The sequence below is a fragment of the Schistocerca serialis genome, chromosome 1, assembly GCF_023864345.2.
Source record: "Schistocerca serialis cubense isolate TAMUIC-IGC-003099 chromosome 1, iqSchSeri2.2, whole genome shotgun sequence".
NCBI classification, from domain to species: Eukaryota; Metazoa; Arthropoda; class Insecta; order Orthoptera; family Acrididae; genus Schistocerca; species Schistocerca serialis.
In genome coordinates, this window is record NC_064638.1 from 780,192,578 (window position 1) to 780,264,666 (window position 72,089).

General features: G+C 42.6%; 1 protein-coding gene and 1 pseudogene across 1 annotated transcript; both read left to right on the plus strand.

The window, feature by feature from the left end:
- Positions 1-304: 304 nt before the first annotated feature.
- Positions 305-54,561, plus strand: LOC126458218 (U-scoloptoxin(19)-Sm1a). Its single transcript, XM_050095119.1, has 3 exons — positions 305-431; positions 45,548-45,724; positions 53,698-54,561. Exons 1-3 carry the CDS (start codon positions 338-340, stop codon positions 53,829-53,831), a joined length of 405 nt encoding a protein of 134 aa, XP_049951076.1. The 5' UTR covers positions 305-337; the 3' UTR covers positions 53,832-54,561.
- Positions 46,033-46,150, plus strand: LOC126424797 (5S ribosomal RNA; annotated as a pseudogene).
- Positions 54,562-72,089: the final 17,528 nt, after the last annotated feature.

Sequence of the window (72,089 nt, forward strand, 5' to 3'; positions counted from 1 at the left end):
TGCAGGCACTGCTGTTCCGCATTTCGTTATAATTATCCAGCCTTTACGATTTCTCTGTAGACAATAGCGTCAACACAGGTAGTGAAAAGTCATGAGTGCCACTGTTGGTAACCAAACCGAAGTAGCTCTCGAGATAGCCGTCATGTTTAGAGAGGCGACGCAGGGGTGAGTGGCCGACCCGCCGCTTTCTCCGGGGAGGCGACAGCGGCCGTGGTGAACGACCCGGGTGTTCCCGCCGCCTGCCCCCGTTTGCCGCCGGGATGGGGGCCCCCTCCCACGGCAGCCCGGCCGCCGCTATATGAGGCGCCCCCCGCGCTGCCGCCGCCGAGTCATCACCATGTCTGCTGAGGCTACGGCGCTGCTGCTGCTGCTCGCAGCTGCTGCACTATTCGCCGGCGACTACGCCGCGCCGCTGGAAGCCGACTCTGCAGGTGAGCGCCGGCCTCGTGTTGCTCTCGGCTGTGGTGGGCATAGGGTCACTGACAACCAGGTGCTCAGCAGCCAGATACCTGCTTGTTCTACGGGCTTTGGACTGTCGTTATTGACAGCTTCAGAGAACTTAGGACTTGTACTCGCGTTTTAGCAAGACATCGGCGTCTATATAAACCTGTTCTCTTTACAGTGCGCTGCGAATGTTACTTTTTATTGCGCCCCCAATCTGTAGATATACCTCTATTTGTGGATGGAACGAATGGAAACTAGTACTTACTTATGTACGTATTTGCCGACTATTATTACTACGATGTCGTTGTTGTTGTGGTCTTCAATCCTGAAACTGGTTTGATGCAGCTCTCCATGCTACTCTATCCTGTGCTAGCTTCTTCAGCTCCCCTACGATTTTTACCCTCCACGCTGCTCTCCAGTACTAAATTGGTGATCCCTTGATGCCCCAGAACATGTCCTACCAACCGATCCCTTCTTCTATTCAAGTTGTGCCACAAACCCCTCCCCAATTCTATTCAATACACCCTCATTAGTTATGTGATCTACCCATCTAATCTTCAGCATTCTTCTGTAGCACCACATTTCAAAAGCTTTTATTCTCTTCTTGTCCAAACCATTTATCGTCCACGTTTCACTTCCATGTATGGCTACACTCCATACAAATACTTTCAGAAACGACTTCCTGACACTTAAATCTATACTCAATGTTAACAAATTTCTCTTCTTCAGAAACGCTTTCCTTGCCATTGCCAGTCTACATTTTATATTCTCTCTACTTCGACCATCATCAGTTATTTTGCTCCCCAAATAGCAAAACTCCTTTACTACTTTAAGTGTCTCATTTGCTAATCTAATACCCTCAGCATCACCCGATTTAATTCGACTACATTCCATTACCCTCGTTTTGCTTTTGTTGATGTTCATCTTATATCCTTCTTTCAAGACACTGTCCATTCCGTTCAACTGCTCTTCCATGTCCTTTGCTGTCTCTGACAGAATTACAATGTCATCGGCGAACCTCAAAGTTTTTATTTCTTCCCCACGGATTTTAACACCTACTCCGAATTTTTCTTTTGTTTCCTTTACTGCTTGCTCAATATACAAATTGAATAACACCGAGGGGAGGCTACAACCCTGTCTCAGCCCCTTCCCAAACACTGCTTCCCTTTCATGTTCCTCGACTCTTATAACTGCCATCTGGTTTCTGTACAAATTGTAAATAGCCTTTCGCTCCATGTATTTTACCCCTGCCACCTTCAGAATTTGAAAGAGAGTATTCCAGTCAACATTGTCAAAAGCTTTCTCTAAGTCTACAAATGCTAGAAACGTATGTTTGCCTTTCCTTAATCTATCTTCTAAGTTAAGTCCTAGAGTCAGTATTGCCTCACGTGTTCTAACATTTCTTCGGAATCCAAACTGATCTTCCCCGAGATCGGCTTCTACCAGTATTTCCATTCGTCTGTAAAGAATTCGCGTTAGTATTTTGCAGCCGTGACTTATTAAACTGATAATTCGGTAATTTTCACATCTGTCAACACCTGCTTTCTTTGGGATTGGAATTGTTATATTCTTCTTGAAATCTGAGGGTATTTCGTCTGTCTGATACATCTTGCTCACCAGATGGTAGAGTTTTGTCAGGGCTGGCTCTCCCAAGGCTGTCAGTAGATACGATAAAACTTCAAAAGCCCTACAGTACTGGCGTGGAAGGAGCTGAACGAAAATCAAACAGTCTGGTCTGCGAATTCGATCGTGGAACTCATCATCAGTTTAACGTTACGAAATTACTCTTGACAAATCGTAACAATTTAAAAATTCTGTTTTAGTCCAGTACCATAGAGGAATGGTAAGGCTACGTTACCGCGGAAAGTCTGCTTGTTACAGGTAAAATTCTCCTACTTTTCGACGTGACCTCCTTTTATGTACCCATTCGAGGTGGCACAATAGAGCATTGCATTCTCATTGTGGAGGTAGGGGCTCCACTCTCCACCTGACCACCGTAATTTGCGTTTCCCATCATTACTCTAAATGACATACGGTGAATGCAGGGGTAGCTCTTTTGAAAATTACATTGTGTATTTCATTTCTTACAGTTTCCCTACACGAGCTGCCGCTTCACCTCCAACGGCCATGTCGTCACGCGACGTTAGATCCTTATCTCGCTTCCTTTCCTTCCTTTTGCACCTGCGCACTTTGTCGAACGGTTTTGCAATAACTAGATTCATCGCTGAAGTATAGTTCTACAACGCCTATGAAATAACCAGCCAGTGACGCCTTAATCTCTTCATTGAAATTGGATAGCTGTGCGACCACGAATACCTTGCATGTGGGAATACCTGCATATCGAATATACACAGTGCCAAATCTGGTAAACAGGTCGGATACTCGAATAATTCGTACATCAAATTCGCCAGTTTTCCCAATGACAAAGCACGTTTTTAAGCTTATGAGTCGTTCTGATTTTTTTTTTCTTTTGCAGTGCAGTCCCGGCACGTATCATTTCAAGATCCACAATGTCATGACGATTTGTGTACTAACCTATTTATCCTTTGGAAGTTAATCAAAAATAACAGTCTTTGATATATTCCAGAAAACACTGCTCACAACTTTTCCAAGAGAAAAAGCCAAATTTTCCTATGCAGTTACAAATAAACGCACAAATACAGCTGCATCCACTTTAAAACTGTTCAAACATTGCAGAAATATTTTCATACTTCCATTTCGTCAACATTAAACGAATGCGGCAACAATATTCCGCATAATGTTTTCATAGTTAATTATTCATGCAGAACGAACTGTATTTTTCTGATACGCCTACGGTCTCAGCAGTTTCGTAGTCTGTTAACTGCCCATCTTTCATGCTGTGCTGTTCAATAATATCTTATATCTTTGTCTGAAGTTTCGGAATGTTGTTCTTGTGGATCAGTTTCGAAAGCGGTGCGTCGTGTTTGAACGCAACCATTCATTTCTGAAATGCTGAAAATGAAGTAGAAAACAAGGAAAGAGAGAGTTAATGATGGTACGATATTCCACTTATCCGTGTAACAAACCACACACAACACGAACTTTTTGAAACCTACTATAAACCAAACTATTCCACTGATCAAGTTGACTGTTGATTTGCGCAATATATATCAACGCGAGGAAAAAATACATCAGTTTTGCCAACCTTAGCTCTGTGAGAGTCTGAGAAATTTTTCCCTTGCCTGATAAGTGAAGTTGTCCTGCTGTACAATTCGTAAATGGGACATGGAAAGTTTCATTACTTATATGCGATTATGTGTGATATTTGATTGGACCCCTTGCTCAAGGAAGTGATGTGATGAATATTCGCATGTAACAACTGGGATACAGTTTCACTATTTTGATTTTTTTATGTGTCCATAACTACTTCTAACGACTGGAAAATCCTCCGACTGCGCAATAGTAAGAAGAGACAAACAGTGTCCCTAAATTACATTTCCATCCTCCGTGGCTACACTGCGCTTTCATCAGGTCATTTTGCATTAGTTTGCGTTCAGTTATTTTTAATCCACCGTCAAATAATGTCTCTGTCATAAATGACGTTGGAAACTCATTCACCACTGAATCTAATGGTTTTTTTTCCCACTTCATACAGAGAGGAAGATAAAACTTCATTGCAAGAGTAAACATTAACACAGCAGGTATAGTCGCTGATGAGTTGTTATCAGGATTGATATGTCCCGAAAGCAATGCAATGTGTGGAATGTAACTCCTACTTGAATATTTCCTTTTTTATTATTTGAAAGAGTCTTATGAAATAGGAACCTCGTTCCGTACACTGGTGTAATTTCTTTAATATGAAATCTTAGTTGCAGACCATGGTTCAGCGTCTGATGTTATCAGCAGTACAATAGATGGAATGTGGCTCATACAGAATATTTCTTTTGTTTATTTTATTAATCAAAAGAGTCGCATGAAAAATGATCCTTGATTCACACCCTGTTACAGTTTCCTTAACAAGAAATATTAGTAATCAATCAAGGTTCAGCATTTAATGTCACTCTGAGCTTTGATCACAGCTGGAGCTACAATTCGATATTTGTCGCCTGTTGATACGAGCACAGAGGGGACTACATGGTGTTATAATAGCGTGTTCTCCGGTAGTTGCATAGGCGACACAGAAATGCTGTTCCATAAAAGTCGCTCCTCGACGTCCAGCACCGAGGAGAATGTGCATGTCGTACAGAAAATCTTCCCACGAAGTCTGCAGAAACCAACACGCCGTGCATCTAGAGAAAGTGGTTTAACGAGACACACGACTCAAACCACTCGGAAAGGGAATTAAATTTCAGTCTTCCCCTCACAGCGCCACATGTAGCTTTTTCTCTTACCTTGATGTTGCGAGTGCAACAGAGCCTTTGTATGTTAGCTAGGAATATTCTTCATACCCATGAAAGAGAACTGTTCTCCCACACATCGTCACCGCCTCAGCAGGTGTTCCACAGAGTATAATACTTTGTAATAGGACGTAATGCTCATGCAGACTTGAAAACTGAGCAATGGCCTGTAACTGATTTCTGAAATGGCACTTCCTGAAATACATTCGATCTAGGCAAGGAATTCAGTACTTTAGTTTACAAGCAAAATTCAATAGGGAGAACGTTATCGTTAGTCTGTTACGTCATCGTACAGGACTGTACCAGTTCCGATCACGTACCACGTGAACAAACGTTACCAGATACTCCACCGAAATTCTTCCGTGCCAGACTACCCATCTTGAGATTTATACATACAAGCGCAGATGCAAAGAATCAGCATCTGATGATATAAAGTCTCTGCAGAACGACTCAACGAAAGAATGAACTGAGTTCGAACAGAGTGTGATTCTGTGCATCCATCATGTTGGTTCATATGACACCGTTATTTCGTGAAACAGTTGGAGGAAAGTTGAAAGGAGTGCTTTATCGTGCTTTGATGTGACGACCAGATCGATTGTATTGATCTGGTGGATACCTACAGATGGCGTTGTCTTGAGAATATTGTACAGTTTAACATGCGATGCAAACCACTGTGAAGCTTCGATTTATTTTATTTACTTCACTCTGTTTTGATACGAAACTTACAAAGTTTTCCGATTTATATCTTTGTTTATGGTCAAGGGCCTGCACAGGCCAAATTTGTAACACCGCTGGATGTATTGTAAATTTTTAAATTGCGTATCAGTGCGCGAAACCCATTAGAACAAGCAATCTCAACATACATTGAACAGAAAGAAAGAAACGATTTAATACGTCAGGAGATTTCAATTTACGCGTGTACATGTGGCTAATGGTTATCAGTATTTTAGGAAACTTTTTTATTGAATAACGCACGAAGTTCCTTTTGTGCACGGCACTTCACCTGATTACCTCCTGTTGTGATTGTTTATTCTGTGCGTCAGGATGTCTTCCACAATAAAAATTATTAGTAAATAATTTTTTAACGGGCAAGGAGTATATATGATATCTCAACTGAAAAATAGAACTTGGTGAGTGATTCAAGTAGAACAAATCAGGCATCTCTTCGCGTGTAATGACAGTAGAGGTCTTCTTCGATTTCTGTCTTATTCCGGACTGTAGACGATGCAGTTTTCACATTTTGAATGTGATGATGATGAATTTATACTTCTCTTTCCATTTTGGCCTTTGTCTGAAATATAGGCTAGTTATAATTACACTTTTGCTTCTTCAGAAGGCCCCCATGAAAAACTAATGGTTGTAGGACGATGAAACATTTCGGAAACATCGGTAAGGACGCCCGGCCGGTGTGGCCGAGCGGTTCTAGGCGCTTCAGTCTGCGATCGCTCCGGTCGCAGGTTCGAATCCTGCCTCGGGCATGGATGTTTGTGATGTCCTTAGGTTAGTTAAGTTTAAGTAGTTCCAAGTTCTAGGGGACTGATGACCTCAGAAGTTCAGTCCCATAGTGCTCAGAACCAGCCGGTAAGGACACGCGGAAGAGAATTATCGAATAAACAATTGAAAGAAATACTTTTTAATTTCCACACGAGTGGGAAACATTTGTTAATTACGTACCACGTTTGCTTTACACGTTACAGGCGTTGCTCAATCTGACGACCATCTGCATCGACGACAACGTGGAACCGAACTAGAGATACCATTTCCCAGTTGTTCGCAACACTTGTCGAAAGCTGTCCTGACACAGCTCGGGGATCGCTTGAAGATCGCACATTGCGTCCAGCGTTCTCAACCGTGGCAACAGCAACTTCTTCAGAAGTTTTTGGTGCAGTTGGCCGTTAGATTATTCCAGAGGCAACTCCCAAATCGCCACTTAATTATAACTTCCGAAACGTGTTCTTAAACCCCGTTGCGGAAAGAATACACGCGAATAGCAGCAGCACTATTGCTGTTGTTTTGATAAAACAACTGTGCGAGTAAATCCACGCTCATCTATGTCGACTGCAACTATAATGCGCACTGATGCCTGTGTTTCAACCCTAAGTGCTGTACGGCCACCGACACCTAACGGCAAGTGATGACACTATCGCTGCCAACAACGCAAATCCTACAGCGCACAGTCTGAACATCATTCCTATAAAGTTGGGTTCTGTAGCGTAAATAGTTTTCCGTCAACACTGGCTGAAGTAGTGAGAGTTTAATAGTAACTACCCTGTATACGGTTAGTGTACTCTGCCGAAGTCAGTCACTTCTTCTCCTTATCAAATCACACATTGTTTTTGTTAACAGAAGCAAATTCTAGTCCTGTGTGTTGTTATCGTTATTCTTGTTGTTTTCCTTGTTATTTTCATTTTGGCATGCCGCAGTATCATAATTTATTGTTTTCTTTCAATAAGTTTCGCATATATTTATTTGCTCGATCAATTTCGTTTCCGTGTATTTGATTAATTTCTATAGCACTCTGTTCCTGACAAAAGTGTTGAACTGAGTAAAGATTAAATAAACTAAACATAATACAGGGGGATAGTTTCTCTTCGTAGCCACCCAGATCTCGTTAAGCCACACGTGTCAACGTCACACGTGTGTCCGAGGGCGTCGCATATTGACCGACTCTATGCCGCGTCACTCCGATACGGACGCCATCTCATTAGCTTATCGTGCGTTCGCTGTCGTTCAGCTGTCTCTGGAAAACTGTGTCTGATATTAGCAAGGTCAACATGGCTAACGTTTGCGGCAGTATTGTTCTGTATGTGCTGCACGGTCTCATTTTTTTAATTTCCAGTCATAACTGACTAACAACGTGACACAGGCCGCGGTAGTGGGAACGTTGGAGGGGCATTCCACGAATTCAAAGGTCCACGACTAGAACGCTGTAGATTGTGGTTCTGAGATAACACATTGCGTACAACGGAACCTCTAAAAAACTAAACTCCTCCCGCACAGACCGCCAAAGGTACCGACTGGCCGCCGTGTCATCCTCAGCCCACAGGCGTCACTGAATGCCGATATTGAGGGGCATATGGTGAGCACACCGCTGTCCAGGCCGTATGTCAATTTCCGACACCGGAGCCGCTACTTCTCAATCAAGTAGCTCCTCAGTTTGCCTCACAAGGGCTGAGTGCACCCCGCTTGCCAACAGCGCTCGGTGGACCGGATGGTCACCCATCCAAGTGAACGTCCAGCCCGACAGCGCTTAACTTCGGTGATCTGACGGGAACAGGTGTTACCACTGCGGCAAGGCCGTTGGCCAACGGAACCTCTAGGACGAGAAAATTGCATTTCAGTATCATTTAGACAATGATCAGAGCAAAAGAATTTTAACTACACCAAACGTGAAGATATATTGTACTTCTTCGAAGTGCTGGTCCCAGTAAGTTGTTTAACTTTATTCATTTCGATTACGGGATCGTATTATCACGCGAGCCAGTGGTGAACAATTCGCGGTCACTAAAATGATAGTGAAAGTCCTGTGACAAATTCAGAACTTGTCGGTAGCCTCATAGGGCGAGGACAACGTGGCGGCATCGAGTTTCATTCTCTCCTTTTCTTTCGTCTCCATATTTATCCTAATGAGCACTCGTTGCATGAGCATTCGCTAGTCATTCGCACAAAACAGTTACATGACCTTGGCAAAAAAACAACGTGGAACGCTTCTAATCGTCATCATGGCTATTTATGAGTACAGAGATTATGTTAGTCCGCAACTTCTACGAAAGGAATTTCCAGAATAGAGTCAAAAACCGTGTAGTTCACAAAGGGTTTGCAAGGGAGGTAAGAGGGGGGGGGGGGTATTCATGCTACTGTGCTCTAGTTTCAACCCGTATTATTCGTCATGTTATCACCTATCGCACTACAATGAGAAAATAATTCTCAGAGTACGAAGGTGTACTACACACACACACACACACACACACACACACACACACACACACACACACACACACAGAGAGAGAGAGAGAGAGAGAGAGAGAGAGAGAGATAGAGAGAGAGAGAGAGATTGAAAGAATTTCTGTATGAGATCACGCATTGTGCGAAGGATCTAGTTGCTTTTGGGTTGGCCGGCCGGGGTGACCGAGCGGTTCTACGCGCTACAGTCTGGAACCGTACGACCGCTACGGCCGCAGGTTCGAATCCTGCCTCGGGCATGGATGTGTGTGATGTCCTTAGGTTGGTTAGGTTTAAGTAGTTGTAAGTTCTAGGGGACTGATAACCTCAGAAGTTAAGTCCCATAGTGCTCAGAGGCATTTGAACCATTTTTGCTTTTGGGTCGCTCCATAGAACGATAATGATCATACAGAAATTGTGCTCTTCCGACGTTTGTAAGTTGTAAATAATCCTACTGTAAATTCTGGGAAAGATTATGTTGCAGTTATAAACTCAGACCTGTCTAATTTCGCTTCATTTAAGTATATTGCCATATTGAAAAATTTGAAATTCAAAACTTACGCAGGATACTCTATAAATTTAGGCAATAATCGTCATCAGTAGAAAAGTGAACGTTCAAGTGCAAAGGTCACCGGGATAACAGACAGAACAAATGGGTCAAAACTGCAACACTTCTTTTACAGCAGCGTGTTTATGTGATAAACTACGGTTATTGTGTGTTCTTGAATGTTGTCTAACAAAGTACGTGTCCTCCAACCCGAATGCGCCTGAGCTAGCGCCAACCATCGCTGCTGATGGTGACCCAGATTTACGATGCAGCGTCAAGGCTGTTCTCGCGTCAGCCCTTCTCAGAACGACGACGTGGAACATGCATGCGGCCTCTTTGTAACATGACTTCGGAACTCGTTACCCTTGTGCGCCTCTGGTTGCTGTCATTTCCAGTGTGGTGACTTCAACTATGGTCCTACCGTATCGGAAGCCTAAAAATCCTTCAGCTTCCGTCATTAATCATCCGTTGTTTGTTCGCGAATTCCGCCACATAACACGTATTTCTTCTTATATTAATTCAGTTGCATCATATACGGTGAAATTATACATATGACTGTATGAGGGCAATGAATATCTTAAGATATGTCTGATGAGGGAACTAGTTATGTCTAATAGCCGACCTGTGGCGATTGATCTGTACAATAATTCCCAACAATCACTGTTCCCCTGCAGGGCGATGCCTGCGTTTGATAAAGATGTTATTTCTTGATTAACTTCATTGTATATTCACACAGATTTACTTTTACATTATTAAACATCCCGTAGCGGTCAGTTCTGAACATCTTCAGGTCACATAATAATTTATTGACAATATTATATAAGAAACTAGCTTCGCGCTCGTTGCTTCGCTCGAGTAGACTTATGGCTTGCAGAAATTTTTGCTTTGATTGTATTTAATCGAATTTTTATGTTGTTAATAATTGCAACACACTTTAGGCTTTTCATGTTAATGAAGGCTGCATAAGCATGGTCTTTTCCGAATGTACTTCTGATCAAAAAGCGATTCTGATAGCTGGAGTCCAAAGTTTGTGTTAATCATTCATTTTACGTTCTTGTGGAGATATTTCCGTAGCAACTTCCATCCCATAACAAATATTTCTTTATATCTAACTGAGTAGTGAAATACCACTTCTCACAAATTTAGCTTTAAAATTTTTTTTATGTAACGAAATATTTTCTAAAAAATTTTCAACCCCTATTGCACTTCATTAGGGGTTGAGTTTCCAGAAACGCTGAAACACATTTCTTTTTATTTCTAAGCCAGAAGTCAAATACCAGTCGTCATAGATGTAGCCTTAAAAATCCTTTCAATAAAACTTTCACCCACTATTCCACCCCCTTAGTGGTTGAGTTTCTAAAAATGCTGAAACGTGCATTTTTATTTTCTGACTGAGAAGCCAACTACCAGTTTTCGTAGTTCTAGCTTCAAAATTCCGTTAATAGCGACTTACTTTCTAAAAGCCTTTAATCCCATTCTTCATCCCCGAAGGAGTGGAATTTCGGACAATCCCTTCTTAAACGATGCCTACAGTATAACATGCACACTCTCTCTAAACGTCAAGTTTCTGTCCTGAGCTCTTTGGACTGGGCGATGGTGAGCCAGTGAATCAATCTGACTATTTCACCCTCTTAGGGGTTTAGTTTCCAAAAACCGTAACAGAGAAGCCAAATACAAATTTTCATAGATTTAGCTTCAGAAATGCTTGCACAGTGAAATATTTCCATAAAAATATTTCAATAAAAATAAATAAAAATCTCCGTGTCCCCCCAGGGGGCTCAATTTACAAAAACTGAAACACGTGTTTTTTTATTTGTAAACGAGAAGTCGAATGTTTATAGATGTATCTTTAAAAATGTTTTATTAGTTCTTTAATAATGATATATTTTCAAAAAACTTTCACCCACAATTCCACTACCACTGGGTAAAATTTCCCAAAATTCTGGAACATGTATTTCTTTATTTCTGACCGAATGCCAATTACTGTAGGTCCAGCTTCTGAACTATCTTAATAGTGATATTTCTTTAAAAAAACCTGCTTCCCCTACTTCACCCCCTTAGGGTTGCAACTTCGAAAAATCCTCTTTTAAACGACGACTGCGGTATAAGATCCACACCTACTCCAAATTTTATGTTTCTATCCTTATCGATTTGGCCTGGGCTATGGGAGTCAGCCACGGGACATTGCCTTTTATATATAGAGATAATTAGCTGAGCATTATACGTGAAGCTGTTTTACAAAATCTCAATCACTCCATGGTATTATAAATAAAAAAACCTCGCAAAATTACGGATATGTTGTCTGATATGCAGATCTACTATTAGACACTACCCTATTCTACATGCAGTCCTGAAAGAACTATCGTAGAGAAGTTTCTCAAATGCCTTAGTCCCGTGAGCAACTACACAAAATCTTACATATTATTTCAGTTATTCTGAAATTCCTATAGCTGTGAACGATATACTCTTGATCAGACTGCAGGTATAATCAGGTAAGGCAGCATTAAGAATACGCTGGCTACTGATAATTTAATACACGCAATTTTTTTCTGAATGTTCAACAAATCTGGTGTATTTAGATCAGAGAGCGGTCGCATTATTCGCAGACCTAGCGAAGAAGGCGAATAAATGTGAACTATTCTTATCTCTGGCATTTTCACTCCCGGCCTGTTTCCCCTCTACGGAACCTACCTCACAGAGAACCCGTCAAACCGAGATGTCTAAAAGCAGCGCAAGCACTTGTATGCACACCAAGGCCTGGGTGCCTCTGCGGACGTGATAGTTACTGACTTCTTCCCAGCAATAGCCGCCAGACCTGAACGAATTCTAAATTGCGAAGTCTCCGAATATGTTGCTGAATATCTGTACGGCTAATTTTCACTCTATCACCTAATGCTTACAGCGCTGTGCACCATAAAACTCATAAAGACGTATTTTACGACGACCGTATCGTAACAAGCACACAAAAATCTTTGTACTGCAGTAGGTGGAAAGAGTGAGAAATATGTGGAGAAGCAGGAGGTTCCAGAGGACTGATCTGTGGCAAGAATGTCTAAAAGATTAGCGCTCAGAACTGTATTGAAGTGACACAGAAAGCGGTCTGTCTGAAAAAAACGGTGAGAAGTCTGCAAAGTATCAAAGGATATCTGTCGTCAGTATTCGTACAGTCTTGCTGAGGTCCTAGGTGGAGGAAAATAGACGATTAAAGCGTAGTTTTCGGGTTATGCTGAATTGGTTACTGGAAGATGCTCACCCTATTCTACTTAAAACCACCTTTACCTAACGAATAAGTTGATGCTGTATTGTATCTTACGTGAGTACCGTATAATTTATCTTTTGCTCCTGGTCGTTAGCAGATCTACAATGAAATTGCTAACGGCTGATTATTTCACCAGCACCATGCCGCTTGTATCTGCCGCGCGACACATGCATAACATGTACACACTGGTCTGACAGTTTCGTTGTTGTGCAGCTCAAGACTGACAAGGATGAATACCTTGGTACGTGTTGAAACATCGAGCATTACGAAGTATATTACGCGGGAAGACTCACGCCTTACAAGGCGATAAAAGGCGGGCATGGCCGAGAATTCCCCCGGCTAGCAGTAAGTGGTGATTCCCCGCTCGAGGCTGGGATGGCCAGCTGCCCTTGGAGCGCTGCCCTGTTACGTGTCCTGCGCATCGGCTGCAACGAGAGTGCGCGTGAGCGTCAGGCGTAGCGTGACGTAGCAGCGAAAGTGCGCTTTCGCCTCGCCGCCTACGCAGAACTGGGGAGTCCCGCAACATATATCAGAGCGCCCTAGCCCCGTGTCTCCGGTGGCCACATTCAAAGCTCAGTGCTGTCTTCTTCGACAGAAATAGTGCCAGGATGTCAGTGATGTGCGTGTAGACACGATCGCTTCAAATAGGTTCCCAGAGACTGTTCAACAAAGTTGGGTGAAACCAGGGTCGCTGGTGTCTTTATTACTAACAAGGGAATTATTCTAGCTCGAAAAGCTAAAAACGGAATAAAATGACGTTAGTGTGTGGAAATGTGTTTGATGATGAAACCAGTGACAGTTACAACACTGACATGACACTGGCACACAAAACACACGTAACATAAACACATAGAACATGCATTAACGTGAACATAAGTCAAAGATCGCAATTTATGTCTCCTAATGCATGAGTGGAATTAAAAGAAGAAGTAATTAGAATAGTCCCCGAACAGATATTGTTCTAGAATCCACGTGAAAACCAATGCACATCATTGTTAAGTAGTAATGTAAATTAATACGAATGTAATATAAGATATGTAAGCAGTAATTCAAACAGTGTTAATATACAACAGTAACAGATCATATAAATTTATAAGTTATAGAGCGCACCAATCAGTCGTCCTTGTTTTGTAGGTTTTATTACGCAAATACAGATTTCGGCTATCAATGCAACATTTTCTAATCTCGATTCTTGTTAATTCCCTGTTGTTCGGGCGTCAGTCAACAACAGGGGACTAACATGCATCGAGATTAGAAAATGTTGCATTGATAATGGCTAGGCACTAGCCGAAATCTGGATTTGCGTAATAAAACCTACAAGGAAAGGACGACTGATTGCTGCGCTCTATAATTTACAAATCACATAACAGTCGATGAGTGCACCCACTTTCCCAATGGAAGGTAACCTGAGTAACAGATCATGCATATTATGCTATATATGCAAGATTAACAAGTGCATTACTCTGAGAAAGTAGCTGTGTCACACAAATATTTTGTTTCAAGGTTAATAACTGGGTTAGTTGTGGCTTGTTATTTCTGCTACAGCGGCATAAGATCTGTGTATAACTTAACTGGAGTACATCGAGGCAGCATATTATTCCAAAGCCATGTAAAATTTGTTTACTAACTAAACAAGTATTAATAGTTGGTTCAAATGGCTCTGAGCACTATGGGACTTAACATCTATGGTCATCAGTCCCCTAGAACTTAGAACTACTTAAACCTAACTAACCTAAGGACATCACACAACACCCAGTCATCACGAGGCAGAGAAAATCCCTGACTCCGCCGGGAATAGAACCCGGGAACCCGGGCGCGGGAAGCGAGAACGCTACCGCACGACCACGAGCTGCGGACTATTAGTAGTTGTTATGTCACAAAACAAACATTACCTCGCATGGCACCCCAACAAACGACTCCAAGCGTATATTAGATTACATCTGCATGGACTGAACAAATCTAATTTTCCAGAGGAGAGATGTTCATGCTGATAATACTAAAAAGGGTAACACCACACAGGCACACTGGACATGAAGTTCAGTACCAAGTCCCCCTTCCAAGTGGTGTTGGTGAAGGGACATTTATGTCTACTCTTTCCTGTCCTTTTATTCTCTTCTTAAATTATGCCATAAATTTACAGTTTCCCACTTCCAAATTCATGTACACTCCTGGAAATTGAAATAAGAACACCGTGAATTCATTGTCCCAGGAAGGGGAAACTTTATTGACACATTCCTGGGGTCAGATACATCACATGATCACACTGACAGAACCACAGGCACATAGACACAGGCAACAGAGCATGCACAATGTCGGCACTAGTACAGTGTATATCCACCTTTCGCAGCAATGCAGGCTGCTATTCTCCCATGGAGACGATCGTAGAGATGCTGGATGTAGTCCTGTGGAACGGCTTGCCATGCCATTTCCACCTGGCGCCTCAGTTGGACCAGCGTTCGTGCTGGACGTGCAGACCGCGTGAGACGACGCTTCATCCAGTCCCAAACATGCTCAATGGGGGACAGATCCGGAGATCTTGGTGGCCAGGGTAGTTGACTTACACCTTCTAGAGCACGTTGGGTGGCACGGGATACATGCGGACGTGCATTGTCCTGTTGGAACAGCAAGTTCCCTTACAGGTCTAGGAATGGTAGAACGATGGGTTCGATGACGGTTTGGATGTACCGTGCACTATTCAGTGTCCCATCGACGATCACTAGTGGTGTACGGCCAGTGTAGGAGATCGCTCCCCACACCATGATGCCGGGTTTTGGCCCTGTGTGCCTCGGTCGTATGCAGTCCTGATTGTGGCGCTCACCTGCACGGCGCCAAACACGCATACGACCATCATTGGCACCAAGGCAGAAGCGACTCTCATCGCTGAAGACGACACGTCTCCATTCGTCCCTCGATTCACGCCTGTCGCGACACCACTGGAGGCGGGCTGCACGATGTTGGGGCGTGAGCGGAAGACGGCCTAACTGTGTGCGGGACCGTAGCCCAGCTTCATGGAGACGGTTGCGAATGGTCCTCGCCGATATCCCAGGAGCAACAGTGTCCCTAATTTGCTGGGAAGTGGCGGTGCGGTCCCCTACGGCACTGCGTAGAATCCTACGATCTTGGCGTGCATCCGTGCGTCGCTGCGGTCCGGTCCCAGGTCGACGGGCACGTGCACCTTCCGCCGACCACTGGCGACAACATCGATGTACTGTGGAGACCTCACGCCCCACGTGTTGAGCAATTCGGCGGTACGTCCACCCGGCCTCCCGCATGCCCACTATACGCCCTCGCTCAAAGTCCGTCAACTGCACATACGGTTCACGTCCAGGCTGTCGCGGCATGCTACCAGTGTTAAAGACTGCGATGGAGCTCCGTATGCCACGGCAAACTGGCTGACACTGACGGCGGCGGTGCACAAATGCTGCGCAGCTAGCGCCATTCGACGGCCAACACCGCGGTTCCTGGTGTGTCCGCTGTGCCGTGCGTGTGATCATTGCTTGTACAGCCCTCTCGCAGTGTCCGGAGCAAGTATGGTGGGTCTGACACACCGGCGTCAATGTGTTCTTTTTTCCATTTCCAGGAGTGTATTTTTCTTTCAAAAATTAAGTTTAATTGCCGTAAGTAAATGAAATATAATACCAAAGAGCAGACAAAAGAATTCCAAGCAGCCCCACCTGCACGTGGTGCTGGCTGGGCAACAGTGCCCGTGGCCTCAACTGCGTAGCATGATTTTGCTGCGCGGTGGTGGCGGTGGGTACGGGCTAAAGGGGTCTGTATGAAGCACACGGCTTGCATAAAGTAATAAGATGGCGGGCAACAGCAGTCAAAATAAAGCTCGAAAGAAAAGAAAAAGGTCCCGCAATATACGCAATCTGTCTCAGGTTGCCACGCACAAAGCACAATGCTGTCTTCTTTGACAGAAGTACTGCCAGGATGTCAGTGGTATGTGTGTAGAGATGACAGCTTCAGATAGTTTCCAGAGGCAGTTCAACGAAGTTGGATGAATCCAGAGTTGATGGCTCCTTATTACTAACAAGGGAAGCTTGAAAAGCTAAAATCGATTAAAATGACGTTAGAGTTTGGAGATGCGTTTGTTCCTCAATTCAGCAAGTTTACTTACATCTGCATCTAGATGTACACTCCGAAAGTCAAGTTATGGTGTTTAGTGGGTGTACCACTGTCACTTCCCCTCTGTTCTGTTCCATTCGCGAATGGTGCGTGAAAAGAACGATTGATGGTAAGTCTCTGTGTGAGCAAGACTAGTTTTACCATCAGTAGCTCGTGGTCTTATGGATAGCGTTGCTGACTGTCGATGACGAGGCCTCCGGTTCGATTCTCGGCGGTGTTGGAGATTTCCTCCACTCGGGATTCGGTTTGTGTGTAATGATAATTAAATCAAGACCCTAAGCTGTCGACGGGCGTTGATATACATCAAAGGGGACAGTTGAAAATGTGCGCCCCAACCGGGAATCGAACCCGGAATCTCCTGCTTACATGCCAGACACTCTATCCATCTGAGCCACCGAGGGCACAGAGGATAGTGCTACTGCAGGGATTTATCCTTGCACGCTCCCCGTGAGACCCACATTCCCAACTTAATGTCCACACACTACATTCGTAGTGCCCCTGCCCACTACACTATAAGATTACTCGCGGCAGACAATCTTACCGAGTCCCGTAAGAGTTCGGGCAATGCGCGTGCATCCGCACAGAAGAAGAAGGTCAATGGCCGGTTAGCCTTAGCTATATGAAGATGGTATCTGTTTTTTCGGTCATTTTCAAAAGAACAGATACCATCTTCATACGGTTTGTGTGTTGTCCTCCTCTTCCTCATCATCATTATCATCGACGCGGAAGTCGCCGAAGTGGCGACTTGCACCAGCCGGTCTCCTTTCTAATTTTACCTTTGTGGCCTTTTCGTGATATATAGGTAGGAGGAAGCAATGTATTGATTGACTTCAGGAACGGGACTGGGTGTTTTTCTGGTCCTCATCATTTCATCATCATCATCATCATTATTCGTGACAGTGGCTAGATTGGATTGTGTAAAAATTGGACTGAGTCAAAACTCGGACTTTTTATGGGCGCTGATGACCGCGCGGTTGAGCGCCCTACAAACCAACCATCATCAAACTTCAGGAACGCGTGTTCTAGGAATTTTAGCAGCAAACCACACCGTGGTTTATGACACCTCTTTTGTAGCGTCTGTCACTGAAGTTCGATGAGCATCTCTGAGGAGTTTTCGCACTTACTGAATGATCCTGTAACAGAACGAGCGATAGGTTTCGTGATTTCCTGTCTGGGAGGTCAGAGTTCGTAGTAACTGACGGAAAGTCACCGAGTAAAACAGAATTGATTTCTGGCGTTCTTCAATGTAGTGTTATAGGCCCTCTGTTGTTGATTTAGCAGAAAATCTGAGCAGCCGTCTTAGGTTGTATGCAGATTACGCTGTTGCTTATCTCCAGTAAAGTTATCAGAAGATAACACAAATTGCGAAACGATTTAAAAAAAAGATATTTCAATGGTGCGAAAATTGGCAATTGACCTAAAATAATGAAAAGTGTGAGGTCGTCCACTTGAGTGCTAAAACAATCTGCTACACTTCGGTTACGCGATGACTCAATCAAATCTAAAAGTCGTGAATTCAGTTAAATAACTAGGAATGACGAGTACAAACAACACAAATTGGAAAGCACAAACTGTAAATGCTGTGGAGGAGAGGAACCAAAGGCTGCATTTTATTGGATGAACGATTAAAAGATGCAAGATGTAAAGAGACTGCCTACACTACTCTTGTCCGTTCTCTTCTGGACTGTTGCTGCGCGGTGTGGGATACTTACCTGATAGAATTAACGGAGTAAATCGAGAAATTTCAAAGAAGGCAGCAGTTTGTGCATTATCGAAAAACAGGGGAGAAAGTGTTACAGACATGATGCAGGATTTGGGGTGACATCATCAAAACAATGGCGTTTCTCGTTGCGGCGCGATCTTCTCATGAAATTTCAATTACCAATTTTCTCCTCCGAACGCGAAAATATTTTGTTGACGGTGACCTACTCGCGGGAAAACAACCATCATAATAAAATAAGGGAAATCAGATCTCGCACGGAATGAAACAGGTGTTCTTTTTTCCGCGCGCTATTCGAGAGTGGAATAATAAAGAATTATTGTGAAGGCGGTTCGATGAACCCTCCGCCAGGACTTTAAGTTTGTTTTGCAGAATATCCATGTAAATGCAACTGTAGATTTCGGCAAATTAGCAGGGTCTACTAACCAGGTATTGCCGTGCATTACCTACAACAGTAAATTGGAAGAGTGATTTTCAACAAGAAATCCTTAAAAATTTGTGTCTCTATGTGGATAAAATTATTTTAGAAGTGAATCAGAAACTTCAATTTTACACAACCTTCCACCTTTCATTTGAAGCAGACGACTGGATGATAGGCAACACACTGCATACGAACGCCACAGAGTGCCTTCACTCTGCCGTCTCTCAGGGGCATCACCAGCCTTAAACAACGCATAATGTCGCGTCGCTGGGATTCGTCAGCGAACATTTTGTGTTTCACAAAAGTTGTTCCCAATGACGTGATATATCACAAAAAGATGTTTCTTGCAAAGACTTTGAAACACCCTGTATATGCAAAAAAGAGATATGCTAATGTTCCTTCCACAGACCGCAAGTGAAATTGTCCTTATGGATGCGGAACAAGACAAAAATCTTAAACACATTTTAATTTGAGAGGTAAGACACTTATCACAAAATAAGTAAATGGAGGTGCATAAGATAATTCTTAGACTTTTGTAGCCACACACCATAAAAGAGAAATTCAATTTACGCTGATCACTTTACTGCACAACATTATATGGATTGTGGAGTGTAGCTGTAGATGTTGATGGAGAAGATGAGGTGTGCAGAAGTCAGATTTTATATAACTTCACATTATTCGGTATTATTAGTAACGTATACGTTAACTGAGATACGTTAATGGTGTATGTGTTGGCTGTCATTAAATCCTTTAGGCTTCTATTAAACTGCAGTTTACTCGTATTAGTAGCTAAACATTTCGTGGCTGGTGGAAAGTTATGGAATATGTTTGTTCCTGAATAATGGACACCTTTTGGACCAAAGTAAATGTCTTTAAATCTCTTTGTAGCGTATTCTTATTCTTCTTATTATTATTATTATCGAATCCACGAGCTGAGTTATCGCTTCGAAAAGTAGATAATCATAACAAATTTAATTCAGGAGTAAACATATTGGAATGCAGTAACTAGCACCGCCTTTTTGTTGAATTGGCCTCAGCAGGACGTTCCTGAGTTCACACTGCAAATAATTCATACTGTATCCTTTAGGACCCGCAAAACTTTAATTAGGCTTGATAAAATGACCCAAAAAAGGTATGATATTGTGGAATGAAAATAAATGAAGTATGCTAGCTTTTTTATATCACCTATGTTGGACAACAACCGCATTACAAATAAAGATTTGTTTCGGTACTTCAGAAGTTCTGTGGTATTCTGCTTCCACTTGATTTTACTGTAAAATTGTAATCCGAGGAATTAAACTCTGTCAACCTCTTCTGTGTGGTTGTCGACATATTTTAAGCACATACTGAAAGGAAATATCTTACAACTGAACTGTGTATAGTGTGTTTTTTCAGGGTTTAGTGACAGAGAATTCGAACCAAAACACATGTGTGGAACTAATGGGAACAGGTATTACGACACTTACAGCTGTATCTTAACGCTACATGAGTCAGAATTTGCTGTAGTTTACCAAAGAATGACACTACAATCAATACAGTGAATCATCATGTTAGCTGTAAATTCAACAGCAGACCTGTGAAGCGCCTGCTGAAGAACCATGTATGTAAATTGATATAAAGTAGACTTCGCTAAGCTGATACGAAAATTTCATCCACAATGGATTCTTAAGTGAGACTATCATAACAGCTATTGCACGATGTATGATACATTTCATACCATCCCTTTTTCTGAAACGAAAATAAAGAGAGGAATATCCCGCCACAGTGTTCAGCTTCTTTAAGTCAAGGTTGGCCTACACTGTTGTTAGTATTCAGAAGTGTAAGGGCAGTGTCGTCTGAGAGAGTCATGAAAATGAGACTGCTGGCGCCAGTTGGCTTTCGGAAGGCCAGTAAATCTTCGGCGATGGGGCGCTACTGTTCGCGTGCAACGCGATGATGGTTATTAAAATAAAACGTTTAGTCGGGAAAATTGATAGATCCACTACCAGCAAGGGTGGTAAATTACGGTGGATACGAGACAAATCGCTGAGAAATCCCGACAAAAAAGAGTGAAGTAAGCGGCGAATAAATTACTAACCCGGCGGCAGATTGGGTCGTCCGCGCTTACGGGCGCGCCGCCTTATTGGAATGTTTCGTATGAGAACGTCCTAATTCCCATACTCGGCTGAAAGCTCGTGCCGCGATTGCTACCCGTGTTGGGCTCATTTGCATGGGGAAACACACGGGCGGAGCGCTTCGCGTGACCGTCGGCGCTTGGCGGTCGGGGTGACGTAACGTGACGTGATGGGACGCGGCGGTACGGGATGCTGGGAATCAGGTCGTGCCCGGGAACAAAGCTTTGTTTGTAGCTTTGCAGTTCCTTCCCCTCACACTCACTGCGTTCCCTGTGACACACGTCAGCACTCGCGACGGACAACCACTATGCCAGATCACCGCAAGATTAGCAGTTGGATAACGCTGCTTGTTCCAACAAAAAATCCAAGAATTACGTTTAACCACCCGTCGATGACGAGGTCGTTAGAGATGGAGCACTCGCTTAGATTGGGGAGGGATGGTGGCGTATCCTTTTCAAACGAACCATCCTGGCATTTGTCTTAAGCCATTTAGAAAAATCACGGAAAACTACAATCTGGATGGCTTCACGGGGATTTGCACCGTCGGCGTCCCGAATGCGGGTCATGTCTTACTAGTGCGCCACGTCGCTCGGTCCCCTGCTCCAACGTCCATTGCTCTGGAACTACCAACAAGATGACACTTTGCACCCAGCTGAGACCGGAACAGCCGCACGGGATTAGCCGAGCGGCCTAAGGCGCTGCAGTCATGGACTGTGCGGCTGGTCCCGGCAGAGGTTCGAGTCCTCCCTCGGGCATGAGTGTGTGTGTGTTTGTCCTTAGGATAATTTAGGTTAAGTAGTGCGTAAGCTTAGGGACTGATGACCTTAGCAGTTAAGTCCCATAAGATTTCACACACACGTATGAGACCGGAACTTCCCTATGAAAAGCATCTCTGTGGCGCCAAAGAAACCCATGAGCAAGGGCCCAGTTTTCCTCTTGAAAACTTCATGACTCTTTTACTGACGGTAAGAACTAAATAAGCTGTCGGACAAGTGTTGGTAATTATGAAAAGAATTACTAGACAGTATGCTGCTTGATGTTTTATTTTGTATACAGGATGGTCTATTGATGGTGACCGGGCCAAATATCTCACGAAATAAGCGTCAAACGAAAAAACTACAAAGAACGAAACTTGTCTGGCTTGAAGGGGGAACCAGATGGTGCTATGGCTGGAACGCTAGATCGCGCTGCCATAGAACAAACGGATATCAACTGCGTTTTTTAAATAGGAGCCCTCATTTTTTATTACATATTCGTGTATTACGTTAAGAAATACGAATGTTTTAGTTGGACCATTTTTTTCGCTTTGTGACAGATGGCGCTGTAATAGTCACAAACATATGGCTCACAATTTTAGACGACCAGTTGGTAACAGCTAGGTTTTTTAAATTGAAATACACAATGTAGATACGTTTGAACATTTTATTTCGGTTGTTCCAATGTGATACATGTACCTTTGGGAACTTACTATTTCTGAGAACGCATGCTGTTACAGCGTGATTACCTGTATATACCACATTAATGCTATAAATGCTCAAAATTACGTCCGTCATCCTCAATGCATTTGGCAATACGTATAACGACATTCCTCTTAACAGCGAGTAGTTCGCCTTCCGTGATGTTCGCACATGCATTGACAATGCGCTGAAGCATTTTGTCAGGCGTTGTCGGTGGATCACGATAGCAAATATCCCTCAACTTTCCCCACAGAAAGACATCCGGGGACGCCAGATCCAGTGAACGTCATCAAATATGCTATTCAATACCGCTTCAACCGCATGCGAGCTATGTGCCGGACATCCATCATGTTGGAAGTACATCGCCATTCTGTCATGCAGTGAAACATCTTGTAGTAACATCGGTAGAAAATGACGTAGGAAATCAGCATACATTGCACTATTTAGATTGCCATCGATAAAATGGGGGCCAATTATCCTTCCTCCCATAATACCGCCCCATACATTAACCCGTCAAGGTCGCTGATGTTCCACTTGTCGCAGCCATCGTGGATTTTCCGTTGCCCAATAGTGCATATTATGCCGGTTTACGTTACAGCTGTTGCTGAATGACGCTTCGTCGCTAAATAGAACGCGTGCAAAAAATCTGTCATCGTCCCGTAACTTCTCTTCTGCCCAGTGGCAGAAATGTACACGACGTTAAAAGTCGTCGCCATGCAATTCTTGGTGCATAGAAATATGGTACGGGTGCAATCGATGTTGATGTAGCATTCTCAACACCGACGTTTTTGAGATTCCCAATTCTCGCGCAATTTGTCTGCTACAGCAGCTAAAACACCTACTTGGGCATCATCATTTGTTGCAGGTCGTGGATGACGTTTCACATGTGGCTGAACACTTCCTATTTCCTTAAATAACGTAACTATCCGGCGAACGGTCCGGACACTTGGATGATGTCGTCCAGGATACCGAGCAACATATATAGCACACGCCCGTTGGGAATTTTGATCACAATAGCCATACATCAACACGATATCGATCTTTTCCGCAATTGGTAAACGGTCTATTTTAACACGGGTAATGTATCACGAAGCAAATACCGTCTGCACTGGCGGAATGTTACGTGATACCACCCACAAATACGTTTGAGTGTATTACAGCGCCATCTATCACAAAGCGAAAAAAGTAGTCCAACTAAAACATTCATATTTCTTTACATACTACACGAATATGTAATAAAAATATGGGTTCCTATTTAAAAAACGCAGTTGATTTCCGTTTGACCTATGGCAGCGCTGGCTGGAGTGGCCTAGCGGTTCTAGGCGCTACAGTCTGGAACCGCGCGACCGCTACGGTCGCTGGTTCGAGTCCTGCCTCGGGCATGGATGTGTGTGATGTCCTTAGGTTAGTTAGGTTTAAGTAGTTCTAAGTTCTAGGGGACTGATGACCAGAGCAGTTAAGTCCCATAGTGCTCAGAGCCATTTTTTGAACCTATGGCAGCGCCATCTACCGGGCGAACCATAGCGCCATCTGGTTTTCCCCTTCAAGCTAGACGAGTTTCGTTCTTTGTAGTTTTTTTCGGTTGACGCTTATTTCGTGAGATATTTGGCCCGGTCACGATCAATGGACCACCCTGTATAAGCTTAATTCGGCTTCGTTGGCTTCATCGGTATATCTGCAAATAATCGTATTTATTTATATTTTACGTAATATATAGTTTATAAAGCCTTTTTATCCTCGGATATTCTACTCACGTCCTGACGTTGTAGACGGACATATGCCAACCTTGAGTTGCTGTCCGTAGTTGTTGGATGTAATAATGTAGTAACACTTTAAAGTTGTTCGATGATTTGATGTTTCACGTATATTATAACACGTATTTTATTATTTTAACAGTCGTAGAAATTCAAGTTTGACAGATAGTTGTTTACTGTAGCATGTTTATGTTGTTGCGGGTCGTTATAAACAACTAACTGTCAAACGTGAATTTCTACGACTGTCAAAATAATAAAAAAACGTAATACGCGTGCAACATCAAATCATCGAACAACTGTAAAATGGTAATAAAAAAAATATTACATCCAGGAACTAAGGGTAGCAGTAATAGTTTACTCAAGGCTGACATAATATATGTTGCTGGTCCCATAAAAAAGAAAGTGTTTGTAAGTTATGTTCTTCGGGCATTCTTGGTATGAATCCGAAGTTGTCAACACAACTATACTGGTGTGCAGAACTTAAGGATGGAAGTAACTTCAGCGTAATGTGTCTCTGCCAAACAACACAGTTCGATGAAACTTAGACCATACATAGAAACAACTGCTACGATATAGTATAGAAGGTAACTGAAAGAAATACGCAATGAGACGAACAGAAATGACACTTTTATCCAACCACAATAATTACACCTAAGTCACTGCGATTTATGATGGTCCCCTGGACATTACAAAAAGCAAGACTAGGTTCCTACCACGGTGATCATCAGGGACAGCAATAAATGCTGTGCATCGTAAGCCCATGCTGGCCACAAGGTTGGGAAGGAACTCTTCTAATAAGGCGTACTGTTCCTCTACCAGCGCGGTTGACAACTGCCGGATGGGTTGGGCTGGGTTGTTTGGGGGAAGAGACCAAGCAGCGAAGTCATCGGTCTCATCGGATTAGGGAAGGAAGTCGGCTGTGCCCTTTCAAAGCAACTATCCCGGCATTTGCCTGGAGCAATTTAGGGGAATGACGGAAAACCTAAATCAGGATGGCCGGACGCGGGATTGAACCGTCGTCCTCCCGAATGCGAGTCCAGAGTGCTAACCACTGCGCCACGTCGCTCGGTCTGCTGGACGGTTCTTGGTGCACGTGAACGTACTGCAATACGTATGCCCAACGTACCCGACACGTACTCGATAGGATTTAAGTCGGGGGCAAGGATAGGTTCAGTCCAATCACCAGTTCTTCTCTAGTTCCAAGAGCTGCCGCACCAGCGCTGTTCGATGCGGTCGCTCATTTTCATCCATAAAAATTACGTCAGGGCCGAAGGTAACCTAAAAATATGCACAAGGAGGTGGAATACGTTGTCACAATAACGTTGACCTCTAGAATCACTACTCAGAATGAATCTGCACTCAGCCAAAAACGCAACCCAAATACTCGTTGGTGCAGTTTCTATGCTAGTGGCACCATCGCCAACGGGGCTGTCCTCATGTGAACACTTTGAGAATACTGTTCTTTGACTGAACACCTTCTTTGTTCCGAAGGTTAATGGAATTTGAAAAAAGAGAAAAACTTGTTTCATTAGTGATTACTTCTATTATAATCATAAATAATGACGTAAAAATCATACTAAAATTAAAAAAAAATAGTGTCATCAAAATGGTAAACAAAACCCTATGTTATTAATAGTTTTTCGCGGAACACTTATTCACTTCCTGCTCTACACAATATTGTTTAATTTCTTTATTAGTACCGTATTATCTCCAATGATAGCTTCTTTGGGGGGGGGGGGTGGGAATAAAGAATGTTCTTTGCTCTGTCGCTCCTTTTACCAGCTTCCAAGCAAATGTAGAGCACCTAGAATCGGAAGGTGATGGCGGCAGCAAAGAAATGCAGTTGTGTAGTTATTTCATTGAAATGATCTAACAAGGGAAATGATCTGACACGGGGACATTGTTAAGTGTTAATAAACGACCTAGATGGAACTTGGCAGAGTATAGAGGGGGCAAAATAATGCAATAAGTATCTTTTTGTTTGTGTCCAGTTTCACTTTTAAGGGGTAAAACACACCCCGAAAGATAATTCGCAATTTTAGATTTAGAGGGAATATCTTCGAAACGGTGATACATATAAAAATGTTTTTAACATGATAAATAATTAATGTTCTCTATTCCAATAATTTAAAATTTTGCAAAATATTCCACCACCATTAACTGATTTTGAAAAATAAAAACTTTAATTACAATATAAATTAAAGAAGCTTTCAAGCCACATACATCCCTGTGTAATAAAGATGGTTTCTGAAACACCATTTACGGAAAATAAATTGTACATAATGTGCTGGCGGAGTATTTTCAGCGTTCCTAATTAAAATATCTAATCATTTATTACTATTCTAATTATTTATTTTACTTACATTTGTTCTATATTTTAAATTATTCTTTTTACGTTTTAAATTCATAGGTTTCTTGTTGTTTAGATCACCGTTTCACATACGTGTATTTTGATAACTGAAAATGATAAGTAACTCATTATTATGACAGAAAATAATTACGATAATGAAATGCTTAAATCAAAACGGTTTTTTGCGCTATGCACACAACACGAACGAAATTTCTTCACGTAATATACACAACAGCATTTAACGGAATTTCAAAACGTCACAGGTGAACCTGTAAATTTCCTGATTTGAATTAGGCACATTTCAGTACATTGGTAAGCTTTGGCGAAGAAAATTAACTATATACCAGTGACTGTAGGTTGACTGAATTGTTTCTGAAGTGTAGATTGACATCATAATCATTCAACGGAACTAGATCTGAAAGACTTCTCACAAAGTTCTTCCAACATCGATAGCCATATTCATTCCACGGCTGAAGCTGCGCCATCGAGCCCTGTGGGATCGCCATATGTTTCTCGTTCTCGGGTACGACCCTCAAAGCGTTTTAATTCACACTGATCGCCCACCTTTTCATAGTTTTAAGAAAAACTAATTGTGAATTTGGACCGAGAATCCAAGCTCTTTGTGAAGCCCCAAAAGTCCTTGTGACAATATCGAAATCTGCTAAACAAAACATCTGATCAGGTCAAAAGGTATTTGAAAGATGCTTTCTTGTCTGTATTATTGTTAGGTTCTTGAAGTGTCAATGTGAAAGAACCATTGAGGACAAGGAACTGTGTCATCTGGTGATCCCAAAGGACTCGACGGCACAGGTGCAGCCGTGGGACGTGTACGGCTTTCGATGTTGGAAGGACTTTGTGATAACACCTTCAGATCTGGTTATGCTGAATGACGACGATGCGAATCTCCACTCGAGAAACAATACAGTCAAGCTGCAGTAGCTAGTACATAATCAATTCTCTTCACCAAGGCTTACCAATGTACTGAAATACTCCTGATACTAAATCAGGATAAGGATCACCTGTGAAATAAGAAATCTTGCTGAATTTTGTTTTATATTAGCTTCCCCGTCATGTATATTACGTGAAGAAATTTCATTGTTTTTATGTGCATGCTTTAAGTATTTTCTTACAGATTATCGTTATTGTAATTATTTTGTACCGTAATAATGAATTGGGACTACTTATTCTTTTCAGTTAACAAAAACATGAATGTGAAATGGTAAATAATAAAACAAAAAGCAATAAATGTAAAACATAAAATAACAATTTACAACATACAACACATAAAAGTAAAACAAATAATTCGACTAGTAATTAATTTTTATATACTTTAATTAGGTACGCAGAAAATACTCCGAAAGCACACTGCGTACAGTTCATTTTCCAAAAATGGTGTTTCAGGAAACAGATTTATTATACAGAGATTTATGTGGCGTGAAAGCTTTTTTAACTCAAGTTGTAAAAAAAGTTTTCCTTTTTCAGGATTAAATAATGGTGGTGGGGTATTTTGCAAAATTTCAGTAGTTGATTATACAGTTTTCAAGAACATTATTACATGTCAACTTTTATGTTAAAAACATTTTTTATACACATCACCGATTCAAAGATATTCCCTCTAAACCTAAAATGGCGGAGTGTGTTTCACCCCTCAAAAGGGAAGTTGGGCACAAACAAAAAAATACGTATCGCACTACTTTGACCCCTCTACCCTCTCGCCAAGCTTAATCAATATCGTTTACTGAAACTTGGGAATGTTCCCTTGTAAGTTACATCTTCTCTTAACTCAAATCCTGTATTCCACTCACAGTAACCCCGCAGCTATATATCAAGTTATTTCTTTCTTTGTTTACAGCGTAAGTCGTGTTGTTTTTCTTATTTTTCTAAAACGATCACTTCTCTGATTCGTGTGGAAAACTGTAGTCGTGCAGCTTCTGAGAACTGAAGATAACCTTGACACAGTGCGCCTCTGTAGCCAATCTGTTTACACTGTAGAACAGGGCGGGTCACGTTACGCAAGTCACAGGAATCATGCAACGACGTAATCTCTGAAGGTCTTAAGGTGAAGCCAGTGCAGCAGAAAGTTATCGCCAAGCATCGTTGTATAATCAGAATATCGTAATGGCGCGCAAATATTAACTATGTATTGGTGATGCGTGGTTGTCAACAGTTCAGCTGCGCCCATCGTCTACGTCAAATACAGCACTGCTTCTTGAATTTTGAGTAAAAAGAATATGAGTAAAAGAGGCCTCAAGAGGCGTCACTGTACATAATTTCGCTAATTTATTTCCGAGATGCCAATTCTGGACACGGAAAGGACATTTACGGCTCGCTGTACGATGTATTAAATTCTGGGTATGGCCGTTCATTCGGAAGTTTATTACAATGTAATTTTTCAATTCTAAAGGAACTATCTGCTTGATGACTAGTATTACCTAGTGTAATATCAAATTAATGTCTCCTGAGAAAACATTCTGACCTACTGCTAGGCACCTTCACAGGTAACACAGTTTATAACCATCTCAAAAGGACAAAATCGTTTACATGTATAGTATTTGAATACCTTCGATATTGTTCTTTTCCGGCCAGTTTTCTACACCGGCTTAATTGCCAAGATTTAGAGACATGTGTGGATTTGAAACTTTACGTTAAGCAGATGCATTCTAAACAGGTAATACTATATTTAATTGTATATAATACCGAGTAAATCTTTGATAAAGTGAAGTTGAAATGAGATGTACATATTCTAAGCCACAGAAATATTATGGAGGCAGAAGATGATCACTAACGTCACTGTGAGACGGAGTAACTCTATGACATAGTACAACATCACTATATTGTTGTTTAATTATGAAACAATGACGGGAGGAATTAAAAAGAGACAGCCAATACTCAATCAGTAATTTAAACTCAGAAAACTTCGATCCGACAACCACATATGCTGTTTCGCTAGAACATTACAAGGTGTTGGCAAGGAAGGGCAGAATGAGAGATTCGCCGACAGTGATGTAGCGCGCATCATAAATGAGAAGGTATTAGAATGAAAAATAGTTAAGTTTCGTTTCGTTAAAAGAAGACACTGAGTGTAGAACATGCAGGGAAAGCCTAATTCTCTACGTAGAATAGTGTGCTACCAAGTTTTGCAGGAAGTTTTATTGCTTTGGTAAAAAGAAAAACGTTTACTCTTTCTTATGAAGAACATCCGCCCCCATGAACCGTCGACCTCGCCATTGGTGGAGAGGCTTGTGTGCCTCAGCTTTTCTCTGCCTCGTGATGACTGGGTGTTGTGTGATGTCCTTAGGTTAGTTAGGTTTAAGTAGTTCTAAGTTCTAGGGGACTGATGACCATAGATGTTAAGTCCCATAGTGCTCAGTGCCATTTTTTGTGCCTCAGCGATACAGACAGTCAAACCGCAGGTTCATCCACAACGGAGGGGTTTATGTTGAGAGGCCAGACGAACGTGTGGTTCCTGAAGAGGAACAATAGCCTTTTCAGTAGTTGCAGAGGAAACAGTCTGGATGATTGAGTGATCTGGCCTTGTAACATCAACCAAAGCGGCCTTGCTATGTTGGTACCGCTAACGGCCGAAAGCAAGGGGAAACTACAGTGGTAATTTTTCCCGACGGCATCCTCTTTGATAAAATATTCCGGAGGTGAAATATCCCCCCATTCGGATCACCGAACGGGGACATTCGGGAGTATGTCATTATCAGGAGAAAGAAAACTGGCGTTCTACGGATCGGAGCGTGGAATGTCAGATCCCTTAATCGGGCAGGTAGGTTAGGAAATTTAAAAAGGTAACTGGATAGATTAAAGTTAGATATAGTAGGAATTAGTGAAATTCGGTGGCAGGAGGAACAGGACTTCTGATCAGATGAGTACAGAGTTATAAACACAAAATCAAATAAAGGTAATGTAGGAGTACGTTTAATAATGAGTAAAAAATATAGGAACGCGGACAAGCTACTATGAACAGCAAAGCGAACGCATTATTTTAGCCACGATAGACACGAAGCCCGCACCTACCACAATAATACCAAGTTTATATGCCAACTAGCTCCGCAGGTGAGGAGGAGATTGAGGGAATGTATGATGAGATAAAAGAAATTATTCAGCTGGTTAAGGGAGCCAAAAATTTAGTAGTCATGATGGACTGGAATTCGATAGAAGGAAAAGCAAGAGAGGGCAAAGTGGTAGGGGATTATGGATTGGGGGAAAGGAATGACAGAGAAAGCCGCCCGGTAGAATTGTGAACAGAGTATAATTTAATCATAGCTAACTCTTGCTTTAAGAATCATGAGAGAAGGTTAAATATGTGGAAGAGACATGGAGACACTGGAAGGTATCAGATTGATTATATAATGGTTAGACAGATTTCAAATTGTAAGACATTTCCAGGAGCAGATGTGGACTCTGACCACAATTTATTGGTTATGAACTGCAGATTAAGACTGAAGAAACTGCAAAAAGGAAGGAATTTAAGGAGGTGCGGCCTGGATAAACTGAAAGAACCAGAGGTTGTAGAGGGTTTCAGAGGTAGAATTAGGGAACGATTGACAAGAACAGGGAAAAGGATACAATTGAAGAAGAATGGGTAACTTTGAGAGATGAAGTAGTGAAGGCAGCAGAGGATCAAGTAGGTAAAAAGACGAAGGCTAATACACAGGGTAACACAAGAGATGTTGAATTTAATCGAGGAAAGGAGAAAATATAAAAATACAGTAAATGAAGCAGGCGGAAATGAATACAAACGTCTGAAAAATGAGACCGAAAGGTAGCGCAAAATAGCTAAGCAGGAATGGCTAGAGGACAAATGTAAGGATGAAGAAGCATATATCACTAAGGGGTAAGACAGATACTGCCTATAGGAAAATTAAAGAGACCTTTGGAGAAAAGAGAACCATCTGCATGAATATCAAGAGCTCATATGGAAAACCAGTCCTAAGCACAGAAGGGAAAGCAGAAAGGTGAAAGAAGTATATAGAGGGGCTATACAAGGGAGATACGCCTGCGGGCAATATTATGGAAATGGAAGATGAGAAGGGAGATATGATACTGCGTGAAGAATTTGACAGGGCACTGATAGACCTAAGTCGAAACTAGGTCCCGGGACTAGACAACGTAGCGTTACAGCTACTGATAGCTTTGGGACAGCCAGCCATGACAAAACTCTTCCATATGATGAGCAAGATGTATGAGACAGGCGAAATACCTTCAGACTTCAAGAAGAGTATAATAATCCCAATTCCAAAGAATGCAGGTGCTGACAGCTGTGAAAATTACCGAACTATCACTTTAATAAATCATGCCTGCAAAATACTAACACGAATCCTTTACAGAAGAATGGTAAAAGCGGTAGAAGCCGACCTGGGGGAAGTTCAGTTTGGATTCCGGAGAAATGTAGCAACAAGCGAGGCAATACTGACCCTACGACTTATCTTAGAAAATAGATTAAGGAAAGGCAAACCTACGTTTATGGCATGCGTAGACTTAGAGAAAGCCTTTGACAATGTTGACTGGAATATTCTCTTCCAAATTCTAAAGGTGGCAGGGGTAAAATAAGGGGAGCGAAAGGCTATTTACAATTTGTACAGAAACCAGATGGCAGTTAGAAGAGTCGAGGGGCATGAAGGGAAGCAGCGCTTGGGAAGTGAGTGAGACAGGGTTGTAGCCTATCCCCTATGTTATTCGATCTGTATATTGTGCAAGCAGTAAAGGAAACAAAAGAAAAATTCGGAGTAGGAATTAAAATCCATGGAGAAGAAATAAAAACTTTGAGGTTTGCTGATGACATTGTGATTCTGTCTGAGACAGGTAAGGACCTGGAAGAGCAGTTGAACGGAATGCACAGTGTCTTGAAAGGAGGATATAAGAAGTTCATGAACAAAACGAAACGAGGATAATGGAATGTAGTCGAATTAAATCAGGTGATGCTGAGGGGATTAGATTAGGAAATGAGACACTTAAAGTAGTAGATGAGTTTCTGCTATTTGGGAAGCAAAATAACTGATGATGGTCGAAGCAGGGAGGATAAAAAAAATGCTGATTGGCAATGGCAAGAAAAGCGTTTCTGAAGAAGAGAAATTTGTTAACATTGAGTGCAGGTTTAAGTGTCAGGAAGTCTTTCCGGGAAGTATTTGTGTGGAGTGTAGTCACGTATGGAAGTGAAATTTGGACGCTAAGCAATTTAGACAAGAAGACAATAGAAGCTTTTGAAATGTGGTGCTACAGAAGAATGCTGACGATTAGGTGGGTAGATTACTTAACCAATGAGGAGTTACTGAATAGGATTGGGGTGAAGAGAAATTTGTGGTAGGACACATTCTGAGACATAAAGGGGTCAGCAATTTAGTTCTTGGTGAAGCGTGGGGGGTAAAAATTGTTGAGGGAGACCAAGAGATGTATACTACAGCATCATCCGCGAAAAGCCGCATGGAACTTCCGACACTATCTACTAGGTCATTTATATATATTGTGAAAAGCAATGGTCCCATAACACTCCCCTGTGGCACGCCAGAGGTTACTTTAACGTCTGTAGACGTCTCTCCATTCATCTCCAGGTCGGGTTGACGGAGGAGATAGAGAAGATCCAAAGAAGAGCGGCGCGTTTCGTCACCGGGTTATTTGGTAACCGTGATAGCGTTACGGAGATGTTTAATAAACTCAAGTGGCAGACTCTGCAAGAGAGGCGGTCTGCATCGCGGTGTAGCTTGCTCGCCAGGTTTCGAGAGGGTGCGTTTCTGGATGAGGTATCGAATATATTGCTTCCCCCTACTTATACCTCCCGAGGAGATCACGAATGTAAAATTAGAGAGATTAGAGCGCGCACGGAGGCTTTCAGACAGTCGTTCTTCCCGCGAACCATACGCGACTGGAACAGGAAAGGGAGGTAATGACAGTGGCACGTAAAGTGCCCTCCGCCACACACCGTTGGGTGGCTTGCGGAGTATCAATGTAGATGTAGATGTAGATGTAGAATACAATAAGCAGATTCACAGGGATGTAGGTTGCAGTAGTTACTCGGAGATGAAGAGGCTTGCACAGGATAGAATAGCATATAGAGTTGCATCAAACCGGTCTTTGGAATGAAGACCACAACAATAACAACAAATAAGGCGTGCGTCTCCAAATATACGAAATTGCCTAACAGACATGCACCTGAACTTGTCTTCAAGTTTAGTGTCTATTCAGACAGAGAAGTCAAATTTCAACTCACAGGAATCAATAACTGCAACATTCGCAAACGAAAGAAGAATTAATTCTGTTTACATCGCTGTAGTCATTATCACCACACTTTCTTTCCACAGATGTGAAACTTTTTTTTATTTTCAGGATCCAATTTGTGGGCCATGTTTGAAGATTTTTGATAGCTGTTGTGCTGTTATCTAAACGTCACTCCTTGAGAGACATTGTAAGACAGACTTACCAGATGTATAATACAGACAAAAATTCCTGTGCAGTAAACCATAAGACAGCCCCTCCTCTGTCCATTGGAGGGTATGGTCTTGAAGGTGGAAGGGTTTTAAACACTGGCGTAATGTAACTTTTCAGTGTAGGTTGCATTCGAATATCGGCACGAAGCATATCGCGAAGTTTTATTACTGCGATAATGTGTATCGAGGCAGGGAGCGTGGAACCTAGTCCGCACGGAGGAAACAAAGGCATCTGTTGACGTCGACCTCAATATAAACAAAGCTCCATTGGACAAGAAAGTGAGAATGAATCGACTGTTTGTTGAAGTAACTATGTTCGAATTTGCTAGCAACAGTAAGGGAAATCAAGAAAAATCTACGGTAGGATCGTCTGATGGAAATTTGCATCACGTTTCTGTCGAGGAAGAGTCCTTTGCCTATACCATGACTGAACCATGACTGTCCCGTGGACGAACCAAGCTTAATAGTGCTTCATTATCGCTCTCCATGATCCTAGAGGACAGACGTTTGAATTTTTATCTGAGGAACGCTCTAATATATTGCCCCTGGTTCTCTGCCAAGGAGGTATTCATGAGAGCCTCTTAGCTACAGCTGGGGTGGGAGCAGGCAGTCTGCCACAAAGGGTCACAGCGTCCCCGCGTTTTAGCGTCTCAAGTCGCAAATGAGGCCGGCGAATGCATAGAGCTATACAAGCACGGGACGGACTGGTGGGGCTCAGTGAAAGCGCGGCCTAGACCCTCTTGGCGCAGCACGCATTGTGTTGGCGTCACGAGACCGAAGCTTCCAGCAGCGTGCGCTGGGACCTCAATCTGTCTCGCAAGAAACGATGTTAGGCACTTCACGCGAGTCTACAACAAATACGGACATATCTGTCAGTATGTGTGCGAATTCCTAAGGGACCAAACTGCTGAGGTCATCGGTCCCTAGACTTACACACTACTGAAACTAACTCATGCTGAGAACAACACACACTCACATGCCCGGGGGAGGACCCGAACCTCCGGCAGGAGGGGCCACTCAATCCGGGCGGCATCTAAGCGTGATGCAGTCGCTGTACAGTATGTATTACTACTATCCCAGATTCCTTTACATCGATACCCTCTACTTTAGCCGTATTAACCTCATCCTCCACAGTGAAATATGACTTTAAACGATGTTCCATCCAGTTCAGTTATGCATGTCCGTTGATCCACAGGCGGAAACGGAAGTGCTACACCATAATATACTAGTCTGTCATTTGTAGATATGTTTATCACGTGACGAATATTAATAGTTAAACTTCCAATCCGCAATCAACATTAATGTGAGGAACAAATATACTCTTGTTTTCAGTGTAGCATGAGAACAGTCTCTGAATGTTATCTTGAACAATATCTTCCTACGCCTGAAGCACATGCTGTGGCAAGTCATGTAGATTGTTGGCTGGAGGATGTTACGACAATATACTCGTTTCTTCTGTATCCCAGACATACTCTATAGATGGCAAATCAGGGTATCCAGCATCTCACTCAGTGATACGCACGTTCCTCGACGCGTTTGCGGAGTGAACTGCAGTGTACGGGTCTTGCATTATCCTGCTGTAATATGCCATTTGGTACCCTGGTCATGAAGAGAAGACATGAGGGCTTTACCATTCTTGTCACGTACTGTCGGCCATTCAGCACTCTTCACCAACTACCAAAACAGTCCTGTTCTCAAATCATATAGATTCCAACATAATGATCCCAGGAGATGGAGAGGTGTAGGTTTCGAGGATCACTACTTTATTTGATCCTTCTCCAGGTCGTCTATGGGTACCTTGGTACCTGCTGAACACCACAGACAGAAACAGGAGTCATCGCTCAACGTCACAGGATGACACTCACTGTCCCAAAAGTGTCTGGGTCTACACAACGCAACCCTCTACTGTCTGCAGGATAATATCAACGATAAACAACGCATGACACTTCGGAAATTCAACACAATTTCCAGTCACCTGATCGTTCGCGGTGCCACTTTACCCGTGTTTCGACTGTTGTCATTCGTCTAATAGTTGCAGCTAGACGAACAACAGTACGATCTCCTAATGGTGAGGTCCATTTGGAAAGACCCGTGCCGCTCTTGCGACCACTCGACTTGAGTTCGTCTTGTCACCATTCCTGTTCGCACTGGTCTGTCGGTGTGATGCTGCCATGTCCCACATGCGAAGGACTCATTTGTAAATGGAACAAAAGAAACTTATTTTTTGTTGCTAACCAGTCTCAGGACTGAAGACCACAACAACAACAACATGGTCTGTCTCAGTGACATGGCGCCTCAAACCTCGCGGCCAATCCGAGAGGCATCTATTAGTGATGCAGTCGCTGTACAGTATGTATTACTACTCTCCCAGAGTTTTCGGATCCGCATATCCGTATAATGTGTCTATTGACACGTCGCCTCGTGACTCATAACAATTCGTTCCGCACAAATATTAATACTGTAAAGGGCAGAAAATTCTCGCAAGAAACTGTCTCTGTAAGAGATAGTTACGCTGCAGTTCGTCACCAGTAGAAATTGTTACGGGATGCACTACAATTGGCTCGTCATAGGTATTATTAATAATAGTAACTACCGGTTGGCTTTCTACAGGACTGCAATAATGTCTGCGCAACGTCTGGACTGGCGTTGAAAGAGAAGCATGTCGTCCAAAAATACCCATCGAAAAGCAACAGCTAGTGTCATGTTGTTCTCTCTCTTCTTGTAGCCCATTTGTGAGAAAAACTTCCACCTGTCCCTTACAAATGTTACAGGCAGTTTCCGGCGACGTGTTTACAATATTGACGATGAAGAAAACGTATTACTTGCAGTCCTATGTCAATCTTCTGGAAAAATGCTTGGATAAAGGTCGTCATCATCTCTTTGACTAACGAGGCGCCGGCCGCGGTGGGCGTGCGGTTCTGGCGCTACAGTCCGGAACCGCGGGACCGCTACGGTCGCAGGTTCGAATCCTGCCTCGGGCATGGGTGTGTGTGATGTCCTTAGGTTAGTTAGGTTTAAGTAGTTCTAAGTTCTAGGGGACTTATGACCTCAGATGTTGAGTCCCATAGTGCTCAGAGCCATTTGAACTAACGAGGCAAGTTTAGATGGTCACAACTCCCTACAGTTTGTATGAACCCTGTCTGATTATGCATGAGAAACTCCAAGATCCAATCACTGGACCGCAAATCGTACATCGCGAAAAGTCTTCTTTTGATCTATCCTTCGGTTCCTTGCAAAGTCCTTTGCAACAAAAAATAAAAGTTCGTAATAATAGCTCCAGTTCAGATGTGAGAGGATCAAACTGTCACACGAATTCAAACATTTATGTTGCCAAGAAGACATTATGATTTACATCGGCTTCAACAAACGTCGCCGAGCACGATACGTTGACCAAGACTTTCTCCTGTTAGCTATTGGCTCTACAGCCTAGTACTGTGAAGTCGCTGAAAAATTACGCACCCCTGGACTGACTCATAATACGCTGAGTGATGGGATACTTCCTGGTATCGTGTCGGACCTCCTTTGTCACGGCGTAGGGCAGCTACTGGACGTGGCACGGACTCAACAAGTCGTTGGAAGTTCGCTACAGAAATATTGCGGCATGGTGCCTCTACAGCCGTCCGTAATTGTGAAAGTGGTCCGGTGCAGAGTTTGTGCACGTACTGACCTCTCAATTACGTCCCAAAAATGTTCGACGAGATTCACGTCGAGCGATCTGGGTGGTCAAATCATTCACCTGAGTTGTCCAGAATGTTCCTTAAACCAGTTGCGAACAATTGTGGTCCGGTGACATAGAGCATTGCCATCCACAAAAATTTCATCGTTATTTGGAAACATGAAGTCCATGAATTGGTGCATATGATCAATGATAAGTTCAGCTGGACCACTTCGTTGTCCTTGGTAAGACGTAATGCCTGAGATTCTCGGCACACTCTTGACACTGTAGATCTCGGAACACCGAATTCCCTAACGATTTTCGAAATGCAATGTCCCATGCGTATAGCTCCAGCTACCATTTCGCGTTCAATGACAATTAAGTCACGTCGGAAACATTTTCACGTGAATCACCTGAGTACAAATAACAGCTCCGTCAATGCTCAGCCTTTATACACCTTATGTTCGAGATACTACCGCCTTCTTTATACACTCCTGGAAACTGAAATAAGAACACCGTGAATTCATTGTCCCAGGAAGGCGAAACTTTATTGACACATTCCTGGGGTCAGATACATCACATGATCACACTGACAGAACCACAGGCACATAGACACAGGCAACAGAGCATGCACAATGTCGGCACTAGTACAGTGTATATCCACCTTTCGCAGCAATGCAGGCTGCTATTCTCCCATGGAGACGATCGTAGAGATGCTGGATGTAGTCCTGTGGAACGGCTTGCCATGCCATTTCCACCTGGCGCCTCAGTTGGACCAGCGTTCGAGCTGGACGTGCAGACCGCGTGAGACGACGCTTCATCCAGTCCCAAACATGCTCAATGGGGGACAGATCCGGAGATCTTGCTGGCCAGGGTAGTTGACTTACACCTTCTAGAGCACGTTGGGTGGCACGGGATACATGCGGACGTGCATTGTCCTGTTGGAAGAGCAAGTTCCCTTGCCGGTCTAGGAATGGTAGAACGATGGGTTCGATGACGGTTTGGATGTACCGTGCACTATTCAGTGTCCCCTCGACGATCACCAGTGGTGTACGGCCAGTGTAGGAGATCGCTCCCCACACCATGATGCCGGGTGTTGGCCCTGTGTGCCTCGGTCGTATGCAGTCCTGATTGTGGCGCTCACCTGCACGGCGCCAAACACGCATACGACCATCATTGGCACCAAGGCAGAAGCGATTCTCATCGCTGAAGACGACACGTCTCCATTCGTCCCTCCATTCACGCCTGTCGCGACACCACTGGAGGCGGGCTGCACGATGTTGGGGCGTGAGCGGAAGACGGCCTAACGGTGTGCGGGACCGTAGCCCAGCTTCATGGAGACGGTTGCGAATGGTCCTCGCCGATACCCCAGGAGCAACAGTGTCCCTAATTTGCTGGGAAGTGGCGGTGCGGTCCCCTACGGCACTGCGTAGGATCCTACGGTCTTGGCGTGCATTCGTGCGTCGCTGCGGTCCGGTCCCAGGTCGACGGGCACGTGCACCTTCCGCCGACCACTGGCGACAACATCGATGTACTGTGGAGACCTCACGCCCCACGTGTTGAGCAATTCGGCGGTACGTCCACCCGGCCTCCCGCATGCCCACGATACGCCCTCGCTCAAAGCCCATCAACTGCACATACGGTTCACGTCCACGCTGTCGCGGCATGCTATCAGTGTTAAAGACTGCGATGGAGCTCCGTATGCCACGGCAAACTGGCTGACACTGACGGCGGCGGTGCACAAATGCTGCGCAGCTAGCGCCATTCGACGGCCAACACCGCGGTTCCTGGTGTGTCCGCTGTGCCGTGCGTGTGATCATTGCTTGTACAGCCCTCTCGCAGTGTCCGGAGCAAGTATGGTGGGTCTGACACACCGGTGTCAATGTGTTCTTTTTTCCATTTCCAGGAGTGTATGTGCTTATCGCTGTCCTATGACTTCACCTCTGTGTGCTTGTCTTTGAGAATCACAATTTGATTCGTAATTTTGCCTGTCCCTATCAGTTTCGTGTTTCGTCTTAACAACATGACAAACAGTTGAAAAATGAACATCTCCCTGCTGCTTGTGTGATCTGAGGTTTTCCCGGCTTACATAAATCTTGAAAATTTCTCGGGTATTCAGCCGGGTAGTGTCGTCCAAAAGGCGCGGTATTTCGGCAAGCCGACTTCTTGCCATCTGCAGGCGTTCTTGGTGTCTGACTCCATGCTGCTTCTCACAGGCTGTTGAAATGTGTCCTTTGTTGTCCTCGAGGAGTCGCAATCAGCTTCTAGATTTCGTGAGTTACGAGCAACTCCTAAAAATTGTTTAACATTTACACGTGGAGCACATCTTGTAGCCATTTTAGATAACACCAGCATTTGCCCTGTTCTGAACAAAATGCGATATAAATCGAAACTGAATAAATCTGTGGTCAAATGAAAGACAGCATTATGTCCTTCGCGTAATTCTCTAGCTGTCTGGTATGCCACATGGACCGCTCTCCATTTGAAAATTACTAGTTGAACCCAAGATTGTTGCTTCCAACATCATTTTGACGACATAGCAACGCGTTGTTTCCCCCTGTCGCATCTTGTACTACGTGATTCTGTTTATGCACCTGTTTTATAAATTCAATTCTACACCTATGGACCACCCTCTACATTGCAACAACAGCTTCTATAATGTGTACTACAAAATTTTATTGATTTGACACCATTAATCACAGAACAAAATATATGCTTCACAGAAATTATTTGGGTTTCCACCAGGCAGCTATACGGTTTCTGTATTCCCTGTTAACTTCCATAGTCCACTATTACCGTTTAGAGTTTCTTAAAATTCTTGCATCTTGAAGTCATTTTTGCTTCTGCTTTTACAAGTTATATATGTCATGTAAGTCATAACAGTTATAATCAGTAAATCACCTTGAACCGAAACTATAAAAATTGCTGCGAATATCTAGTTCACAGACTGTCGCCACAGTCCCAGCATAAAACACGAGTTTATATCGATGTGACATTATGTAGAATGGAATGAAGACAGACACGAAATAGTGCTGTAAGACGTACCCTATTTCCATGTACAAGTAATATACCACTTGATTGTTATTTGTGGCTTTAAAACGACCTACAACGTTACCTTACGCATAACACTCACCAGAAGAAGTACTGGACAATTAAAAACTTTAAAAACTGAGCTCTCAGTTTATTAGGGAGTATATCATCAACGGCCACTCCGGCTGCTCTATATAACCTGCCTCGATGGTGGGATAAGCGTAATGACATCGACTAGTTAAATGCCTGTTACCAGCTACAGGTGCCCATCAATTGATGAGGTAGTTTCCACTGTCGCAGGTGTCAACTCAGGGCTAAGGGGGTGCAGAATGAAAACCAAGGGTCTCGAAAATGCCAATGAATCACAGAATACTTTCCACTTGCTTGCTGACGGCCTACTCAAATTTCATCCACAAGTGGAGCGGTTCAAGCAGTATCTTATTTTGTATACATGAATTATTGCTGCACTGTTTACTTTTATTGAAATGATTTTATGTCTGCCATTTGACTTTAGATTTGTCCTACTTTACTCATTGTCCGTTCTTTCTCTTTTTTCCTGTGTTTTTCACTGCCTTCCAAGTCCCAAACGCTCCGACATCCGAGCCACGCTGTATCAGCGGCCTCGTCGCCGCACAACACACGGCTCCATAACCGCGCTGATTCCTGGGGCAGGCATCTCATGGCCTAACTTACCCACCCACTATTATCATTCACTGTTCACATTTCCTCGCCCTTTAAAAAAGATTCCGGCTAGAACAACCGGGGAGAGCGGTCATATGTGCGTGAGTTTTGTCTATGTTATTGTATGAATGTGTACGTGTGCTGTGCCTCCTTTCCGAAGAATGCTTTGGCTGTAAATTTATGTGAACACTCTTTTCGTCATGCCTGCTTTATGCTTGGCGTGTGAGTAGCAATCTATCAGTTTCACACTGTAGTTATTCCCTCTTGAAGTTTGTTGTAAATAATCCACTGCACTTCAGCAGGAACAATTACAGTACCAGGAGAAAAAATGTCATTCATTACGCCACACTAAGGTTGTCTGTAGCACAAACAGGGGTTCACAGTGCTGCAACCAAAAGTGTTGATCACTTAGCCATTGATACAAAATGCCTGACACCCAGCAAAGTAAAATTAGAAACTGAACTGAAAACGTTTCTCTTTGATAACTCCTCCTATTTCGCGGAAGATTACTGTTATATGCAAATGGTGATGGGTAGGAATTACTCCCCAATGTCTGTCTGTCATTAATTAGAAAATGTAAAACTAATAAATGATCACCATGCAGGCGTGTTAACAAAATAAATGTCAATATATAATTACTGGTTCCATATCATTACTATTTATCGTGCAAAAGATACATGGAACATGAAACTAAGCAACTAACTTTTGGTATATCACAAAGCAAAGTATAGACTTATATGCTAAAATGAAGCAGATGATCAAAGTAGAAGCACATTCCAATTGTGCTATTCTTGAAAAACTGACGGAGTTACAGGCGAGAAATATTTCGGAAAAAGAAGCAAATTGGTTACTGTTGGCAAAGTAGGCCTACATCTTATGCAGGCTAGGCTAGCATTACTAAAAAGCTATTGACAAACATGTTAAAGAAAAGTATCCATTTTAAGAGGTCTTAAGCGTTTGCGACCATTCCCTTCATCACATTTATAGCATTCCACAATGCTGGAAGATGTTTAAAAAATTATGTCTGTTTTTACCTAGTAAATTTCTGTTGTTGGCCACACACTAAATGACACGTCATAGGTAAGATTTCAAAGTGAGAAGATGGTTAAACTACAGGGAGACTAGTACAGTGGCAATATAATAAAACTATAACTCCATTCTGCATGGACCTACACCTCTATGCAGTCCTGTTTCTTTGACATTTCAATAATCATTCACTTTGTAGACGTGCCCAAGATACGATAGCATCGCTTGCTTCTTTAGTAATTGCACACGTTTATGAGCTAGCAAAGAACACTTAGGTAAGTTTTTTGCAAACGTGAACCCTAAAAATGTTGTGCATACGAGAACAGAAAACGTTCGAAATTGCCTTTCTTACACTATTTTGTTCATTAAGCACTGTAATTTTAGTATTTAAAATAGCTGTTGCGCGCACACAACAGAAATAATGAACAAGGAGCAATGATAAACAGTAGTCTTCTAATCTTTTGGGCTACTTAAAATGGCGGCAGGTCCAGACCACTCAGCTTTCAAAACAACGTACAGCGTAGGTCTGTAGTGCCATCGCCCTTCTTTTGTTTTATCTCCATACAGTAGATACAAAAGATACAAGAACTATGAGGTATAGAGTGCTTGCAAAGGAAAGTGTTACATTTCTTTAATATTACGCAGAAATAGCTACGTTAACTAAAAAATAAAACAAAGTTCTTTCCTTGTGCAGGTACGTTTAACGACTATTGAAAAATTAAGTTTCAGTTATACAAATATTGGATTACTATTTAAATTCCACTCTATTTTTCAACACTCGTTAATTGTATCTGCAAATGAAAAAAACTTTATGTTTTCACTTTTAGCTAGTGTAACTACTTTTGCGTAGTATTAAAAATTTAATACTTTCCTTTGTAAACACTTACATACACTGAAGCGCCAAAGAAACTGGTATAGGCATGCGTATTCAAATACAGAGTTATGCAAACAAGCAGAATTCAGCGCTGCGGTCGGGAAAGACCATACACAGCAAGAGTCTGGCGCAGTTGTTTGATCGGTGACTGCTGCTACAATGGTAGGTTATCAAGATATAAGGGAGTTTGAACGTGATGTTACAGTCGGCGCACGAGCGATAGGAGACAGTATCTTCGAGGTAGCGATGAAGTGGGGATTTTCCTGTACGACCATTTCACGAGTGTACCGCCAATATCGGGAATCCGGTAAAACATCAAATCTCCAACGTGGCTGTGGCCGGAAGAAGATCCAGCAAGAACCAGACCAACAATGTCTGAAGAGAATCGTTCAACGTGACAGAAGTGCAAACCTTTCGCAAACTGCTGCAGATTTCAGTGCAGGGCCATCAGCAAGTGTCAGCGTGCGAACCATTCAACTAAACATCATCAATGTGGGCTTTCAGAACCGAAAGTCCAATCGTGTACCCTTGATAACTGCACAACAAAAAGCTTTACGCCTCGACTTGTCCCGACAACACCGACATAGGACTGTTGATGACCTGAAACATCTTGCCGGGTCGGACGAGTCTCGATTCAAATTGTATCGAGCGAATGGACGTGTACGGGTGTGGAGACAACATCATGAATCCATGGACCCTGCATGTCAGCAGGGGACTGTTCAAGCTGGTGGAAGCTCTGTAATGGTGTGGGGCGTGTGCGGTTGGAGTGATACGGAACCTCTGATGCGTCTAGATACTACTCTGACAGGTGACACGTTTGTAAGCATCCTGCCTGATCAGCTTCATCCGTTCTTGTCCATAGTGAATTCCGACGGTCTTGGGGAATTCCAGCAGGACAGTCTGACACCCCACACGCCCAGAATTGCTACAGAGTGGCTCTAGGACCACTGTTCTGAATTTAAACTCTTCCGCTGGCCACCGAACTCCACACACATGAACATTATTAAGGATCTCTGGGATGCCTTGCAACGTACTGTTCAGAAGAGATCTCGACCCCCTCGTAGTCTTACGGATTTATGGACAGCTGTGCAGGATTCATGGTGTCAGTTCCCTCCAGCACTACTTCAGACATTAGTCGAGTCCGCGACATGTCGTGTTGTGGAACTTCTGCATGCTCGCGGGGGCCCTACGTGATATTAGTCAGGTGTACCAGTTTCTTTGGCTCTTCAGTGTATAATTTATGTTTTGTTTGTTGTGTATAAATAATATCTGTGTAAGTCGCACGTCATTTTATCTGTGTTTGCGACATTCAGTTGGCTGACGATGGCCTAGGAAGCCGAAGCCGGTTCGTGGCAAAATAAAAATAATTTTCGGGATAATGAAAAGTGTTTGCTGTTTCATACTATTTTTGTGTTTGTTATAGTAATAAGAAATTATTCCAGAATGAGATTTTCACTCTGCAGTGGAGTGTGTGCTGATATGAAACTTCCTGGCAGATTAAAACTGTGTGCCGGACCGAGACTCGAACTCGGGACCTTTGTCTTTCGCGGGCAAGTGCTCTACCAACTGAGCTACCCAAGCACGACTCACGCCCCGTCCCCGTAGGTTCGCAGGAGAGCTTCTGTAAAGTTTGGAAGGTAGGAGACGAGATACTGCCAGAAGTAAAGCTGTGAGGAGCCGGCACGGCAGCTCAGCGTGTTCGGTCAGAAGGTTAGCAGCCCTCTGTAATAAAAGAAACTGAGTTAATCGATCAACAACGAACTTAAACGGATGGCTTACGACGTCCGCATCGAGCAGATGCAACGAACGAAAGCGAACAAAATGAGATTTTAAAAAAGCCAGCACGGTAGCTCAGAGTGCTCGTTCAGAGGGTCAGTCGCCCTCTGAAAAAAAAAAAAAAAAAAAAAAAAAACCTGAGTTAATTGATCAACAACGAACTTAAACGGATGTCTTACGACGTCCGCTCAGAGCAGATAAAGCGAACAAAATGAGATTAAAGAAAAAAAGCGGTCTAAAACGCAAAAAAAAATTGTATAGCACTTGCCCGCGAAAGGCAAAGGTCCCGAGTTCGAGTCTTGGTCCGGCTCACAGTTTTAATCTGCCAGGAAGTTTCAAGAAATTACTATTATTATATCAAAACAAATATTTTATTGTTTTTATTACCAAAATCTCATGCATCTGTAGTCGTTAAAAGTGGGTGTAACGGCGGGGCCGCTTGTTTATTTATGTGTGCGTGTGCATGTATGTATGTGCGTGTGAGAACTGAATCCGTGATCGGCGCCTGTACTGACGCCGATATGAAGTGCACTTGAGTTGCGTGCAGAGTGTGTGAGACGTGGATGTCGTGGTGTTCGCAGAGGCGACGCCACGCCCGGCGTCGGTGGCGACGGCGGCGACGTTCCGCCCCGAGGCGGCGTGCTCGCGCCAGGGCGGGCTGTGCGTGCTGGCCGCGGAGTGCCCGCCGGGCTCGCTGCACAACACCACCGGCCTCTGTCCGCAGCAGCAGCCGCAGGGCGTCGAGTGCTGCTACGGCCGTAAGTATACACCACAGTACACGGTAGACACTACGAGCCGCACCTCTTTCTCCGGCTGCAATGCTGGCGGCCGACATGCGAACAGCTTAGCCCGAGGTTTTATGGAATTAACGGTATAAAAAACAGATGACTCACGCGTTATTTAGCAAAATGAGAGTACGTTGTTGTACTTCGTAGTTAATCAGCTGTAGACAGGAGAGGGGGGGAGGGTGGGGGAGGGGGGGGGGGGTTGGTAGCGATTAGTGGTGTTCCACACAAAAGATTTAATACGGGGTCTTCCAATTTATCACATATGTTAATCATCTTTGGGTAACGGCCTTGCCGCAGTGCACACACCGGTTCCCGTGAGATCATCGAAGTTAAGCGCTGTCGGGCGTGGTCGGCACTTGGATGGGTGACCATCCAGGCCACCATGCGCTGTTGTCATTTTTCGGAGTGCACTCAGCCTCGTGATGCCAATTGAGGAGCTACTCGACCGAATAGTAGCGGCTTCGGTCAAGAATACCATCATAACGACCGGGAGAGCGGCGTGCTGACCCCACGTCCTTCCTATCCGTATCCTCCTATGGAGATGACACGGCGGTCGAATGGTCCCGGTAGGCCACTCGTGGCCTGACGACGGAGTTTTGTTTTAATCATCTTTCATTTCGTATAAATCAAGCCGAATTACAGGGGCAGGACATAAATATTACCGTTTCTAATAAGGAGTAGAAATAGCCGTTGGTATTCAAAACAGCTTCCTGCCTTCTCAGAAGACGTAAATACAGGTACCGGTACTCTATTGCTTTTAACGGAATCTTACACTACTCTTCCTGCAAAATAGTGGCAAGTTCAGGTAACGATGATGGAGATGGATAGCGATCACGCACCCTTCTTTTCAAAGAGGTTCAATAATATTCAGACGTAATTACTATGGCGGTCGGGGGAGATGCAGCAATTCATCCTCGTACTCACAAAAGCAGTGCTGGACGATGTGAGATTTGCGGCCGGCCGCAGTGGCCGAGCGGTTCTAGGCGCTACACTCTGGAGCCGCGCGACCGCTACGGTCGCAAGTTCGAATCCTGCCTCGGGCATGGATATGTGTGTGATGTCCTTTGGTTAGTTAGGTTTAAGTAGTTCTGAGTTCTAGGGGACTGATGACCACAGCAGCTAAGTCCCATAGTGCTCAGAGCCATTTGAACCATTTTGAACTGCTGCTACGGTCGCAGGTTCGAATCCTGCCTCGGGCATGGCTGTGTGTGATGTCCTTAGGTTAGTTAGGTTTAAGTAGTTCTAAGTCTAGGGGACTGATGACCTCAGATGCTATGTCCCATAGTGCTCAGAGCCATTTGAATCATTTTTTGAGATTTGCGAACAGGTGAACAGGGGCCCTGCCGTTTCAGAACACCGTATCACCATTGGGGAATAAACACTGGCATGGACCTCATTGGCCAAAATGAGCACATAATTCTTGACAGTAATACGATCTTATAGAGTAACAGTGAGGCCCATGGAATATCGCGATGTGGTTGCTCAAATCGTCACCGACCCCTCCCCTATCCGTCATGTCTAACTCTTGGGACGTAAACTCGGCCAAAATTTGTAAACAGTAGGTAAGAAGTCTCATCCGACCACATCACATTCTTCTATTGCTCCATAGTCCACATTTTATGGCTTCGGTACGATGTTTTCCTGCTACGTACATTTGCATCCCTGATGAGTGGCTTCACAATTCCAGCTCGGCCTGCTATTCCCAGCATATGTACACTATATAATCAAAAGTATCCGGAAACTCCCAAAACATACGTTTCTCATATTAGGTGCATTGTGCTGCTATCTACTGCCAGGTACTCCATATCAGCGACCTCAGTAGTCGTTAGACATCGTGACAGAACAGACTGTGGCGCTCCGCGGAACTCACGGACTTCGAACGTGGTCAGGTGATTAGGTGTCGCTTGTGTCATACGTCTGTACGAGAGATTTACTCACGCCTAAATATCCCTAAGGTCCACTGTTTCTGATGTGATAGTGAAGTGGAAACTTGAAGGGACGCGTACAGCACAAAAGCATACAGGCCGACTTCGTCTGTTGACTGATGGAGACCGCCGACAGTTGAAGAGGGTCGTAATGTGTAATAGGTAGACATCTATCCAGACCATCACACAGGAATTCCAGACTGCATCAAGATCCACTGCAAGTACTATGACACTTAGGCAGGAGGTGAGAAAACTTGAATTTCATGGCCGAGCAGCTATTCATAAGCCACACATCACGGCGGTAAAGGCCAAACTACGCCTCTCTTGGTGTAAGGAACGTAAACATTGGACGACTGAACAGTGGAAAAACGTTGTGTGGGGCGACGAATCACGGCACACAATGTGGCGATCCGATGGCAGGGTGTGGGTATGGCGAATGCCCGGTGAACGTAATCTGCCAGCGTGGGTAGTGCCAACAGTAAAATTCGGAGGCGGTGGTGCTATGGTTTGGTCGTGTTTTTGATGGAGGGGGCTTGCACCCCTTGTTGTTTTGCGTGGAACTGTCACAGCACAGGCCTACATCGATGTTTTAAGCACCTTGTTGCTCCCCATTGTTGAAGAGCAATTCGGGAATGGCGATTGCATCATTCTACATTATCGAGCACCTGTTCATAATGCACGACCTGTGGCGGAGTGGTTACACGACAGTAACATCCCGGCAATGGACTGGCCTGCACAGAGTCCTGATCTGAATCCTATAGAACACCTTTGGGATACTTTTGAAACCCGACTTCGTGCCAGGCCTCACCGACCGAAATCGATACCTCGCCTCAGTGCAGCATTCCGTGAAGAACGGGTTGCCATTCCCCAAGAAACCTTCAAGCACCTGAGTGAACGTATGCCTGCAAGAGTGGAAGCTGTCACCAAGGCTGAGGGTGGACCAACACCGTAGTGAATTCCAGCATTACCGATGGAGGGCGCCACGAACTTGTAAGTCATTTTCAGACAGGTGTCCGGATATTTCTGATCACATAGTGTAGCTCCCTTCGTGTTAATTTGGTGCTGACAAGTTTCACGAATCCGACATGCATTCCTGCAGTGACTTTTGCTGCTGTCGTCACAATCCTGTTTAATCACTCTTCGTCGTGATCACTCAACACACACTTTCACCTGCGTTGTGACTTAGCGAATGAGGTTTTCCTGTTTTCCCTGTATCTAGTGTAAATCTCCGATACGCTGTCTCTTGATACAGCATACACTTCTTTAATACGGCGCGTTTTGAACTAACACTTCGCCTATCTTGGTTACGGAAGCACACACCACAACCGCACCAGCCACGTGCTCGCGTTCGAATTCACTTAGCTCCAACGTAATGCAATCACAACTACGCAAATACTGTTCTGACTACGGCTGATACTTGCGACGTGCCGGCCGCGGTGGCCAAGCGGTTCTAGGCGCTTCAGTCCGGAACGCGCGACCGCTACGGTCGCAGGTTCGAATCCTGCCTCGGGCATGGATGTGTGTGATGTCCTTAGGTTAGTTAGGTTTAAGTAGTTCTAAGTTCTAGGGGACTGATGACCTCAGATGTTAAGTCCCATAGTGCTCAGAGCCATCTGAACTTGCTACGTATTGAGGGCATTGCGCAGGTGTCGTTCGTGGTCAAATACAACAGCGCTACCTGGCCCGTCTGGCGTCTACATTTATGTCCAAGTATGCGTTTGTCACGTTGTTTCTAAGTTTTGTCAAACCCCTGCAGTTCTTTTTGAACCGATGCAACAGTTATAATCGTTACTAATAGACATAAAGCAACATAGAAAAGTGTAGAAAACGTTTTTAGAATAGCTGTTAAATATTGTCTGCAAGATACATCTCTCTTACCTTTAATTTTAAGAAAATACAGAATATTCCGTTCTGAACATCAGATCGTAATATGTTTACAGCATGAACAGCAGTGAGCAAGGCAGAGTCTTGCAATTTTTTGAGGACACGTTTCGAACAGAATTAAGTTAAAAAAAATTGAGTTCCTTAAACAGGTCATTTCAGCTACTTTTGCACTTCATTTTACTGCACTCCTGGGAAAGATACACATTCGTAAGCTAACATACTTTGCTTATTCTCATTTCAGTAATATCATACGGAAAAGCATTCTGGGATAATTCGTTTTTAAGGGACAGTATTCTGTTGTCAAAATCGTGCCATAGGAACAGTTTACTGTGCTCACCCTCTATTACGTTGTAGACAACCATCTTATACAGGTAGATCGTCTTGATATCTCTCATTATGTTCTTAAATGATGCCATTTACACACCCTGATATCTGTCATTATGTTCCAAAAGCGTGCAGCGAGGACACCCGCGAAGAACTGAAAAACATAATTGATTTAAAAAATACCTACAACAGTTCTTAAATGTACGGTGCGATTTCCGTAACAAAAGATTATCTATAGCACTTTCTGATCTGTTATGATGTGTCTTCTTCTTCCTGTATTTTGTCTCATTCCTTTGCTGGCGTCTCGTTTTTCTGCCGCATTGCACTTTTTTAACAGTAGCTTGGTTTATCAGTTCATTCTTAATGACTGTTTAGTTACACTTACGACTGCCGTCTACTAGTTTACTAAGCGCTGATGGCGCCTGCATGAGGGCGTCATCTACTCGCTTCTAGTGCGCATCTAGCTTATCTTCATCACTAGTTCAGTAACTTGTTTCTAGTTTTGACATTGAGAAGTCTTTCTCTTATGATTAATTTTTGTTCTGAATGTTCTTAGTTATGAAGATGCGAGTTAGGAATTTCTATGTCAGCTGTAATCTTCATCTCCAAAAATCAGGGCGCCATGTTATACTGTAAACTCCTCTTCGGGCCTCGTCAGTTGACGAGTTACAATATAACGTATTGAAGTGCACATGGTTGTATGTAGAACTTATTTTGATGTGAAATTAAGTTTCCTATTATTTTAGTGTATCCTTTTTTCTTCCTCTTTAAACAGATCATTTGATGATAACTCGGGAATAAATGTGACGTGAAACTGATACAGAAAAAAATAGCAACTGTAATGGTTGGCGTTATTGTATGCAGCACGGTGGTCTGGTCTTCCATCTTTTAAGGATAATCTGAACAGCACAGTTACATCGGTGAGGTGTTAGAGCTCGAGACATTTCGCCACATTCATGCAACTTCATAAGCCATATTTCAACAGTACGATGTCCAGCGTTAGTGGTGGATGTTGTAACCTTATTCATTGTCACTTAACCATACAGCATTTATCTATTATACGAGCATTTAATTTCCGTATGACAAATATTATACACATTTTAAAGAATAATTGAAAACATGTAATACAGTTAAATTTCCGCTTATCTGGTTTTTCTTGTTGATGACGTTAGTTAATTATAGGCAGTCGTTGAACAGCGTCCCAAGAAAAGTCGGGTACCTTACTTAATTCACATCTGTCATAGTGAGAAAATATTTCACATTTAAATAACAGACACAGAGTCTGATTAAATTCGCGGTAAATACAAAAATTGTTTCTATTCTTCACAATAAATTTATTCAACCTGCAATCCCATCTTCTAATCGGCTCCTAGCTAATCTGGTTCACTACTTGTACCGAACACAGAAGGTATCACTGACAGAGATGGCGTGGAAACCATAGCTATTGTAATTATAACATCTTTAACATTATTGTTTACGAGCACATTTTGGATTTCCCTCGAAATATTTTGTGTTACAGACTCACCGGTAACAGTATAGATGCCCTACAATGTGACGAAATTATAGATATTACCAAGAAAATAACTAGGATGCGTCAGAACAGTACATATTTGTAATTCCGACAAAATTTGCTTCTAGAAAATACAAATAGAAAACTAACATTATCTGCGTCACTCCAAAATCACAATATGAACTTACTGACGTTGCGTCAGCGAAAGTAAGTGAACTTACCAACAATCCGCGTAACGAAATCCTGTAGCTCTGAAAATATTACAGCGTTCAAAAAGCGTTATCGACAAATTAAGGTACCACTGCTTCTCTTCACTACACATTCATCCGATACGTCACTCAAGGAGTATATCTGTGTGACAATCCTCCAGAAACCACTGTTAGTGTTCTGTGAACCCGCATGCTCAAACCGCATGGGGAGGAATTACCTAGAAACATCTCCAGGCCCTCTTCCATCATTTCATATAATGACTATTAGAGATCCTGAACGTAGTACGTGGGTGGGGGGGGGGGGGGAGGGGGTTACCACACACCGTGTCAAAAATCGTGTACTGTTCTACTGTTCTGTACGCAACTAGAAGAAGCACCAGTATCCTTCACTGAAATCAATACAATTATAAAAATTGTAAAAAACAAAAGCTCTTTTTTGGGGTTGATAGAATTTCAAACAGAATTGTGAAAAGTTGTTCCAGGTTAATGAGTAATGTCCTTCTTGATATGTGGAATGCATCTCACGCAATTATTAAATCACTTCATAAGTAAGGTGACGAGACAGACTTAAACAATTATCGTGCAGTTTCCTTTATGAGATCTTTTCTCCAAGAAATATTTTAAAAAGAGATGTACTCTAGAGTAGTCGCAAACAATTTACTTAACATATCACAGTTTGGATTTCAGAAAGGCTGTACCACAGTGAATGCCAATTATACAACCGCTCATAAAATAGTACAATCCTTACGTTATAACATATTGCCAGTTGGTATTTTTTGTGATCTTCCCAAGGCGTTTGATTGTGTAGAGCACACAGCTGATTTGAATCATATTTGACAAGCAGAATGCAAAATGTTGTGCTGAATAATTCAGATAATGTTGGAAAGGTAGAAAATTTTAGTGACTGGGAAAGGAAGTCACAAAAATAGTCAGACGGGGTTCAATTTTGGGTCCACTTCTATTCCTTGTATCTGTGAATGACCTTCCACTTAACATCCAAGAAGCAAAGTGGTACTTTTTGCAGACAATACTTGTGTTATAACAAATTCCACTAAAGAGAAAGCAACAGAAGAGCTGGTAAATGATATTTTCCCAAGAATTATTAAGTGATTCTCTAAAAATTTACTCTCCCTAAATTTTGGAAGAACGCACTACATTCAGTTCTGTAGAACAGATTGTGCGGTACCAGCAACCGATGCAGCACGTGCGCAGTACTCAGTAAGTAGGGTAGAATGCTCCAAATTTTTGGATGTACCTACTGAACTTCTTAGACAATTAAGCTCAGCTACTTTTGCTCTTCGTATAATTGCTAATCTTGTAAACAAACGTATGAACCACCTGACATATTTTGTATATTTCCACTCAACAATGTATAGAATAATTTTGCGGCAACTCATCACATAGAAAGAAAGTATTGACTGTACAAAAGCGAGCAGTAAGAATAATACGTTGTGTTCACCCACTGACGTCATGTAGGTACCTGTTCAAGGAGATAGGCATTTTAGCTGCACCGTCACAGTACATATATTCGCTAGTAAAATTCCTCATTAATAATCCATCACAATTTGAGAATAACAGTGATGTACATACCTACATCACCAGAGGAAAAAATGACCTTTGGTACCCATTGTGAAAGCTGCAATAGTTCAGAGAGGTGTTCAGTATGCAGCGACAAAAATGTTTTGATCATTTGCTCAGACACATAAAATGTCTGACCGGTAGTGGAGAAAGTTGTAAATGTAATTTAAAATTATTTCTTCTGGACAGCTCCTTCTATTCCATTGACGAATTTCTACTTAAAGACGAGTAGTGTGAGTAAAAATAATAGTGTGGTAATTGATGCTAACACTAATCACATATACATATCGTGTAAATTGACTCGTTCCATGTCGTTTCGATAGAAGAATCGTTCAAATGATGTATGAAAGGTGTAACCAACTAACTAATGAATCGTAGCTGTTTGTGTCTTGTCACGTACGTGAGCTGTGACATGAAGATCGTTAAGTCGGTGGTAATTTTCACAGCATTCGAACTATCTGCTAGATTTCTGAAGCCAGATGAACTGATGTGGTTCCTCGTGCCGTGTTCCAGTGTCGGTGCAGGAGCGGCGCTGCTCGGCGCGCGGGGGCGTGTGCCGGCCCAAACACAAGTGCGGCCGCCAGCTGTGGGAGGAGAGAGCTGAGGACTGCGGACCCACCGACACCTGTTGTATACTCGTCTCCTAGCAACGGGGACTCCCACCTGTCCAGCTGTACTCAGCACAGGCCGTCTATGACGCAGACCGCCTCTAGCCAAGCGAACAGTACTTTTGCTCTTCAGTACGAATACATTTGCTGTTTGCTGCAAAACGACCAAATCATTATCTGTACACCTAATCTTTGCAGAAATGTAGATGCCTTAGCATGTCTGCTACAACTAATGCCTGGGGCTCAGTTCACATTTATTTTAGAATTAGCAGTGTAACAGAGACTACGTCATTTTCTTTTCTTCTAGTATCCCCTAAACTAGCGACGTTAGAGAACAGGGCAGTGGTTCTATTTTGAAGCCACTTGAGATGCATTACTACCAGATGCCGTTCTTTCTTATTCATTTGCTTTCTGACCCAGGAGAAAATATCGTCTGTAAAAAACTCTACCTAGTATTTCATTTTTCATGTGCCCTGAGTGTACAACTAATTCCTTTCAGAATTAATACTGCACAGTAGACAATTCTGTTCCTCTTGTCGCAAGCGATGCTTCAGACAGTCTTATGATCAATTTGAGAATCTCGCTAGCGGTATGTCTTATACAAAATTACAACCAATTGCAACCTTCGCCCTCATTTTGTACCACTGTGACGTTATTAGAAGCTCGGCGAAATAATAATGTTATTATTTAGAGATTAGAATATAATAGCTTTATTGTTTACAATTTGTAATTAATTGTTATTTCGAAAATATAATATTCTTGTTACTTACATATTTATTTTCGTTTCTAACTCCCGTTACTCCCATCCAACCTGAAGAGTATACATGTGCTTATAAATATGACAAAAACCTAATTTTAAATTGTACTTCTTCCATTGAAATGTATTTTCATGGTCGGACTGGTCATGAACCACTCGCTCATGTCTCCTTTTCTACCCATTCTTTTGACAGCACTACAAAATATTATGCACATAGAGCAAACTCGGTTCCAAATTGCTGACGAAAGCTGTCTTCTGCTGCATTTGTGCGTTGTGAGTGTTTGAATGTTTTCATCCTGTTGCTGTACTGCTCTTTACGAGTCCATATTTGAAGCAGACACTGAAAAAATGAATCTTCAGTCTCTATATTACGAATCGTTGCTCTAATATGACAACACACGAATAATAATAAACATAAATGACGTGAGCATAATAGTGATTCTTTCAAATATGGCTACTCAGATGGTAACACCCATCTGAATCCCTTCCAAAATATACAGCCTCGAAGTGGATTAGTTTTCAACGAGTAGAAAAGATCAGTGTTTTTTGATTCATACATACGTGTTTCATAAAGAAAATTTGACATACAAGAACAGCTACAAAAGATCCATCCATAAGGAATGAATGTAATTACCTGTGTGAGAGCAAGAAACGCAGATAGAAAGGCCAAATATTTTTTATCCCTCCTTTAAAACTAGTTTTTTAAAGGTTTCCAACGCTACAATGACTAATGAATGGTGTTCCAAAAGATTTACAGAAGCTGCTTAACTGGCCAGAGAGAAAAATCAGCCGTACATAATACTAATGGCATGTGTTTGTAGCTACATCTATTCCTTCTTCCCTGCCATGCCCTCATTTCATATGTTCTGTAGCATAGAACGTAGCAACAGGAAACAGCAATTAGAAACGATATCAGCCAACCTATTCGATGTTTGCAAATGCTGTATTGGCTACTTGTAGGAGGATATAACTGAACCAGATCCCAGTTTCCAATGATCTGCATGAAGATTTGTACTCCGCAAGCTATCTCATAGTGTATGTGGATGGCAAATCGTTAAGGACTCTCATAACGTTCCTGTTTCTCCATTCACAAATGGCGCGCGGAAAGAGCTAGTGATGGTTTGTTTCACTCTATATCAGCTACAACTTCTGTGGTTTTACCGTCGTGGCCATGTCGTGATATGTAAGAGGAAATAAATTAATATTTCTCCACTATTCTTGAAATGTTCTTCTTCTTCTTCTGGTTCCTATCCGTTCCGGATTTTGGCAATCATCTTGGCATGGTTTTCTGTCACCTGCAGCTCTAAATAGCTCTGCAGATGTTTTAGAGGTCCACGTTCTGATGTTCTTAAGCCAGGAATTTCTTCTCCGGCCAACGCTTCACTTCCCTGGTACTTTTCCTTGCGAGACAGACTGGAGGAGATGGTATCTGTTGTTGTTTCGCATGATGTGTCCCAGGTACTGGATCTTTCTTGCTTTCACGGTGGCCAGTACTTCTTTATCTTTCTTCATTCTTCGTAGAACCTCGACATTTGTGACATGCGCTGTCCACGGTATTCTTAACGTTCTCCTGTACAGCCACATCTCAAAAGCCTCCAACAGCTTATCCAATGATTCTGTCAGAGTCCATGTTTCAACACCATATAAGAGGGTGGAAAGCACGTAGCAGCGTAGAAGTCTGATCTCCGTCGTCACTACTAAGCCATATTGCCTGAAACGGTTACTCATCTTATTGAAGACAGCCCTGGATTTTCCAATTCGAGTTCTCACCTCATCAGAAAGATCCCACTATGTACTTGCTCTATGTAATTTTGGCTTATCTTAATGTGACATGCAGGGACTCTGTTTTTACTGGTTATCATTGTTTTGGTTGTTTGAGGGTTGACATCTAGACCACATTCAGAGTTTTTTTGTGCAAGTCTATCGACAAGGTACTGCAAACTATCCTCACTATCAGAAAATATTACAGTGTCTTCAGCATATCGGATGTTATTGATATATTTTCCGTTTAACAGCACTCCCATCTCTACTTCATCAAGAGCTTCCTTAAGGATGTGTTCTGAATAGATGTTGAAAATCAGTGGGGATAATACACAACCCTACCTTACAACTCATAGAATGTCTATGTCTTCTGTATTTTCTCTGTCCCGCCTCACAGAAGCCGACTGGTTCCAATATAGGTTCACAATTATACGTAGGTCTTTATCATCCAAACCAATGCTTCTTAAAATGTCAACGATCTTCTGGTGTTTTACTCTGTCGAATGCCTTCTGATAATAAAGCAGGCATAAATGTCGCAATTCACGTCTCTGCACCTTTGAAATAGTATCTGGATATTAAATAATGCTTCGCGCGTGCCAACTGCATTTCTGAAACCAAACTGTGTGGAAAAAATTTATTCTTCACAGATCTTGTAAATTCTTTGATGAGTGGCCCTCAGAAAAATCTTTAGCACGTGACTCATGAGGCTGATGGTCCTATATTCACCACAAGTCTTAACTCCGGGCATTTTGAGCAATGTAATAAATTCGGATTTAAGCCATTCCCGTGGAATGTTACCAGAGTCGTAGATGTCACTGAATATTGCAGTCAACCATTTTAAATTATCCTCACAGAGCAGCTTGATAATTTCGGCATTCACATTGTCGGGACCAGGTGATTTACCGTCTTTCATTCCATTTATCGCAGCTTGTACTTCTTCCAGCAGAATTCTAGGGCCTGTTTCGCAATACATTTGAGGAAGTTCTGGCCGGTTGCTATAAAAGAGTTGTTCTATGTATGTTTTCCATGTTTCTTTAAGCTCATCTTGTCCAACTATTATTTTTCCTTCATTATTCACCAACCTATTTCCTGTCCTTTTTCTGTAATTTCCTGCCACTTCCCTGACTTTTTTCATGAATATTGGAACTATCATGCTTCAATTGTCACTTCTCTGTTTCACTACACTGTTCCTGTGTTTCCCTTTCCTTAGCTTCTCGTACCCGTTTCCTGATCTCCTTGTTGATATTCTTGTCTTCATCAGGATTAATTTTCGCTTTCCTCCTTCTGGACAGAAGTATCTCTTCAGTCATCCACGACTTCTTTTTGGTGACATTGGATTTTAGATGTTCTTCTTTAACTGACTCCACTATAGAGTTTATCTTTTCAATTTTCTCTTCGGTGCACAAGTTACCTGGTAGAGACTTTAGTTCATTATTAAAATGGACTCCTGCATTTTCTCTTGTGGAAGATTCTTTCAGTTTGCGGATATAATACATTTTGAATTTTTTCGTTTGAACTCTTTTCATTCTGGTTTTAAAGACACCAACTAGGGAATGTGGTCTGAGTTAATGTCGGCACCTGGGTAAGTTTTTATTGAGAGACAGCTGCTTCTATATCTTAGATTTATCAAGACATAATCAATCTGATTCCGGGTAATATTTTCGTCTGAATCTCTTGAGGACTTCCAGGTGCAGAAACGTCTGGGTGGTAGTGTGAAGAATGTGTTAGTTATTACGAATCCCCACTCTCCTGCAAATGCATTGAGTAGTTCGCCTCTCTCATTCCTTTCACTAAGTTCATAGTGACCTGTAATGTTGCCTTCGGATCTCCTTCCTATTTTGGCTTTAAAATCTCCCATAATTATTATAAGATCTTTCATCGGTAGTTGTTGCAAAACACCTGAGATTTGGGAGTAATATTCTGCAACTTCTTCATCACTATAGTCTGTTGTTGGAGCGTAGACCTGAATAATGTTCAGTTGTGCGGGTAGAGCACTTATTTAGAGTAACCACACTCTCTCTGAAACGTTTTTAGAATTCCCGTCCTTTTTTTAAATAACAGTTTTGATCTGCATGTTTTTCAGTTGTTTGGGACACCCGTCACTTTAGCGACGTACGCTAAACTGTTCCTTGAAGTTATTAAGTTCTTACCCATAATCTGTACAGATTCGTATTAGTGTAGCATCATATTTAGTGGCTTCTCGATTATTGGTCTATTTCAGTTGATTTTTAGTTCCTCGATTTCCTTTTATCTATCACCTTACCTTGCTACCTTCACAATGAGTGATCGAGGTACGATTTTCTTCGAAGAAACACTAACGCTTGACTGAATGGCGTATTTAGGCCTTCTTTCCTCCGTGGTTTATGGTCTGAGAACCCCGTTAAACGATAAACTAAATCTTTTGAGCATTGATTGTAAATGAATTTTAGCATTCATTCAGTCCGAAACCACATTCGACTCGCAAAACCCCGCGTGTGTAAGTGAAGTTAGCTGAATCTGAGTTAATCGCGAAACTGCCATACCCTTGTGACTCAGTGCTGAATTTAGTGTACGCAACGGAGTTACTAACGCTGTAATTAATTTAAGCCCTAGCAGTGAATATGAAGGTGGGGAATTGACATAATATTTATCACTAAAAAGGATAGACTGTGATAATAAATTCAAGATTCAATTCCACTCTACAGTTTAGTATAAAAGACATATGGAAAAATAAAGCATTGAAAACAATTCTGAATATCGACGTTACAATGACATACTTTCCGATTAGAGTTGCAAAACTAAAACTATGAGTGGCCAAAGTTAGTCATTGACGTGGAATTGCTTAATCGTTTCGTATATGGCTCTGTGATATGCTTTGTAAAATGACTATAACGATCACCTGACCGTCTGTATGCAACAAGAACTTACGACTCCCAAAGATGTGAGGATGTGCTGATGAATATGAGACATTGAACTCTGTCATGAATTTGATGTGCAAACTCTTGTCTGTCCTAATACGCCAGAGCTGTAAGCGACATTTATCATAATCTTCTAAGCAATATGTACAGAGTACAGACAGCGCGCCTCTCTGGTATGAAATGCAGCGCTACGATCCTGCAGTTGACTCGAACACTTGCGTTCCAGCAGTTCCGCCAGTTGAGAGCGTAACCTGTAGAGCACCGATCTATTCACCTCTAAGCTCCATAACTTCCACACCCCAACTTCTGCTCACCATCTGCCGCAACACATTTTCCAGAATCCAAAACACAGCTTGCTCGTTTATTTCCGCGAACTAAATGAGTGCACCAGTCCACTGAAAAGCTACTAAAGTCTGCCTGTGGAGTAAGTGTTTCATTGACAAAATATCTTGCAAAAAAAAAAAAAAAAAAAAAAAGGCGAAATGTCAACAGGACAGTTAACTGAGTTTCCTTCTCCCTTCCCCCCTCCAACGACAACAACAACAACAACAACTTCCCGCTAAGTGTTACGTCCACCTGACATCTCTTCCATCCGGCCAATCAGTACTCATGCAGTCACCAGGTAGACTCACATACCAGGCCCTGTGAAACGCCCATGCAGCTAGTCGCCGACTTTGCTGCAACTTCCGAACATTAGGTAGGTCGCAGCTGTTTGGCCAAGTTTTCTTAGAAAAGCCAGGAGATGTTTATCTGCTCAAGTATTTCTTTTAACATCCTCCTAGCGCCTACCACCCGCTGACAGAGTTCCATCCTCTGGAACAAAGGTTTTTATCCCGGCCGTCCCGCACACCGCGCTATTAAGTGCAGAACAGCCTGTCTGCCTGCTCACGGTTCAGCAGTGCGACTTTCACCCCTGCCATGGTGAGGCATCTGAACTCACTGCTCTCCTCCCTACAGTTCTGCAAAAGCCGGTGGGCCAAAGGTTCCTCGTGGCTTGTTTCGCCGTGCCTCGCTACAAGTTGCCTGACTCATATTCACAGCACTTGAAAAGCTTGCACATAAAGAAAATTGATACACCCAGAACCAAGTTAAATTACCGAACGTTAAGAAGAGGAAATGGAATCATCTCACGTAATCAGTGTGAGCTAATGACTCCTCTTGAACCAAATCAATACCCCTCCAATTTGTAATTAAAGATGCATAAATGGGAAGACAAGAACCGAAGCGTTTGCTGCTTTACTTCCTGCTTGCACAAAGCTTTTGTGCATAAGGTGTTCCTCTACAGAAAAATAGTGAGGCATCAACAAGCAGAAATTTACATAGAGCTTTATACATAGAGGTCAACAACTTAATCTAGTAGACCACCAAAGTCAATGGCAGAGCGGAGGGTAAAGCGAAAGGTATCTTGGCCAACCAGAACAAAATTAAGATAAACGAAAACACATTCACCCGTAGGGAAACCATCTTGTCCACTTACCCTTACAGCTGGCCATTTTTCTGAAGGCAGTTAAGCGATCATCAATAATTTAACAATATGCATATCAGATGCCCAGCTGGTCAGACATTCACTAGTTTATTAAGACAAGAGTTGGAACCATGTTGCAAAAATGTTATCAACTTGTGGTTTTCTGATTGGCCTCCTAAGTAGACAAATCATAACTGAAGGTCACTCATACTCATTAAATACTATGTTGATATCTATTCTGGATCAACGATTATAACAGATATAATTGTTTTACAATAAACACAATTATTACTACGAGGTATGTCCACAAAGTAAGTTCCTTTTGGTTATATAAAACAAACGTGTACAGAAATCTACAACTGTTAAACTACTTTACTACATAGCTTCCGAAATTTTGTAGGCACTTGTCATAGTGTGGCACAAGTTTTTGTATGCTTTCTTCATAGAAGGTTCAAATGGCTCTGAGCACTATGGGACTAAACATCTGTGGTCATCAGTCCCCTAGAACGTAGAACTACTTAAACCTAACTAAACTAAGGACGACACACACATCCATGCCCTAGGCAGGATTCGAACCTGCGACCGTAGCAGTCACGCGGTTCTGGACTGAGCGCCTAGAACCGCTAGACCACCGCGGCCGGCACTTGTCATAGTGTGGCACAAATTTTTGTATGCTTTCTTCATAGAAGGTTGCCGCCTGTGTATTCAACCATGTGGTAACATGTACTTTCAGCTCGTCATCATCGTTGAATTGTTGACCACCAAGGACAGATTTTAGGTGCAAGAAGAGATGAAAGTCGCTAGGAGCGAGGTCCGGACTGTATGGAGGGTGATCAAACGTGTCTCAGTGAAATTCCCGTAAGAGTTGTTTGGTCACTTTCGCCATTTGAGGTCGGGCATTGTCGTGGAAAAAAACAACACCTTTCGACAGTAATCCTCGGCGCTTGTTCTGTATTGCGCGGCGCAATTTCTTAATGGTCTCGCAGTAACCATGTGCATTGATTGTTTGATCTCGTGATAAGAAATCAATCATCAAAACGCCTTTTCTGTCCCGAAAAACGGTGCACATGACTTTTCGAGATGTGAAGATTTGTTTAGGCTTAACCTTCATTGGGGCTGAAGTGTGCCCCCATTCCATTGATTGCCGTTTTGTTTCAGGACTGTCGTACGATACCCAAGTTTCATCCCCCGTGACTATCCGAGGAAGAACACCGTCGCCTTCTCCATTGTAGCGTGTCAAAATCTGAGGTGCACTGCCTATCCGTTGTTTTTTGTGTTGTTCAGTAAGAATTTTGGGTACCCAACGTGAGCAAAGTTTTCGAAATTTCAGTAACAATTTCATGAATTAGTGATCGTGAGATATGCAGAACTTCCACAGTATGGGCACTAAGTATAAAATTACGGTTGTGCTTAATCTTCTCTTCAATTGTGTGAGCCAGTTCATCATTAACCACAGACGGGCGTCCACTTTGTTCTTCATCATGCACTTGACCACGTCCTTCATTGAACAGTCTGACCCATGAATCACTCATAGCATTTTGTCCGTAAACCTCGCAGATATGCCAATGAATTTCCTTTGGTTTAACTTTCTTTACATTTAGAAAACGAATCACAGATCTGATTTCACACGCGGCGGCATTTTCAATTACGGCTGACATAAAGAAGCACTACAAAGCACACGTCGGCAGCATGGAACTGAAAACGGCGTACATGTCTTCTCCTCGAGTCAGAGTAGCTGCCGCGCACGCTCGGAACTGCGATCGTAGCGCTGCTGTGGATACAAATAGAGACGGAACTTACTTTGTGGACGACATTCGTAGAACAGAAATTTAACAATATTTTTTCTTAGAATATCTCTCGAGATAAATACATAAATTAGCTAACTACATGCTAAACAAGAATTTAAGCCATCACAAACAAGATAAAATTTAAAACTTGTAGTACGCAAATCTGTCATGGGGTACTCATCTATAAATGTACCACATAAATATTTCAATATTTATACAAATAGATATATTGGATATATTGTCTTCTTATAACTGCTCTTTTTTCATATGTGAGCTATGTCTTCCAGAACATAAGTAGCAAAACAAAACTGAAAAATTAATGGAAGGTTTAAGGCTAATATGTGGACCATGAAAACATGGTGTGTAGATTTATTTGTAAAGCTAACACAAAAAATAGCGATCAAGAAGTGTGTAATGTTATTACTTGCACACAACATATATTGTTCTTAGGATAGAACAACATTCGTTATTATTATTACACAATGAACAATATAAAGCACATGAATAAGTTAAATTTACCAAATTGACGTGAGAATAATTAAGAGCCTGCTGAAAGGAAAATATACACAACTGTGAACATGAACCTGATCTGAGATCGCCGGCCGAAGTTGCCGTGCGGTTAAAGGCGCTGCAGTCTGGAACCGCAAGACCGCTACGGTCGCAGGTTCGAATCCTTCTTCGGGCATGGATGTTTGTGATGTCCTTAGGTTAGTTAGGTTTAACGAGTTCTAAGTTCTAGGGGACTAATGACCTCAGCAGTTGAGTCCCATAGTGCTCAGAGCCATTTGAACCATTTTTTGATCTGAGATTGCAAATGCAACACCGTAACACGAGAACCGTGGGGCGCTCAATGCATCACACAAGAAAGAGCTGTTGACTTTGTCACAGGAGAAAGAGGTTTTGGCATAGTTACCACACATTTAGACGGCAGGTGTGTATCAACACTGAGGGCGTGTATGCGGTCGTGGCTTGTAGACATGGTGTAGTGTGACAGGCAGGCTTATTTTGGGCTGGATACAGTCGGCGGATTACCTCCTGCTTCCGGCAGGCATCTTCCACAACAGGGTGACAGTGAGACTATCAAAGCAGTGGCGACAAGTGTGCATCACTGAGGACATGTCTGAGGCATCGTGTCTCGTCAGTATTGGCACGGAGGTAGCCTGTGCTTGTGTCCACAGAGACTGTCTGCAGCTTGTTTTAAACGTCTGTGAGTTACTAACGGTTGTTTTCTGTGTTTGTTAACTTGAGTGTACAATGCCAGTTGAAACGTCACCTTTGAACAATTATACATGACTGTGCTTAAACTGACACACAATATTTTTTTAGCGCAACGCAATCAGACTTTCAATAATCCCTACAAAAGAATGGCCCTGACTAACATTAAACTATACCTTTCACAAATCACTTACCTCACCAAAAATCTTCGTTACTCGAACTACTGCAAAACAGCGAGCGCCACTACTGCCAGCTAAATAAAAGATTCAAACTACGGAAGGCACTAACTACTGATAGGCATAGTTAGGAAATGAAAGATTTTAGTAGAGAACAAACAATGTATTTGCCTCAATAGTGTTCAAAAGTCATAATGTATATAGCAGTTCATGGTATCCAGTATTGCAAATTTCAAAACTCCGCCATCTCTCTCCTCACATCCACCACTGCTGGCGGCTCACCTCCAACTGCGCAACGCTACGCGCTGTTCACGTCCAGCTGCCCAACACTACAATGGCAGACAATAATGCAAACTATTTTACAAATTGTTTTGGGGAGCATGGGGGCTATGTAAGTAGGCTGTTTAGGTTCTTATATTGGTAACGCCGCCGCCACGTAGCGCTCTCTGTATGAAAATCACTGGCTGTGCTGTGTGCAGTCTGTGGCTAGTTTGCATTGTTGTCTGCCATTGTAGTGTTGGGCAGCTGGACGTGAACAGCGCGTAGCGTTGCGCAGTTGGAGGTGAGCCGCCAGCAGTGGTGGATGTGAGGAGAGAGATGGCGGAGTTTTGAAATTTGCAATACTGGATACCATGAACTGCTATATACATTATGACTTTTGAACACTATTGAGGTAAATACATTGTTACTTACACAGTGAGGTGGCAGCGGTTCCATCGATAGCTGAATAGTTTACAGTTGTTGAGTAGCATGAAAAAGTAAGTCCAGGTGTCTGTGGGAGGGAGGGCGACTGCCCCACACGAGTACCACCATTGTGTATGGGGTAGTACCAACGCATCAGCTGGAATATATAGTACAGCTTTGTATGTGGACGCGTTTTTGGACGGGACAATACAGCGCGACATCGACACAGTAGAGTAGGAGGCTGTAGCTGAACTCGGCTTCGGACGGTGTGGTATAGCGCAGTATTCGTACCGTGGAGTATAGTACTGTATTAGGACATATTTTCGGTGGGATGGTACAGCGCAATAGCTGGACGGACTAATGTACCGTAGTGTCCGAGCATCATACGAGGGTTGTTTTTTAAGTAAGGGCCGTTCGCGCGTATAGTCCCGTAGTTCGCGCGGACGCCGCAACAAGCCACCACGCCACTTGCCGGCATCCTTCCCGTTCACACTGATGCAAGTTGCAGCTCTGTAGCTGACGTGTACGCATCGCTGTGCTACTTTATAATGTTTACGATTATTGAATCGCCCGCCGCGTGTGAGATACGGTCAGTGATACGTTTTTTGGCCGCGAGAAGCCTATCAGCTGCAGAAATTCATCGTCAGTTAACAGAAGTTTATGGCTTGAATGCAATGAGTGAAGGTAAAGTGTGTCAATGGGTTAGAGAGTTTAAAAATGGCCGTCAAAACGTCCATGACGAAGAACGCTCAGGCCGGCCCTGTGTGATCACTGATGATTTGGTGGCTGCAGTCGAAACAAAGATTCGTGAGGACAGAAGATTCACAATTTCCACTCTTTCTTTGGAATTTCCACAAGTCTGAGAACCTAAACTTTAAGAAACTGTGTTCTCGGTGGGTACCCAGACTCCTCACAGAGGACCACAAAGGGAAGAGATTTGCCACTTCATTGGACTTTTTGATTCGTTACGAGGAAGAAGGGGATGACATGTTGAGTAAAATTGTCACTGGAGATGAAACATGGGTATCCCATATCACTCCCAAAAGCAAGCGCCAATCGATGGAATGGCGACACACAACCTCACCCGTCAAGGTCAAAGCCAAACAGACGCTGTCAAAGCGCAAGATTATGGCAACTGTGTTCTGGGACAGGCGCGGTGTTTTGCTAGTGGACTTTGTGCCACGAGGAATGACAATCAACTCAGATGCCTACCGTGCAACTCTAAAGAAGCTCCACAGAGCAATTCAAAACAAAAGGCGTGGCATGCTGGCAAAAGGAGTTTTGCTCCTGCACGATAACACTAGGCCTCACACCTCGCAAAAGACTCGGGATTTGATTGATTCTTTTGGCTGGGAAGTTTTGGACCATGCACCATACAGCCCCGACCTTGCTCCTAGCGATTTTCACCTTTTCCGGTACCTGAAACGCCATCTTGGCGGGCAGCGCTTCAATGACGACGATGAAATGAAAGCGGCCGTGAACTCTTGGCTGTCGGAGCAGGCGGCCGTATTCTTTGAAGATGGAATTAAAAACTTAGTTGTACGGTATGACAAGTGCTTAAATAAACAAGGCAACTATGTAGAAAAATAGGCAAAAGTGTGTAGAATCAGAAAATAAAAGTTTTTTTACAAAAGTATTTGTATCTTTTTTTAAAAATGAAAACGGCCCTTACTTAATAAACAACCCTCGTAGATGCATAGTGCGGCGAAGGTGGTATCGCGAGGAGCAGGAGCCCTCCCTCACCCCCGGACACCTTGCTCACAACATAGCGGAATTCGGCTTCGAGCTAATTGGATTGCAAGTAAAATCATATTTAGAATGTATGACAGGAAGGTCAGTTTTAATAATCTACGTGGAGATTCTTAACTCTGGTTCCAACAAAGACAATATAGGTATTACACAGAAGTGTTATGTTAGAGCAGGAGAAACACATCTTTCTCAGTGTAGAACACTGTTCTCCATAATATCGTCCGAAATAGATACCGCCGAATTGGGACTGGTTCCTACAAATAATATTATACCATAAGTCTTAAGAAAAAGAACCAATGCATTAAATAGACTTAAACCATTCCCCAATAAAGAAATTATTCCTTTAAGTTTAGTTAATGTACTAAGTGTACGGAAAAAAAACTGGAAATGGAGGATGTCGAAGTAAAGAAAAGAAAACTGGAGTATATGGAGAAGAAAGCTGCGATAAAGGAAGAACATAAGCTACAACTGGAAAAGGAAGAAGCTTCTGCGGATGTGCAGGCCAGGTTTACATATGGTTTTAAACACACTGTATGGAGAAATCTGATTACCAAGGTGGAATATAAAATATTGGCATTTATAGTAAACAGCAACGAAAACAGCTCATGTGTTGGAGTTCCGGAAGAAGTCAATGGAATCGAGAATGTTTACTATATTAATGGATACACAAAAACTGTGTTTATTAAGTTCTGTTACCATTTGGATCGGTTTAAAAAGGATGGTTTTATTCCAAGTGTGGCGAGCTGGATGTTGTCCACTTAGCAACAGAACAGCCATGATGGAATAACTACATTTAAGGGACATTTGTTTGCAAAAGTTGTAAACTTAAAGCTATTTACAGAAATCTCGCAAGAATGTGGAGCAGAAGAATAGCCGACATACACATTGGAAGATATGGAACGCTTAACAATAGCGCTATGGTGGAAATAAGAGGAAAAATTAAAATCCCCGAATGCTGTTGCCTAGAAGAGTTTCACGAAGGAACTGATTTACTATTTAAAGCCATAAAAATATTTTACAGGAAGAAAATTAGATACATATTAGAATTCGAGAACATACCTCCTCTGTATTTGTCACATTATTGATTGGAGAAAGAAATAGATAATTTAGATGTGGATTTATGTTTGAATTTGAAAATTAAGTTGGACATCATTAAAACTACACCCAAAAAAATAGAAAGAGTTGTTTTCCATGTGTAAATGTATATGCAAAACTTAATAAAGGTTTCGTACTCGAATATTTACCTGTCTTATTCGTTAACCTACCAAAAATCCTGAGACACTTCCTATACACAATGATCTATGTGAAGGTATTTTGGATGTGGAAGAGGGTGGTTGGATGGCCTTGAAAAGTAGTTGAAACTAGGTAGGTAGCTGAAAGCGTAGCGACCCTCTTTTCTTACTTATAGGAAGAGAACAGTAGTTGTGCACAGGGCTTAATTGGTATCTTCTCATCCACTACATCATCACTTTGTCCATGCAGTATAATTGGAATATTCAGCGATGGCGCGTATGGTGGGGTCCAGTACCGACCCGCGTCATACTGATTGGGATCCCCGGTGCACTTCAGCGAGTCAGGGGCTGGCTGGATGTCTCCAACCGACAATAACAGCTGATTGCCCTGCTCCATGAAGCTGACCAGGTGTGCGACAGGATCCTGCTGCCGCTGCCGGAGGTCCCGACGGGCTGGGACACGTCACTGTTGCAGACCCGACATGCTGCAGGACGTCGCATCCACTCGCGAGCAAAGAAGGAAAACCGTTACAAGCACAAAAACTTTACCTTCCTCCCACGGCAGTAAACACATACATTAAGCAAGCGGTACTTACTCATCCGCGGCTTCTTGTTAATCTGCTGCTGCTGCGGCTGGGCAGTGCTGGACGATCTCGGCTGGCGCTTCGTGCTGACTGACTGCAACTGAGGCTGCAGAGCTCCTGTCCCGATGTCATCGGATGCTGCTCTCCTATTGGCTACTGCCAATTTCAAGCGCTTCTGGTGGTATAATTGTGTTGATACTCCCTCCATTTCTGTTATATTCCTAATATTATTATATAGTTTGTTGATACTCCCTCCATTTCTGTTATATTCCTAATATTATTATATAGTTATGAAGGTCCATTGAAATTGTGTTCGCGCTCTCCATTTCTTTCCTTAACATTTTACTCATTGAAACCGATTGAAATTCATGCAGTGTGTTCTTAAGTGCACAATCAGATTTTCCACAAATAATAAATTACAACAAAAAGTAATCCATGATGTAAATATCTCAAAGAGTTCCTACAGTAAATCAAGAATATGCAAACTCAAATGCGATACATGCCCAAAATTCTACATTGGACAGACAGCCAGAAGTGCCGAGTTCGAGGCCCCATCCGGCACACAGTTTTAATCTGCCAGGAAGTTTCATATCACCGCATACTCCGCTGTAGAGTGAAAATTTCATTCTAGAAACATCCCCCAGGCTGTGGCAACCCATGTCTCCGCAATATCCTTTCTTCCAGGAGTGCTAGTTCTGCAAGGTTCGCAGAAGAGCTTCTGTAAAGTTTGGAAGGTAGGAGACGAGGTAATGGCGGAATTAAAGCTGTGAGGACGGGGCGTGAGTCGTGCTTGGGTAGCTCAGTTGGTAGAGCACATGCCCGCGAAAGGCAAAGGTCCCGAGTTCGAGTCTCGGTCCGGCACACAGTTTTAATCTGCCAGGAAGTTTCAAATAATGTCTGTCTTACCTATAAAAATACTGAACAACTATATAATTAATGTAACAGTATTCGCTCTAAAGCTCACAAATCAATGTATCTCTGTACTAGTGTAAAAGGCGTTTCAGTTGCAAAAGTGAATATATGATCTTTTTCCAAACATGGGACATTTTCATAATGTTACGATACATCATAGCATCTGTGACACTCACATGTTTGTAAGCACTTTGTATGTGTCAAAACGCGTGGTGCGCGTTAGAAATCTCGCCTGTGACAACCTAAAGTGTTCAGTGAGAAAAATTTACGTGTGTAACGATAAGAATGCGGTGGGAATGTTTTCACATATGTTGGACGAATCAATGAAAACAAAAACTCCAAACCGACATTTCACGTAGGTCACATCCAATGAAATTCCGTAACGCAACCATCTGTGTGGCGTGCTTATAATTATATATTGTTTATATTTTAGGACAATTAATCTGTAAAAAAACGCACCACATGTAAAGAAAGTATGAAAACCGTCTGAAGATGAATCATAACTACTCGAAACCGGTAACGGTACCCTTTGAATAAAAAACTGAAAATAAATTTGTGCCTGGTTTCTGTCTCAACACCATCAACATTTGTCTTCTGTATCTTCATTCAGTCGCCCTGCTAGTTTCTGTTGGTAATTCTTCCGCAGTTTCATGTAGTAGTACCGAATGATTTCGCCTGCGCTAGAAGGAATGCCTGAGAATCAATTCTTTCTCATCATAGCTTCAAAGGACAGCACTGGATTCTTGCATCTGATGCTATTAAATTTTGCACATTATCGTTTTGTGATTAAAACGTTGTTGCACTTCTCAAACCAGTAATTCATGAGGAAAGCGTCTCTAATTTCACGATATGAGGTACAAGTGGTAGCTATGCTCTTCATATTCTCTGCTGTTGCTCCTTCAATACGTGCGCAAACGAACTCTAATTTATATAACAAAGACGAAGAAGGTGGTAAAGATACATAAAAATCTGCAATTAAAGTTTTATGGTGATGCATTTTCCATTTTCTTGCTAATTTTGGAACTTTTGGACTGAGATAACGTTATTACGATCGACTGTCTCATGTTCTATTACACACTGCCTAAGATCTGTTTTTAATGTTCAAATTTGTTCACATTGGAACTCTCCGTAAAAGTTTTCACTGTTGTTGTGTTCAGAAACGTTCGTTTCTGCTCAGTGGTATACATTTATGTGTTTCGCTTGACTCTGTTTTCACTCATACCGCTAGTGAAACTGTCCTTTGAACTTTGCTGTGAATTTTATCCAAATCTTTGTTTCTTCTCCACTGCTGTTCATTTATCCTTTCCTTTTGTTTTGAAACACAAGAAGCGACTGTACCTCCCGGCTCTCTCCTGCTGATACTGGGTTAGTAATAGCTGCGCCTACTCCCACTTTCTGTACCTCTTCTGCTGTTATTCTGAACTTGTAATTAGTTTGTGGCTTCTTCGATCTTTCGGACCTCGTAGGTAGGTAAGCAGGGCACAGGGGTTGCTGGAGAAGAAACACTGAGTTTCATTCCAAAAGACGCAAAACAAGCTTCGCTGGTATTAACATAAACACTGACTAACTTATTCGGGTTAAATCATCATTAAATAAAGCGGCAAAGCAGCAACCTTACAAGAGGCTGCACTCTTAAAAAATTATTGCTCTCCTTCTTTTTCTAAAATTAAGTTTAACAGCATTTAAACAACAATATTATTTGTTTCTCCCTTTTCTTTGCTCCATTAGCCTTTAGATAGATAAAATTTTTGTTCAGTTTTATAAAAATAGTTTCAGAGAACTATTAGCACCCAATTACCAGATAACAGCAACAAAGATTATTATTGATAAGTCAATTTAATGAATCATTCGTTCTGAAAGATTTGTGCACGACAACTAGTAATAAAGGAAAATCTCCACGCAATCACTGCCTTGCTCTGATCTCAATCTCAATAAGGTCAAATTCAGAAGCAGGGTAGTAGTCATTTTACAGCTAGACTCAGACTTAATTACACAAACCTTTCTAATTAATCCACCACTTGGTGCAACTTAAAAACTATAAACCCCTTTCCCCTTCTACAAATTTTCACCTTATGGTCAAACTGCAATAACTACTACTACCAACAACAGAAAAAAATTCGTTAAAAAAATAATCAAGAGATCAGAGGCTTGTTATGCCTGGCTGGTTACGACAACACAAGCCACTTAGCCAGCCTGGTCACACAACCAGACATTGCGCCCTAGGCAGGACATTTAATCTATGATCAGCTAGATCTAAAACACACAAAAGTTGCCTCAACAGCTAAACCTTGCTATATCAACCTTTATATAATGCACAAGCTTGGACACTGTCGTGAACAAGGGCACTAGTGGTTAAATTAACTGCACAATTATAGTTAGTGTCCCTACTCCAAAGTGTTTTCAAGAGGAAGAGAAAAGCACGACCCTTAAACGTGCCACCGACTACAAATTTTACACCTCCAATTTTCAAATATGGTATTATCTTAACAGCACCTTTTAAACATGACTTAAATAACCACTATAAATGTTAACCCACCAAACAGTTCTGGTCTGCTTCAGTAGCATTTGTTTAACATGTTAACTGGGACAGTTTTTTACAACTCTCATCAGGGATTTCACAGAAGGAAATACTATTACTCTTAACACTACGCTCAGAACAGCTAGGGTACAGTCAGAACCAAACAATGGGCTTGGACGAGGTAACAAATCGATACAACTGTTAATGCTGAACACAACGGTGTTAACGGCCTAACCGCGTTCAGCAACCAGGAAGACATCGAGCCACGTTTTCCCACAGAGCCGTGCTGACAAACTGACCGCCAAGCCACTCACTGCTCAATGCTCGGTACCGGCTGCATCTCTCATGAGGCAGCGCGCCCACCCTTTTAGCCGGCACCAACCAACCACAGCGGTTGCCAGCAAACTTCTACAGACTTGCAGATAAAGACGATATTGAGGGGAGCTGCAGCTCAACCTCTCCGTCCTAAAGCGGAAAGGGAGGGAGTGAGCAAATGTCTTGTCCTAGCGCCCATCTCTCAAAGGTTTAGGTGCACGCCCATGTAGCCATTCCTGATTAGG

Bases quoted from the DNA above. Each gene is read 5' to 3' on its own strand.
- LOC126458218 (XM_050095119.1), top strand. From the start codon at position 338: ATGTCTGCTGAGGCTACGGCGCTGCTGCTGCTGCTCGCAGCTGCTGCA. The intron at 432-45,547 runs GTGAGCGCCGGC...TGGTGTTCGCAG, and splicing joins GCTGGAAGCCGACTCTGCAG to AGGCGACGCCACGCCCGGCG. The intron at 45,725-53,697 runs GTAAGTATACAC...GCCGTGTTCCAG, and splicing joins CGTCGAGTGCTGCTACGGCC to TGTCGGTGCAGGAGCGGCGC.